Raw genomic sequence first — 72089 nt, forward strand, 5'->3', positions numbered from 1 at the left:
TCTCTCTCTGTCCCTGTAGAAAATAAATAAATAAATAAATAAATAAATAAATAAATAAATAAATGAAAAGAGTGGTAGTAGCTACAGACAGGTAGCCCATAGATGGTTATAAACAATGTTTGACATCAACCCATCCCTGAACCCCACCCAAGTGAACCCAGAACCAACACAACCTGTAATGGGTTGCAGACCACACCAGCATTAGACCCAACTAGCCACGTACAAGTGGCACACCTAAAGTGGGTGTCTAGCAGGCTCCACACCCTGCTGAGAATAACTACACCCCAGAGATCAGTCACTGTACAGCATCTAATACATGTGACCAAGGTTGACCCTTACAGCCAGCCAACCAGAAAGGTTAACTCTACATCAGTGGTCCCCAACCCCCGGGCCGTGGATCGGTACCGGTCCGTGGGCCATTTGGTACCGGTCCGCAGAGAAAGAATAAATAACTTACATTATTTCCGTTTTATTTATATTTAAGTCTGAATGATGTTTTATTTTTTAAAAATGACCAGATTCCCTCTGTTACATCTGTCTAAGACTCATTCTTGACGCTTGTCTTGGTCACGTGATACGTTTATTCGTCTCACCCTAAATGCCGGTCCGTGAAAATATTTTCTGACATTAAACCGATCCATGGCCCAAAAAAGGTTGGGGACCACTGCTCTACATGCAAAAGGGCCAAAAACATTCAAGACTCACAGACAACATTAGGGTACATATAACCCTCAAGAAACATTCCTAAAACAAGGAGCTCAGGTGGCCTGGAGGTTGTTAATACCACTGAGCCCATCATCCTCATAAAGGCATCAGAACAAATTCAGGAGGCACAGCAGAGCTACTTAGTACACAGAAAAAAATGGGAAGACAAAGAAATATGCTCCAAATAAATGAACAAAAGGGATCCTAGAAAAAGAATGAAAGGAAATGGAAGCTGCTGAGTCCAGGTCAGCAATGGGTTGCAATGAGTGAAGGGAGCCATAGAACATAAGGAAAGACTACACAAAAGAAGATTTAAAGATGGGAACAGGGGACTCACAGCCTCAAGGACTGAGAGCCCTCACTTTAAGTTCCTCATTGCATTTATTGCAAAGCTCCAGGACAAGTAGTAACTTTCTTTTAAGTTATCTTTTAATAAATGCCACATTCACATCTGCCTCAAGAATGGCCTGCAAAGTCCAAATGCCCCCTTCTGCAAATAATCATGTACTGGTCAGGATGGTGTTCCAAGTCCTGGCAGGACTTGGTGTTTCGAAGTCCGCATTCTTATCTGCGTCATAGAAACATTCCAACCTCAGGCCATTTTCCCACATCTCCTCCTTTTTGTTTTTGTAAGAGGACAAAGGCAGATTTGGCAATCTCTGCTGCATCACACTGCAGAAGGCTTGTTGTGCACACTGGAAGACTAGGCGTGAACAACCAAACAGGTACAGGTAATTAGTACTCCCCCTAAGAGCCCTCCTTCCCTTTTTTTGAGCCAGGTTACAGGATTCAAGGACTGTAATCCAGTTGCAATCCCAGCCATCATTTGGGAGGAAGGGAGGAGTTGCAATTGCACATGTTGAATACTGATCACATCTGCTTGTAACTGTAAGATATTAAGGTTCAAATTGTCTTTACAACCAAGCAAATGGCATTTAATGGTACTCCATGGGTATGAGTACCATTGTATATGTAAAGGGTAACACAGTAACTAGATATGCTCCAGTCACATTTCAAATGCAGTTGCATATTAACAGTCTGTAATTCTTCTCCTAGTATTAATACAACATTTTCTAAGTCTACCAATCTTGCATTAATTTCTTTATCTATGCATGTCTGACTTCCCACACTGAACTGGCATTCTTACACCATTCCTGGACAAACTCAGTGGTTTGAATACTTTGATATAATGCTATGCTGTATACTGCTGCTACAGTAGTAATGGCGATTATACCCATAATGGCAGCTACCAAAAGGCCAAAAAATCTCTTGGAATGTTTCAATACTTGTTACAGGACAGATAACAAAACATGCATATCTGAAGAGGCCTCCCGAGGATAGGATTGGGATACAGGAATCCAGATCCTAAGTCTACTTCTCAGAATCAGGTAGATAGATGTCTGAGAATACAAAGAGTGATTAAGGCAGGTATACATTTTACAAAAAGTATTTAGATGTTTAAATTCCATAGATGTCTCATTAATAAAAGTTGGCTCACCATGAACACATTTGGGTTTCTTACACAGGGTTGAAGATAAAAGGTATGATTGTAGGACGTGTTAAAGGATGAAGTACAGTTACAGGAGTATGTATAATGACCATCCCATATTTTGTAGGGTTTCAAGCTAGAAGGGATTTTCCAAATAGTAGCTTGTGTAGGACCTTCATTCAGTCTTGGAAATGGTGGCACCGTTCCCATGCCATGCCAGATTATAGGATGTTGAGTATGAGCTGTAATAATATTACGATTATATCCTGATATACTCCATCTCAATCTTCAATGAAGGATGCAAGTCTCATTAGTGGTACTACAATTCTATGTTGCATACCCCTTAGGGGACCAGTCAGTTACAATCCCACAGGAACTATTTAGCAACACCACGCTATTAGACCCGCGACAATCCTCCCAGTGAATATGTTCATTCTCTGCGGTCCACAGCAGTTTATTGGAACATAAAGGTTTCTCCAGGAAATTCATTTCTGATCGATTGTGATTTTCATATTTAAAACTGATTGTGGTGGTTACGGAGGAGGGGGACGAACGGGGCGGGGGAGGAAAGAAAAGGAGGGGGTGGGGGAGGGGACGGGCACAAAGAAAACCAGATAGAAGGTGACAGAAGACAATTTGAAATTGGGTGATGGGTATGCGACATAATCAAATGTCAAAATAACCTGGAGATGTTCTCTCTAAACCTATGTACCCTGATTGACCAATGTCACCTCATTAAAATTAACAATAAATAAATAAATAAATAAATAAGAAAAAAAAAACCCTTCAATCCTGAAAGTAAATGTAGTTGAGCTCTTGTAATATTACCATGCTTAAGGATAACTGACAGCCCTGCTTGCTGGGTAAGGTTCTGACATCCTGCAGCAGGACCCACACACAAAGGCCAATCTTCAAATCCCATACTTTCATTAAACAGAGTACCTTCTTCCTTTGGGTGAAGAAGCAGGTGAGAATCTTCTGGCCCAGGCACCCAGAAAGAATTATTCACATATATCAGAGGAGGAATCTCGGTCCAGGATACTGGCTGAAGCATGAGGGATTAGAAATGTAGGTACAATAGGTATGATTCTCTTGTTCTTTGGCTATAAGGAGCATACTCACAGTGGCTCTTATAATAGCAAACATGGCTACTGCCAAGTTATGCATTGTAACAAGAGATTGACTTTTTTCCAGCTGGTGTTCAGCCTCCTGACACAGATGTTTAACCTGTCCCTATGTGAGCAAAGTGGCTACTTGGATTTTAGGAGTCAGCCCCAATCAGGTTGCTTTCAGAGACAACCCCTCCATCTGCATTATTGGTGGTTCTGGGTCCCACAGAAACTTGCGGTGTTTCCTTTCACTCATGGTGAGGCTTCACTCTTCTTGCTGGGCACCCACATAAGGCTTTTGCCTTCTCCTGGGAAAACACAAGCAAACCCTCGTCCCCAAGTTAACAATTTTCCGGATGACCACTTATTGGTCAATGGATCCCGCCACCAAATTAATGGAGATTCAGAAAATTCCTGTAACTGTTTTGTTTTTCCTTGCCTGAAATGCTTTTCAGAGGCTGTTCCTTCAGAAGCAGCTGCATGATTGAGAAAATTAAGAGTAAATTAGGCTTTATGTAGTTGCACATGGGGTGTCTCCTTAGTTCCCCCTTTTTGTTTTTGTAACATGAGTTTTAAGGTTTGATTTGTTCTTTCCACAATGGCTTGTCCTTGCGGATTGTAAGGAAGGCCAGTAGTATGAGAAATATGCCACGTGGTAAAGAAATGTTTTAATGTGGAGCTAGTATATGCAGTGGCGTTATCAGTTTTGATGGCATTAGGGAGGCCCATGACAGCAAAACAAGTGAACAGATGCTGTGCAGTTTCCTGTCTGTAGTGTAGCCCAAATGAAGCCGGAACAAGAGTCTACTGAAATATGAACATAACTGAGCCGTCCAAAGCAGAGATATGTGTGACATCCATTTACCATAGCTGATTAGGACTTAGGCCTTGAGGGTTAACACTAGTTTTTAACTGCTAGGGATTATAAATAATTTGACAGGCTGGGAATAATGATTAATTATAAAGCTTGATCAGGATCAATACTCTCAACCTGTGCATCATGAATTTTTCATTCAATTTTTGTTAATCCCTTTTCTGTCTTTTCAGTTAGTTTTCCAGACTGTCAGGTTGAGTGTTGCCTCGAAGCAGAAAAAATAAATTAGATAATTCATAAGTAGGAATACCAATTTTTGGTAGCAACCAATTAATATCTCCTAGTAATTTTTGTAAATCATTTAGAGGTTTTTAATTTGGTCTCAATCAAGTTGGAGCTTTTGAGGTTTAATAGTAAGCTGATTCACCACTGTTCCTAATGAGAATACAGGAGTACTCTTTTGTAATTTTTCAGGAGCTATCTTAAGCCCTGCTTTGTCAAATGATTTTCTTAAGCTTGATAGATCAACACCAATTTATCTGCAGAAGAGGTAGTACATAATATGTCATCCATATAGTGTCTGAGCCATCACAGTGGCTGGATAACTTTCTGTTCCTACTCCTTGACACAGCTTTGTATATCCAGTCAGATCAACCTTTCCTTTCATAGTACCAAGAGCCTTTTGGCAGTCTTGATTGGCATTTTCAAGAGCCATTAACTGTAATATGGTATTAGCTGCCTCTAATTTTGTAATTTGCTTTTTGAATGCCTCTTTTAATCGAGCAATAAATTTTGGGTATGATTTTCATGAACCTCACATAATTTTTTGAAAGGAAACTGGTGGCTGTTCTTTAGATTCAGTTTTTTCCCACGCCCACATACAGCAGTGGTGAATTTGAGTGATGGCCTGATCATTCATAAAAGCCGATTTTCAAGTTCCACCCAGTTCCCTGATTCTACTACCTGGTCTAACGAAATTGGAACATTATGATTTCTGTTATGTGCTTCCTGAGTTTCAGTATGATCTATGTACCATGCCTTATATTGCAAAAATTCTCCCAGGTCAAGCATGGTTCAAGCCAAGGCAGTCCAGTCAGCAAGAATCAACCTAGACCCTTCAGCTAGATCTTGCATCATTTCATATGTAAAAGGGAAATTAGGGCCATACTGTTGTACAGTCAATTTTAGTTCCTTTTTAGAGTCTTAAATGGAATGGGTTCATAGGTAAACTCATAAACAACTAGAGGATTATTGGTATCTACTCCAGGGTAATCCTTTCATGAACAATAGTGAGGAATGCCATTTGAAGGGCATCATTATTACCCTCTCTCCTCACTTGTAATATTCCCTGCTGAAAAGCAGAAAGTTTAGGCATGGAGTCCCTAGGTAAAGGAGGCAGGGGAGGTGGAGGATTTTGTCATCAAAATCAACCAAAGGAGACAATGGTAAGGACAGCTTAAGATCTAAATCCTCCCCCAGGGGAGTTTTGATCAATTCTCTCTTCCTCTTCTTCCTCTTTATTCTCTGTGTATAAAGGCTCTAGTACTGATTTAATAAGGGCCCAAGTGGGCCAGATGATAACTGGGAGGAGGGTTCCTTGTACGTGCAATTTTTTCAATTCCCTTCCTACTTTTTTCCAGTCTCCCACTTTTAAACTACCCAAAGTTGGAAACCAGGAACAGTATTTTTCAATGATTTGTAATAACTCTAAAATTCTGGCTTCACTGGCTTTAGCTGCTCCTGCTTTCAGGAGTTGTTTCAGAAGACAAACATATGGACAATATCTCTTCGTACTGTCTCTGTTTCCCATAATTACACTGTAAAAATACCTGAGAGTGTCTTTACCAGTAGGGGACTTCTAAGGCCTTTCAATCCACCTTGGGTTCTCAACGATTCTCTGTTTTCAGTTTTGCTCCAGCTATCCTTCCTCCAGTCGTGCCCCATGTTGGGTGCCAATTACTGAGTGCAGCTCAGCAATGGGTTGGAATGAAAGAAGGTGCACTGCAGAACATAAGAAAAGACTACACAAAAAAAGATTTAAAGATAGGAACAGGGGACTCACAGCCACAAGGACTGAGAGCTCTGACATCAAGTTCCCCATCACATTTATTGCAAAGCTCAAGGACAGGGAACAACTTTCTTCTAAGTTACCTTTTAATAACTGCCACAACCGCATCTGCCTCAAGAATGGCTTGCAAAGTCCAAATGCCTCCTTCCGCAAATAATAATGTGCTGACCAGGACAGTGTTCTATCCTGGCAGGACTTGGTATTCTGAAGTCTGCACTCTTATCTGTATCATGGAAACATTCCAACCTCAGGCCATTTTTCCACAGGAAGCAACCAAACTCCCAGACATATAGTATAAAATAATGGTTATTAGGATGCTCAAGGATCTTAGAGTAAGGATGAATGATCTCAGTGAGAACTTAAACAAAAAGATAGTAAGCATTAAAAAGGACATTAAAACCAGAAAAAAGAGCCAGTCAGAAATGGTGAATTCAATATCTGAAATGAAGAACACATAACAAGGACTTAATAGAAGGTTGGATGAAGTGGAGGATTGAATCAGCAATTTAGAAGACAACATAAACATAAGCACAGAAGCAAAACAGCAAAAAGAAAAGAGACTTAAGAAGGCTGAAGAAAGTCTAAGAGACCTCTGTGAGAATATCAAGTGAAACAACATCTGCATCCTTTTCTAAAGGAGAAAGGAATGAGCAAGGGATGGAAAACTTTCAAGAAATCATAGCTGAAAACTTCCCTAACATGGTGAAGGAAATAGTCAAACAATTCAAGAAGCATATAGAGTCCCATTTAAGATTAACCCAAGGAAGCCCACACCAAGACACATCATAATAAAATGCTAAAGATAAGAGACAAAGAAAGAATTCTAAAAGCTGCAAGAGAAGAACAGTTAATTACCTACAAAGGAGCTCGTATAGCCTGTCATATGACTTCTTAACAGAAAACTTCAGGCCAGAAAAGATTGGCAAAAATACTCAAAGTGATATAAAACAGAACCTGTAACCAAGACTACTTTATCCAGCAAAGCTGTCATTTAAAATTGAAGAAGGAATAAAGAGCTTCCCAAAAAAAGAAAGTCTAAAGTACTTAATTACTACAAAACCAATATTGCAAGAAATATTAAAAAGCCTGCTATAAGAAGAGGAAAGAAAAAAAGAAATAAAGAGAAAGAGCATTATAGGTTTAAAGAATAAAAAGGCCAGAAATAAATACATATCAATAATAGCCTTAAATGTAAATGGATTAAATGTTCCAATTAAAAGACATAGGATAGCTGAGTCAATAAGAAAACATGACCCATATATATGCTGTCTACAAGAGAACAAAAGATATACACAGACTGAAAGGGGATTAAAAAAATATTCCATGCAAATGGAAATGAGATAAAAGCTGGGGTCACAATACTTATATCTGAAAAAATAGTCTTTAAAACAAAGGCTATAGTTAGAGAAAAAGAAGGTCACTACATAATGATAAAGGTAGCAATTCAACAAAAGGATATAACTGTTGTAAATATTTACACATCCAATATAGGAGCACCTAAATATATAAAGAAGATTTTGATGGACATAAAGAGAGAGATGGACAGAAATACAGTAATAGTAGAAATACATGCCACTAACATCAATGAATAGATCTTGCAGACAGAAAATCAACAAAGAAACAGTGGCTCTAAATGACACACTAGATCAAATGGATTTGATTGATATCTTCAAAACATTTCACCCCAAAACAGCAGAATACACATTCTTTTCAAGTGTACATGGTGCATTTTGTTTTAGAATTAACCACATATTAAGACAAAAAAGAAGTCTCAATAAATTTAAGATTGAAATTATATTAAGCATCTTGTCTGACCACAATGGTATGAAAGTATAAACCAACTACAATTGAATATCTGAAAATACATTCAAATACTTGAAAGCAAAATAGCATGTTATTAAATAACGAAGGATTTAACAATGAGATCAAGGAGAAAAGAAAAAATTTTCTTGAAACAAATGAAAATGAACATACAACAACCCCAAATCTATGGAACACAGTGATAGCAGTTCTGACAAGAAAGTTCATAACATTACAGGCATACCTCAAGAAGCTAGAAAAATCTCAGATAAACAGTGTAACCCTGTACCTAAAAGAACTAGAAAAAGAACAACAAAGAAAACCCAGAGGAAATAGAAGGAAGAAAATAATAAAGATTAAAGCAAAAATAAATGGCTTAGAGAATAAAAAAAATTCTAAAGATCAATGAAATCAAGAGCTGGTTCTTTGAAAAGGTAACAAGATTGATAAATCTTTAATAAGATTCATAGAGAAAAAAAAAGAGAACCCAAATAAACAAAAATAGAAACGAAAGAGAAGTAACAACTGACATCACAGAAGTACAAAGGATTGTAAGAAAATACTATGAAGAACTATATATAAAAAATTAGACAACCTGGGTGAAATGGATAGATTCCTAGAAACCAACAATCTACTGAGACTGAATCTGAAAGATCAGATAACTTGAATGACTGATTATAACAAATGAAATTGAAACAGTAATCAAAACACTCCTAGCTAACAGAAGTCCTGGCTGTTATTAGTGAATTTTACCATACATTCAAAGAAGTGATGGCTTCTTCAGTGAATTTTACCATACATTCAAAGAAGAACTAACACCTATCTTTCTTAAAATATTTTTAAAAATTCAAGAGGAGGAAAAATTTCCAAGCTTATTTTATGAGGCATGAATTATCCTAATTCCAAGACTAGGTAAAGGAACTACAAAGAAAGAAAACTGTCAGATATGAGGATGGCTACACCTGCTTTTTTGGGGTATTATTTGCTTGGAGAATTGTTTTCCAGCCTGACCAGGTGATGGCACAGAGGATAGAGTGTCGAACTGGGATGTGAATGACCCAGGTTTGAGACCCCGAGATTGCTGACTTGAGCATGGGCTCATCAGCCTGAGTGCGGGGTCACTGGTTTGAGCGTGGGATCATAGAAATGACCCCATGGTCACTGGCTTAAGCCCAAAGGTCTCTGGCTTGAACAAGGTCAAGGTCGCTGGTTTGAGCCCAACGTCACTGGTTTGAGCAAGGGATCACTGGCCTTGCTGCAGCCCCCTGGTCAAGACACATATTAGAAAGCAATCAGTGAACAACTAAGGAGACTAAGGAGCTGTAATGAAAAATTGATGCTTCTCCACTCTCTCGTTTCCTGTCTGTCCCCATCTGTCCCTCTCTCTGTCTCTGTCACACATACACACACACAAAATGAGATTTTTCACATAAACAAAATGAAGGAGAAAACTCACATGATCATATCAATAGATGCAGAAAAAGCATCTGATAAAATCCAGCATCATTTATGATAAAAACTCTCAGAAAATGGGAATAGACAAAATTTACTTCAACATAATAAAGGCCATATATGACAAACTGACAGCCAACATCATACTCAATGGGGAAAAACTAAAAGCAATCCTCTTAAGATCAAGAACAAAGCAATCTTATTCAACATAATACTGGAAGTCCTAGCCACAGCAATCAGACAAAAATTAGGAATAAAAGGCATCCAAATTGGAAAAGAAGAAGTAGAACTCTCATTACTTGCTGATGACATGATGCTGTGTATAGAAAACTCTTGTCTCCACCAAAAAACACTACTAGACCTAATAAATGCATTCAGCAAAGTGGCAAGATATAAAATTAATATGCAGAAACCACTGTCATTTTTATACACCAATAATGAACTGTTAGAAAAAAGAAATTAAGGGAAAAAAATTCTATTTACTATTAGAACAAGAACAAAAATAAAGTACCTAGGAATAAACTTAACCAAGGAGGCAAAAGACTCGTATTCATTTGGTAAAGTATAAGACATTGAAAAAAAAAATTGAGAAAGATACAACCAAGTGAAAGCATATACTGTGCTCATGAATAGAAATAATTAACATATTAAAATGTCCATACAACCCAAAGCAATGTATAGATTTAGTGTAATCTGATTGATTGAATACCAATGACATACTGCAGAAATTTAGAACAAATATTCCAAAAGCTTACATGGGAAAAAAAAGAAGGACCTGAATAGTCTCAGCAATCTTAAATATAAAAAGTAGAAGGTATCATACTTCCTGTTTTCAAGGCAACTATAATCAAAACAGCCTGATACTGGATAAGAACAGGCATACAGATAAATGGAATAGAACAGAGAACCCAGAAATAAACCCACACCTTTATGGTCAATTAATATTTGACAAAGAAGGCAAGTGTATACAATAGAGTAAAGACAGTCGCTTTAATGAACGATTTTGAGAAAACTGGATAATATATGCAAAAAAATTAAAACTAAACCACCAGATTACACCATTCACAAAAATAAACTCTAAATGGATAAAAGACCTAAATGTAAGTCCCAAAACCATAAAAATCCTTGAAGAAAATATAGGCAGTAGATTCCCAGTCATCTCTTGTAGCAATATTTTTGCTAATATATCTCTTTGGGCAAGTGAAATAAAAGAAAAACAAAACAAAAACAAATGGAACTATAACAAGCTAAAAAGATTTTGCACAAAAAAAGACACTGTTAACAAAATAAAAAGATAACCCACTCAGTGGGAGAACATATTTGCTATACATCTGATAGGGGTTAATAACCAAAATTTATAAAGTACTTAGAAAACTTAACATCAGGAAGACATATAATTCAATTAAAAAGTAGGCAAAGGACCTGAATAGACACTTCTCCAAAGCGGACATACAGATAGATGGCCAATAGGTATGTGGAAAAATACTCAATGTCACTAATCATTAAGGAAATGCAAATTAAAACCACAAAGAGATATCACCTCACACCTGCCAGAAATTAACAAATCAATAAACAGGTGCTGGAGAAGATGTATAGAAAAGGAAACCTTTCTGCACTGCTGGTGGGAATGCAGAATCATGAAAAAAAAGTATGAAATTTCTTCAAAAATTTAAAAATGGAACTGCCTTATGACTCATCTATCCCACTTCTAGGAATATATCCTAAGATCCCAAACACTAATTCTAAAGAAAATATGCACCCCTATGTTCACTGCAGTGTTATTTCCAGTAGCCAACATCTGGAATCAGCCTAAGTGTCCATCAATGGATAAAAATCCTACAGTACATTTATACAACAGAATACTACGTGGTCATATAGAAAGGAAATCTTACCTTTTGTGACTTCATGGATAGACCTGGAGATATTATGCTAAGTGAAATAAGCCAGGCAGAGGAAGACAAATATCATATGATCTCACTTATATGTGGAATCTAATGAATACAATAAACTAGGGAACAAAATAGAAATAGAGGCAGGCTCACAAGGAACAGATGGACAGCTGTCAAAGGGAAGGGGGAAGAGAGGACAAGATCAAAGAAGGTGAAGGGAATAGTAACATGTATATACAGACAACAGGGTGGCAATAGCCAGAGGGAAAAGGGAGGTGGAGGCAGGGTGAGAGGGGCAGAAGGAGAAATGGGGGTGGGAAAAGGCTATGCATGGGACAGTGTGCAGATGGTGTTATATTGAGTGTGGCATTTGAAACCATGTCAACACAATAAATTAAAAAATAAAGAAAAAAATAAACCAAGATTTTTTTTTCAAATAGTTTTCCATGTAGGACTTGCATCTGGTAATACCACTCAGCTGGTTCTCAGAAGGGTGTGGGAGCACCTGACACTTTATGAAACCCCTTGGTTTTGATCTGTTTTAATGATTAAGTCACTTGAATATCTAGTTTCTAGAACACTACAAAACTGTGGGTTTTTAAAGATGGATAGATGGATGACGGAACAAGTGAATAAATAAATGGATCAGTTATAAGTGGGTCATCCGTTAGTTTTAACATACCCTATACATTTCCACTGCTTAGTCATCAGTGTGGTTGACGGCACCTAGGTTTTCCGTTACTGATAGCAGAAAGTATCTTCTTTGATACATACCTTCACTTCTATTCTCTTTATCTGGAGTGCCCTTGAGTTTTCAATATAGTGACACCATCTGGAATTAAAAGGATATAAGAACATATTTTGTGTTCCCTAAAGTGATGGATGGGCAAAGAAGGGGAGCAGCTATAAGTAACAGGCTACTTGGGCACCGAAAGAACATTTCAACATTTTTTAAGTTTTGGCTTAGTATGAAGAGAACCAATTACTTCAAATCATGGAAACATCAGCTTTTAAATCTGGAAGGAACATTCAGTGTTTACCCAGTCCCTTCCTTTTACAACTGAAGGCCAAAGAGCATAGTGACTTCTCAGTGTCTTGACTCTGTGTCAGTGAGGTCCTGAGCTCAGGTATCCTGAGTTTCTGAGTAGCGTGTTTCTCCCCAAACTCAATGTCCCATCACCATTTATCTTTCATACCTATCCTCCCCATCACAAGCAGAGCTGGTACCTCAATCCCAGGGATGTGTAGGAGCTCACAGAAACCTGGGCAGAGCTGGAGCAGAGGGAATCTGTGACAGTTGTTCTGGGACAGCAGGCTTGATGGGGGTGACAAGAGCTTTTACAAAGTTTGGTTTAGCTGTTCAGGATTTAAACTTCGACCTTTTTTTACCCATAGAAATCATCTCTCAATATTTTTGAAAGGCTATTCAAGCTCTGTCCAGGTCACTTAATCTCCCATGGTGTTTTACCATTCACCCAGCACTCTTGCCTGTTGTGTGTCATGTGTGGTGGGGAAGGGGTTAGTGGAATGTTTTGTTTTGAATTGTTTTGTTCAGAAATTCTGCTTTTTTCCTCTGAGCTGTTTGCAAGGCTTTGAAATGAGGGCTCAGAATCACTTAAGAGTAGCTAATTTGAGCAATGGTGGGATTCAAATAATTGAACAACCTGTTCTCTGCCCTAATGACCATTTTAAGAATAAAAACTAATATGCCAGAAGGTAGTTTATTATTTCATGCATTTAATACTTAAATAAGAACAATAAAAGAGGTATACAAAAATAGATTATGTTATAAGAAAGAGTTTTAAAATATTAATGAAAAATATTAAGTAATGCCTGACATAAAAACAATAAAACTGTTATTTAAGATATTTCCAATGACAGCTTGTCACTCCCTGGTTTTTTGGCATTTTTTTCTCTTTACATTATATGTTTGTTTATTGAAGTAACAAACGTGAAGGAATTAAAATGTAGTATTTCATCAAAGGTATAATGAGCTTTATGTAATAAATAAATAAATATTACAAGCATAATTCTGTCAATTTTTTTTCACCTACGGATGGAATGAATATTATTACAGGTGCTTAGAATATGCTGTTGCTGAGATGAACTTTAAAAAAGAGTAAGGAATGTAAATTTGTGATTTCCACGTTGGGCCGCTGCCCAGGTGCCCACCACAGGGAGAACCCTGGTTATAAGTGCCATTTTAACAACTGTTTTGCCAAACTCAACAAAAAGTTAGGTATCAGTTCTGCTGAACCAGCGCAAACCAGCTGAATCCCACCATTGTATTTGAGGCAGAGAGAAGAATGTTACCAGCATGAAGTTACTTTGTCTTAGAAAGTAAAAAGCACTAGTTTACTTTCCTTTAGTATGGTAATATTTATATTAATAGAAAATTGAAATATTCAATGATAGGGCATTAAAATGGACTTTGGTAAATTTAGAGTAGAAAACTATGTAACCTAGGTACTTGGCAGTGGGTAGAGGTCAATATTTGCTAGAATCAGCAGAAGTGGTACCACACCGATTTCTTCTCACTGCATGCCTGATAATCATTAAAAAGGTGAAGATGTATCTCTATTGACATAGAAAATTCCCTTGATATTAAGTAAAAAAAGCATATTACAAAACTGAAATTACAATTTCATAAAAAGTAGTAAGAATAAAAATGAAGTGGATAAAAAGTAACAATATTTTAATGATGTTTATAGGTGATTTTAACTCCCATTTATGCTTTTCCGGTATCACTAATTTTTTTTTTACAATATTACACTATTATTTTTTATAATTAAGAAAACACTATAAGGATTTGAAAAATAAAGCTTTCTGTTTTGGCTGGGCTCAGAGATTGGTTTGTGAAAGGCATAAAGCTGAGCGAGTCAGTCTTTGTAGTAGGAAAGTCAGGTGAGCAATAATGTTAGTTTTCTTTCCTATGAAGAAAGGGAGGCAGGAAGAGACCATCCTCAGTGTAGGTGTGCAGTAGAGACTCTTGGATCTGAAACTCTGGAGAACGGGACATGTTCCTGGAGTTCCCAGTCAAAAGTTGGTATCATTATTTTCCAACCACAGATGATCTTAATTAGGCTATTAGAGCCCTCAGTATTTTCAGCACTATTGTTAGGCAGTATTATGCCTTAAATAAAACTTTTAGGAGCTAGCCTGGGAAGCTAACCAGTCTTTACAACATTATTTCTATGGGAAAATATGCTCCAAATTCCACACCGCCAATTAATTCACTTCAGAACTTTCAGGATGAAACCATTTTCAGTTTGGAGACTTTCTTGTCCTTTCCCCCTTTATTTACTAATTATTTCAAAATATTCCCTATTAGTTTGTAATAGATTGCAGACTTGTGGACAAATCCTTTGGCTTATGCTTCATTTGTTAATCTAGCACAGTTAAAGGGTTTTCAAAACTGGAAGGATCTTAGAAATTGGCACCAACAGCTTTCTAAAGAGCATTCATTCTCATTAATTGAGTTGTTGGAGTTGCCCAGAGACCAGTGATGCTAGTGATCTGTGTCTTCCCTAGCACTCCCTTTATTCTCACCGTGACAGTTAATTTTATGTGTCAACTTGACTAGGTAAAGATGCTCAGATAACTGGTAAAACATTATTTATGATGTGTCTGTGAGGGTGTTTCCTGAAGAGATAGCATTTGATTCAGTAGACTAAGGAGATATTTTCTTACAAATCTGGGTCAGCATCATTTAATCTGTTTAGTGTCTGAATAGAACAAAAAGACAGAAGAGGGTTGAATTCTCTCTCTCTCTCTTTCTCTTTGAACTAGCACACTGATCTCCTGCCCTCAGATATTGGAGCTCCTGATTCATGGGTCTTTGGATTCTGGCACTTATATTAGTTTCACCTTTTTGCTCCCCACCACCAGTTCTAAAGCCTTTGGCCTTAGACGGGGAATAATATCATCTTCTCCACGGGTTCTCAAGCCTCCAGACACAGACTGCACTAAACCACTGGCTTTCCTGCTTCTCCAGCTTGCACATAGCATATCATAGTATATCTCAGCCTCCACAATTATACAAACCCATTCTCATAATATTTCTCTCCCCCCCTCCCATTTATAATTTATCTATCACCTATTGGTTCTGTTTCTCTGTTGAACTTTGACAAATATACTCACTTACTTTTTCCCAATTGTCAGGAGAGGCTTTAAGGAAATAATTCTTTATTTTAAGGCTATGCACACATTTCCACAACACATCTACAAATTTACTGAGGTCAGGGCTAGGTCCTGTAATTCTGAAGCTCCCCTAGCACTTGCCACAATTTTATGTCCATCTAGAAGGCACTTAATAAATACTTGGAAACCTTTTGAGGCAGAAGAAAAGTACTGGATCAAGTGTGATAGAAGCTAGGTGCTGGTCTTGGCTATCTGTGTGAGTATAGAGAAGTTACAAAACCAAGGAGTGGACAAGCTGATCTCAGGGACCTTTTCCATATCTGACAGGCTAATACTGAATTGAGAAGCTCACCTCATGTCTATGGACAAATTTCAACCTCTTTGATAAGAAGCCTCTAGGTCAGGGAAGGGGTAGAACATTGTTGACTTCTGTTAGATTTATTTCCTGTTTCAATCACTTAGGTTAGGAGGTTGGTGGGAAATAACATTTTAAAAAATGTATTGATTTCAGAGAGAGAGAAGAAAAAGGAGAGAGAGAGAAACACACCGATGCTGTTTCTCTTATTTATGCACTCATTGGTAGATTCCTGTTTGCACCCTGATCAGGGATCAGACCTGCAACCTTGGCACATGAGGATGATACTCTAACCAACTGAGCTACCCCAACAGGGCTGAAAATAACCACTTTTGACCTTCTAGATCTTTAACAGTGATCTTTGACCTTTTCTGGATTAAGAGTGCTTTGTGAATCAGATCAAAACTGTATATGGTCTTTGTGTATGAATGCAGAGTTTTCGAGGCCCCATAAAGACCACCATATATCTTCTAGGGGGTCTATCCATATAATATTAAGATCATCTTGCTAAATTTCAAATCATCAAGTTCATAATTTGACCAAAGATGTTTAAAAACAGCTCAAGAGCAGAAGTTTTGCATCTCCTCTCAAAGACCTTCAAGATCCAAAGTGCTCTCTAGCTCTTGGAGACAAGTTGTTCCAGAAACTAGAGAGGTAAAGAAATCATGTCTTTTCTCTTGTTTTTAATAGTTTCAGTTTAAGTGCCCCAGCAGCAGTCAGAAGACCTATTATCAATTAATTGGTTTGTTCAGCCTTAAGGGAAGTCCCAGTTTTCCTCCACTCTTTAAGAAATCTGGCTTCTGCTTCTGACCTTGGCCTTAGTATCCTCATCTCATCCAGTCACTCCTTAAAGTTCTTTTCAAGCTCCAGTATCTTATTATCTGTGAGTCCTTGATACTTCTGTGACACTGAGACAACCTTTGAAGACGTCATGATTTTGGATTCGAATTTTGGTCTGCTGCTGTCACTGAGGAAATTTCTGTCCAGAGAGAAATTCTCTAAACAACTTGCCTGAGAAGCATTTGGTTTTCTAGAGACCTTTAAGGGTAGGGCAGAGAACAGGTTTTGGGGGGTTTTCTGCTCTGCTCTAGGAAGAAACTTATGAAGAGTCCTCTTAGAAAGCAAATGTCCACTGGGCACATATATGTATCTAATGAAACCCTCACCCAGAGGACCAGAAAAGGCAGGCCAGCATCAGGAATTGAGCTGTGCCCTGAGGAAACAGACTGCTTCCATGACTCACCTCCTCTCATTCCAGAGAGTCTTGCCCAGGAATTAATTTATGGGTCCCGTCCAGAGGTCTTTAAAGTAAACAGTGCTACCAGTCCTTTCAGCTATCCAGGCAGCCTTAATTTCAGGCCCCAGAGAGGAAGGTAATGACTTGTAGTTACTTCGTTATTGTTTTCTGAAAACAATTTGACTTCCTTTCAGATTAGCCTTAGAATTCCTTCTTTACAAATTAAAGCACTGGAGCCAAAGAAGGGCTGAGCTCACTACCTCAATAACACAATGCTCCAGGGCAAAATCTCATTCCCTTAACAAATTACAGAGTCACTGGGGGTGGGGGACAGGAGGCTCTGGAGACATAAAACCCCTTTGGGAGTGGAAGAGACCTCTGTGCCTCTGGTTCTCCCCTGAGATCTCACTTCCATCACAAAAAATGTAATAATAATGAAGGTGTGCAGTGTCCAAGAACAAACTTTTGAGGAGAGTGTGTTATTATGACCATTTTACAGAAAAGGATGTTGAGACTTGTGGTTTGCCTGAGATCACACAAGTAAAGGACAGGATTGAGATTCTGTCTTCAGTCTTCTGGCTCTGGGTTATACCTTTTTCTATGACCTTGTTTAAAGAGGTCATGCAGATGCAAAGAGAAGTCATCTGTCCAGAGCTCGCAGAGTTTGGTCTATCATGTGAGAAGTGTGTCTTTGTGATAGATGAAAATCTACATTTGAAATTCACTGGTGGTGGGGTTTAAGTGACAGATCCCTGTCCCTTTTCTTCTTTTTCACATACTCCAAAGCTGGTGTTGGACTGAATCTGGTATTGGAACTATTTCTGAACCTTCCTCCTACAAGAAAAGCACAATGGAGATTCTTAGTTGAGTGGCCAAATCCCTTCTGGCCATAAAAAGAGATACCCACTGACTTTCTCTGGAAGTCTGGACCCCATTACAGAGACATCTTGATTCCTTTTCTATGGTGTTGGTGAGACTTATTTTTGAAGGAAAGTAGACTTCCTTAAATTTTTGTTACTGCTGATCACCACTCTGTTGCCTACCCCATTGCTATTTTCACTTAGAAGCAAAGTTAGTAACCTTTAAATCTCTTATAACACTTTGTACATGTGCCCACTTTAGCACTTAGTACATTGCTTTCCACTTATTGGTATACAGGGCTCTCTCTCCAGCCCTTGTGTCTCATTCATCTTATATGCCCAATCCTTGGACACTGTCAATGAATTAATAATTAGTAAATGAATGACTTTATAGAACAGGTATTGTTTTTCAGATTCTGGGAGGAGGATGCTGTGAGGGAAGTATAGATAACCTGGAAAAGCAGTTGTCAGGCTTTCAGGTACAAAGAGAAGGTTATATGCGAATGTTGCTTTTGGATGTATGCTGTGAACAACCTTCATGGCCATATCTGGTGGCCTGCTCAAAGGAGACAGTGAAGGTGGGCATAATAGTTACCGCTATAATAATGGAAACATCATGTTTTTTTTTGTTTTGTTTTTTATAATTTTATTTTTTTTTAATGGGGTGACATCAATAAATCAGGATACATATATTCAAAGATAACAAGTCCAGGTTATCTTGTCGTTCAATTATGTTGCATACCCACCACCCAAAGTCAGATTGTCCTCCGTCACCCTCTATCTTGTTCTCTCTGTGCCCCTCCCCCTCCCCTTTCCCTCTCCCATTCCCCCCTCCCCCCCGTAACCACCACACTCTTGTCAATGTCTCTTAGTTTCACTATTATGTCCCACCTATGTATGGAATAATACAGTTCCTGTTTTTTTCTGATTTACTTATTTCGCTTCGTATCATGTTATCAAGATCCCACCATTTTGCTGTAAATGTTCCGATGTCATCATTTCTTATGGCTGAGTAGTATTCCATAGTGTATATGTGCCACATCTTCTTTATCCAGTCATCTATTGATGGGCTTTTTGGTTGGGAAACATCATGTTTTTATAGTAAAACTTTTAACTCATTTCAAAGTACTCTCCCATCTATAATTTAACTTTGATCTTCAGAACAGATGTATGATTCATTGTATGCTGGATGTATTTATCCATATTCATGTCTATTTATCTAGACATGCATGTTTTTATATGTGTACTATATATATAAAAAAGAATAATTTGCACTTACTACATGCCAAACATATATATATAAATAATTTAATTTCATAACCAATTTATAAATTTGATAGTTGCTGTCATTTTCATTTATAAGTGAGCCAGATACAGTTGTAAGGCAGAAAAAAATATTTCCTCTACCTTGTAGGTTGATTATTTAGGGGCATGTGAATTAAATTGACAAAAGATAGATTAAGGAGAGAAAAAGAAGTGTATTCATATACCTAAACAGCTAACAAAAGCAGCCAGTTTACTAAATGGTAGAGGCTGGAAAAAAAGACTTCTGTGGTAGGAACAAATACATTTTTTAGAAAAGACAAATAAGTTTTTAGGAGAACAAATGGGAGATAAGAGAGTGTGTGATAATGTTTATTTCTGCAGGTGCAGTGGTTTTTCCATCTTTTTTATGGCCATGCAACTGCCTCAGAGAGGGAATTTATGGTGGCCTCATTTCCCAGAAGTTGCTGCTTTTAGTCAGATAAAGGACCATCCAAGAAGGCTTCTTTCTGCATCTGCTGATTCTTAAATATCTTCAACTTAAAATAATCTTCATACCAATTCTGCATTTTCTAAGTAACCCTGTCCCCACATTGCAAAACAGGATCACACAGCTCTTGAATGGTGGAGTCAAAATCTGAACCCAAGCACTCTTAACCACAAGGTTATTTGCTCCCAAGTCTGGTGTATTCTACCTTGAGTATTTAGCTGACTGAATGTGAGACTAATGTTGAAAAAATGAAATAGTCTTAATCTCTTAAATGCCAGATATTAAAGTTGAATCATTAATAGCTTGATCCCAGATATTAAAGTTGATCTTTTCTGCTCACAAAAATTAGGGGATATTTTATAGCTTCATATTCATTTTGAAATATCCCCTATTCTTGTGAACAGTGTTATATAACAATTTGGGAGCAGACATAAAACTTTTGATTTTGTGTGGCTTTATTTTTAGTGTATATGTGCATGGTTGCACATGTGCGTGAGAGAGAAAGGCAGACAGACAGGAAGAGAGAGAGGGATGAGAAGCATCAACTTGTAGTTGTGGCACTTTAATTGTTCAATGACTGCTTCCTCATGTGTGCCTTGACCAAGGGGCTCCAGCTGAGCCAGTGACCCCTTATGCAAACCAGTGACCTTGGGCTTCAAGCCAGTGCCCTTTGGGCTCAAACCAATGACCATGGGGTAATGTCTATGATCCCATGCTCAAGCCAGTAACCCTGTACTCAAACTGGCAACCTCAGGCTTTCAAATCTGGGTCCTCAGTGTCCCATGTTGCTGCTCTACTTGCTGCACCACCACCTGGTCAGGCAAAATCTTTGTTCTTAAATTAGGTTTTGATTATCATTGCTTAAATTATCAAGACAAGCATGGAGTATTGGCTCTATTTTACATGCAAAGAAATGCCTTTATTTTGGAGTGATTTGTCTAAGGGCACCTGAATTAATAAGCATATTTGACAGAAAGTTTCTTGACCTTGTACTTTATGATTTTTGCCAATGAAATCATACCTTGGTCTTAACTGAAAACTCTTTTCAAAATAAAAGAGGAGCAAGCTCTTCTTAGTTCTTGTGAGGTACGTAGGTGACCAAGGATTTGTTAGAGGAAAAAGGTATGTTCCAGGTGTGCACTGAAAAACCTAGACATTGCTTATAATTGAAATAAATATCATAAGACACTCAGTGTCTTGATTTCAAGCACCTTCCTTCAGAGCTAGAAGGCAAAAACCACACCAACATCTCCAGGAAAAGGCCCCAACTTTTGTCTTAGGATGAAATACCTGGACCTGAGACTCAGAATGCTCAAATGAGGCTGCATTCGTCTATTGTCTTCATGCCCTAACTTCAATGGGAGAAAATCATGCATGGCCAGTACTGGATTCCTTTTCCTCTTCTTCTCATATCCCTAGAGGCCACTGACCCAAACCCGCCACAGAGAGAATTCTTAAGTTTGTGATCTCAAAAGATCACATCTGCCTTACACCCAAAGGTATGGATGTGACTTAAACCTTTCCTTTGGAATTAAAACTTGAGATGTATTAGGAGTAGATTCATAGGCCAAAGCATCGGAGAAAAGGAAGTCTGTGTTTCTTTCGCTTTCTGTTTCTTGGAACAGAGTGTTCTTGCTTGTTTAGCCACTTTTTGGATAGTAAAAGTCTTAAAGGGAACAGCTAATTTATGTCTGTATCTCCACCAGCAGAAAGTGTGACCTCAGCCCACTAACCATGGCTCCAATTACCCATTTATGTCCTCCAATGAGGCATAGGGGACCCATTGCTCTTGCAATTAGATGCTGACAGAACTTATTTGTGTGTGTTTTCATTGTAGGCTCTAATGGAGAAAGCTCTTTAAACACCTGGACCACAGTGTCTTGGGAAGGATACTTGTAGAGTTAGAGTTTCATTGGGTAGAGAAGACACTAAAAGGTCTCCTCATTTGCCCTCTTGTTGTAGTTCTCCAGCCTGCTGGGAACTACCAGTGTCACATGGAAAAACTGCTCAAGACACAAACTGTTGTCAAGAGAAGAGGGAGAAACAGTCAAGTGAGACTAACCTCGAAAGTCCTCTGCTCCCAGAGCTTTTATTGATCAGAAGCAGAGCAAAAGTAACAGGATTGCAGGGGAGGGTGGTCAGGTGATAGGGGATTAATAAGAGCAAAGGGGAAGCAATCTATAAACCTCTAAGCTAATTTCCTAAAGCCTGTTCACATGCACTCTTTTGTGTTTGCACAAAGGTCACTCACACAGTTTCTTGGTGTTTGCATCCAAGAAATTTATATCCCTGTGTTTGCAGCAGGGGATTCCATTCACATCACCATCCACGCTCAGGGCTTTTTAATTGAAGTTCCCCAATCCAAGTTATAGAGGGTCCAAGATCAGATAGGTGATTTCCTACACCTTGCCTCTAAGGAGAAATCAAAGAAGCAATATTCAAAATGCCACTTTTAAAAGACTTGTGGAAAAGATGACCGTGTCTCTTTCTGAAAACCTCAGGTGGTGCTGCACCACCTTCATGTGTCAGGGCCAAGCACAATCTCTCTTGCTAGGGATGGAGTCCATTTTCAGGTCTATTTGCTCCCATCTGGGGGGCCCTGTGCCCTCCTATCTGACCAGGGCAATGTGTTTCATGAGAATTTCCTGTATAGCCACGGGGAGAAAGCACCTGACCTGTCGGCATCAGACAGAACTTTTCTTCACTTATTAGTCTTGGCAAGTTACTGATCTTCTCCGAGTCTGAATTTTCTTTTCTATAATATAAAGTGGAAATGCTACCATAGTATCTGTCTTGCAGTGCTGTGAGGTGAAAATATTTGGTACATAGAATTCCTTCCATAAATGTGCCTTTCCTCTTCCCCTGCACTATAGCACAACAAAGAGATCACTCTCTATAAACCTGTTTTCCAAATAATTATTTCCTCACATAATTTAACATAATTATATCATTATGCATTGAGAACACATGTGTATGGAATATTGCCATTTACACTAATTGTTTTGTGTAATTAGCTCTTTTCTGCAACTAGTACATCAACTTCTTATGGAAAAGGGATGGCCCTTTTCTCCCACTTAGGATAGGCTGGGCCCAGGGGAGTGGCCAATGAATCCTTGTCCAGAAGACCCTGATGGATGCTTCACATGATTTTCAGAAGGCCATCTTCTTGTTTCTATTATCTCTAAGTAAAAGAATGTGAAGTGTGCCTCACACAAAGCCTAGCACATAGTACATACATGATGAATGAAGTCTATTTTGCCATCCCACTTCCACAGCCTTTCCTTAAAGGTGTTATTTGGCAATTCTTTGACCAAATTTTGGCTTCTCTCAGCATATTTTTTAATGTGTGGAACATAGACTTTGGCACCTCTATCTAAGATGCTTTATTAAGCTGAAAGGGGAGGAGGGCATGGTAGACCCTCAGTTTCTACCGTCAACCTTTCCCCTATCCCTCCTTTTTTGGGACATCAGGCATCTGCTCATAGTGTTCTTAGATATGTGGTGACTGTCAGGTTTGACCCCTTTAGATAATCAATCACCCCAGATCCCAACCCAAAGGACATTTTCCTTAATTTTGTCAGAGTCCTTACCTGAGCTTGGGAGAAACCCAGGTGAGGAATAAACCAGATTACTGAAGACCTTGCCAAAGCAGTTTAGCTTTGGGCCATGAAAATATACTCTGTCACAGATACCATCCTGAGTGGAGTGGCTGGCTGGAGAGCTGTTTGACTTTATTGAGTTGGGATCATTTGACCTCAAGATCTTTGTCTTTTCTCAGCTTCAATTCTGACTTCCTGATCATTTCCAGTAACGTATCCAGTTTCTCCACTGCTTTATCTCTCTACAAGCAAAGCAGTGTAGGAATGTTTATCTTCTGTGCCCTGTGCTCTCTCCAGAATCATGGGCATGCCTGCATCTTGGCAGATTTTTTCCTTTTGGACATTCAGAGGAAAATGGCATTCTCCCTTAATCCTCAGCCCTGCTTCCAGCTAGACTCTCCTTTGGCAGACAACGATCTAAGAATTACTAGTTCATGAAACCTTCCCTGTTCACAGATTATCTTTCAACTGAGACTTATGGGTTCATTAACTGGCCATCTCCTGGCTAGAGATAATAGGGTGTTTCAGGAGCCTCAGTGTTTGTAGAGTGGGTGGGACATAAGAACAAAGTTTTGAAGAAGAAACTGGATATCAGCATGGCCTTTATTCTATGGTTTCACATACTGAATTCTATCTCAGGAGTTTGGTCTGGGCTGGGTAGGTACAGGCAGGAATAAATAGATATTGTACTGTGATGTATTGTAATATATTGTATTGTATTCTGCTCACAAAAGTGAGGGGATATTTTATCATTTCATATTCATTTTGAAATATCCCCTCATTTTTGTGAGCAGAATATATTGCATTGTATTATATCTTTCAGTCACATTCATAGCACTTACCATGTATCACCCATTGTTCTAAGTGCTTTACATGTACTCAGTCTTCATGACAACCCTAGGAGGTAGTTATTATCATCCCCAATTTACAGTTGAGGAAACAGATGCATAGAGGTTTTCCTTGTCCAATGGCACAGAGCTAGTAAGTGGGAGAGCCAGGATTTAAATCTGAGCTAGCCCCAGGATCTGTTCTGATGCCACATAACAAAAAGTGGGGAAATTCAGGCTCAAAAATCAAGAATCTAGAGTTTGTTTTCAACAGGGCTGTTGCATGCCTGGACACAGGAAACTTGGCCTCATGTTCTTTTCCCTCTTGTGAAAACTTATGAAAAATTTCGTGCATTGAAGAAACAGTTTTGCAAAATGTCAAAATGTTTGTGAATGGTGCTAAATGTGAAGGTGATAATGTGGAGCAAAGGAATGGATCTGGGTTCTGATCTGGCTTCTGTCACTCACTTTATTGTGTATGACACTGACAAACGGGTTTGACTCTCTGGACCTCATTTTCCCTGGCTGTTCCAAGTGATCTCTGCAGTTTTCTTCTAGTTCTTACAATCAGTGGGCCCTTGGTCATTGGTCATCTGGTTTCTGTCCACTCATCAACTCTGTCATTGATATTTATCAACTCCAGTGGATCCATGGCTATGTGCTTCAGTTGAGAAATTGAGGAAAAGAGTTGACAATGAAGAGAGTTAACTCACAATTTCTGTATTTGCTCACCGGCAAGAGTGTTATGACAAAAAAGGACAACTTCTATTGGCTCAGTTCCAGCTGGGAGATCTGTATGCTTTTGTGGAAAGAACAAAGAGGGAATTTTGGCATTCCTTAAAACTTAAAAAAAAATTTTTTTTAACTTATTTTTTACAGAGACAGAGAGTTAGTCAGAGAGAGGGACAGACAGGAACGGAGAGAGATGAGAAGCATCAATCATTAGTTTTTCATTGCGCGTTGCAACACCTTAGTTGTTCATTGATTGCCATCTCAAATATGCCTTGACTGTGGGCCTTCAGCAGACCAAGTAACCCCTTGCTGGAGCCAGCGACCTTGGGTTCAAGCTGGTGGGCTTTTGCTCAAACCAGATGAGCCCACGCTCAAACTGGCGACCTCGGGGTCTCGAACCTGGGTCTTCTGCATCCCAGTTGGATGCTCTATCCACTGTGCCACCACCTGGTCAGGCCATTAAAACTTTTAATCTAGACTCTATCATTAGTAACTGGGTCATGTAAAATTTTAAATTAATTGATTGATTGATTTTAGAGAGAGAGAGAAAGAGATTGATTTGTTCCACTTATTTCTGCATCCATTAATTGATTCTTTTTTTTTTTTTTTTACTTTTTTTTTAAGTGAGAGGAAGGGAGATAGTGAGACAAATTCTCACATGCGCCCCAACCGAGATTCACCCAGCAACCCCTGTCTGGGGCCAATGCTCCAATAAACTGAGCTAATATTAGTGCCTGAGGCTGATGTACTTGGACCAACTGAACCACTGGCTGTGGAAGAGGAAGAGGGAGAAAAGGGGGACAGGGAGGGGAAGAAAAGCAGATGGTTGCTTCTCTTGTGTGCCCTGACTGGGAATCAAACCTGAGATTTCCATACATTGGGCTGACTCTCTATCCACTGAGCCAACTAGCCAGGGCTTTTTTCACTTTTTACTTAGTTAGTTTTTTTAAAAAAAAATTTGTTTTGGGCATTGGTCACTTATTATTGGGGCAACTTCTTCAGCCCTCTGATCACCCAACTTTGATTTCTTTTTATTTTTTAAACTTTATTTTATTTATTTTTATTTAAAAATTAAAGTTAATGGGGTGACATGGGTCCATAGAAACACATAGGTTTAATGTATACACCTCCATAGTATCTGAACTATTTATTGAGTTGTGTGGCCAACACCCAAAGTCAAATCATTTTCCATCCCTGTGTGTTTGGCTCTCCTTACTCCTCTCCCCTCCACCCTCTCCCTCTGGTAACCACTTAAGTTTTGTCTATGGCCACGAGTCTCAGTTTTATATCTCACCTATGTGTGGAGTTATATAGTTCTTAGCTTTTTCTGATTTACTTATTTTGCTTAGCATAATATTCTCAAGGTCCATCCATGTTGTTGCAAATAAAAGGATTTCATCATTTCTTATGGCTGAGTAGTATTCCATTGTATATGTGTACCACATTTGATTGATTCTTGAATGTCCTCTGGCCAGGGATCTATCCCACAACCTTGGCCTATCGAGACAATGCTCTAACCAACTGAGCTACCTGTCCAAGGCCTAGGTCATATTATTAACCATGGTTATGTTACTTGATTTCTCCGAACCTCAGTCTCCTTAAATGTGAGATGTAGAACTGTCAGTTTACCTTGAAGAATTGGAAGGTAGCTAATTAAATGAAATAAAAATAAAATGTATATGTTATGTCACCCCTAGTCCACTGCCAGGCACATAGAAGGTGCTCTTTTCATAGAGACAGGAGAAGATAGAGTGGTAGGAATGCTCCCTTCTTGGCCTTTGGAGCTGTCAGGTGACCCCTGGTGTCCATTCTGAGTATTGTCCATTGTAAATCATAACAGCATGTTTCTCATGGTAACTGGTGCACAGCTCATTGATGTGCACCTAGGAGGAGTCCCCAAAGCACCTTGCTATGATTGAGTGCCCTTTATCTGACAACAGGAATAAGATAAGGAAGAACATCTCTGGGTAGTGCCAGTTTTCCCACCCTGGCTTGTGGTAGTTGAGGAGGCTCAGCAGAGAGGGTGGGCAGGTAAAGCCGGAGATGGGGTGAATACAAGGACTGTGGCCACAGTGACAGCAGGAGGGACACAGGGGAGGAGGAGGGCTCTGCCTCCTTCTGGGGAGAACTCGGCGAGGAGAAGCTGCAGGAAGGAAAATAGAAGGAATAGAACTTTCTAAATGAACAAAGATTCTAAAAGCACAAAAGAGAGAAAAGAGGGAGGGACCCAGAGGGGGAAAGGGGTGGAGAGAGAAAGTATGAAGAAGTGGGAGGAGGGAGGGTGGCAGATAAGGATTAAAACGAGGGTGGAAGAGGAACAACTGATAGGCTCAAGAGCAAGAAACAGTGGGCAGTCAGAAGAGAGGTGGTCAGGGGACTAAGAAGCTAACAGAAATTGGAGAGGAGAAAAACAAGAAGGTAAGTGTGTGGACTTGAATTTTAAGAGATACAACTACCAGTTGATGGGAAAGAGCCAGAACGGAGAACCTTGAATTACAGGCTGGATAATAACAGAGCTCTTTCTCTGTACCTGTGGGTTTATTCCCTACCTCACAGTGTTCCCTGTGATGGTGAGGTTTGGATATATTAAGGAGGCTGGTCTATGAAGCCAAGATTAATGACTTACTTGGTATACAAGCAGCTGTAGAATAGTGAGTGGAGGGCTTCACTTCTTATGGAGTTGCGGTGCTCCAGGGATATCTTTCTTGTAAGGGGTCTGCCGTCCATTTCCAAGCAATTCTGTTAAGATGGAATTGGCCCTTTTAAAAACCATCATTTCACAATGCTTCCTCTAGGCTTGGAATCTTTTTTGAAATGCCTTCTGCAATAACTAGGAGAGTGTTTTGATTCCCCCCCCCCCATCCAAGGCATGTTGGATGGTTTAAAAATATTCCCTGCTTAGTTTACTGCAGAGTATCATGTCCCTACTGTGCATTGTGACTAATCTGGCCTGCCACTTGCTGTCAGAAGCAAGAGGCTGCTGAGACCCAGGAAAGAAGCCGAGAGAGGAGCCCACTGAAGGTCACCTTTCTTCCTGAGTGCAGGGCGAGGTAGAAGGTGGCTGGGCGAAGGGTTTGTCAGCTCCTTGCCCTCTTTTCTGAGCATGTGGCAAAAGAATCTGGACGCAGAGGCTGGGAGACCTAGTTCCTGGGACACTGAGCGGCTGTATGATCTTGGGCACTTCTGGACAGTCCCTCTTCTGGGCATCAGTGTCTTCATCTATAATAGGAGGAGTTTGAAATAGAAAGGTGCCTCTGGTTCCGTTCAGCAGCTATGGTTCTTTAGGCTCAAATACAACGAAAAAAAACTGAAAAAGGGAAGCTTGACACAATGCTTTTGTATCATTATTATGCTTTTGTTCAATTTCCTTTATTCCCCCTCCCAGCATCTCATAATGGAGGGATTCCTGGTTCTTACTCCTCAGCATCTCACTTGGTTATTTCCTGAGCAAGGCTCTGGCACACTGAATCCAACTGGCCTGAGAAACGGAAGGGCAGTGTGAAGAGCACTGGATGGGGAGTCAGAAAACCTGAGAGAAGCCCAGCAAAAGTAAAAGAAGAGACTAAGGCCAGGGTGTGGAGTTGTGGCACTTTGATTTGGCTGGTGAGGTGCCTCATGGCTGGGGACACGAGCTGGTAGTTAGAGGTGTCCCAGCCTGGCTTTTACATCAGCAAGTCAGACAATCTCCATTTCTTTCACCCACTGCCCCCAGAGTCACAGCCCAGCCCAGCCCAGACCCTGATTCACTGTTCTCTGGGGACAACTCTGAACTTTCCATCTTCTTGCCAGGTTCCTCAGGGTGGCAGAGCTGATTGGAGCTTGCTCCCTGGCTGTCTCTGCAAGCTTTTTCCTCCCTCAGCAGCTGCCAAGGAGCAGTCCCAATGTGACCACAGCATGCATTGCAGAGAATACCCAGAGATGTTTTCCCTGGTCTCCAACCTGGCAACCCCTGGGCATCCTCTCATCTAGACACATAAAGTTCAGAAAGCCATGGCAGTGTTGCCCTATTTGTCATTGCCTCAGAACCCCAGAGATATTCTTGCTGGGCTCCTGAAACTGGTCGTCCTTTTTGTCTCTTAGTTGCCTCACTCCTATTTTCCCTTCTAGTACTGAGCCATTAGAACTAGAAGAGCTTTCTTAGATTGCCTGTCAACCTCTTCTTTGACAGATATAAAAAAAAAACAAGGCCTGGAATAGGGAAGTGACTTCTTGTAGATGACACAGTGAGTCAGAGCCAGGTCAGAGTAAGGAGAACACCTTGCTCTGCTCACTCCCTCTAAGGCTCTTCTGACTTCAGTCCTCAGCTGTGGTTTCTGAGCCTCTGGCTTTTCCCAAGCCTCCCTGCTTCTTCTGTTTAAGCATCTCTACAATCTTATTTTCTTGCAGTGAACACCCTCCTGCCCACCTGTTCTTCATCACCAATGTTTCAGGTTTCCTAGAAAAGAAACAGACTTTCTTTCTGTTGTCACAAGCTGCTGGTTCCTGGAAAATGACAACTTGATGCCACTTTGTAAACTGATTGTTTCTAACATATTAACAAATGATGGGAAGAAAAATTCAGCCTTCAACAACAATCCACTCATCTTCATAAGGAAAGGGAGTCGGGCAGTCTCAGAATCAGGGATATTGAAATAGCACATACGGACCTTGGAGTTTATGTAATTCAGGGGTAGGGCAGAAGGGAGAATTTGGGTATTAAAATCACATTTGTGTTAGAATGTCAGCTATGTGACCTTGGATAACTTATTTAACGTCTATGATCCTCAGTTTTTTGCCTGCCAAAGAAGTTAATAACTACCTTCTTTATAAATTTTATGAGGATTAAATAAAATAATGTATTTAAAATGGCTATCACATAGTAAGTGCTCAATGAACAATAGAACAATAGAGAGAATCCATGTCACCTGGTCCTCAGCCCAAGTGTCTTCAAATTGCATTTCATTTGATGCAAAGGCCTTTCTGTCATGAAGGCTCTCTGTGACATGTAATTCACAGGTACTGCTTGGCTTTTATGACCATGAGTTTTTTCCTAGAACTACTGTCGCTGACCTTTAAATTGGGAATCAGAAAATCTGGATTTGCCTCTTGGCTTTGCCTCTAATTTGCTAATCTATGGCAAATGGGTGAGTCAAAAATTGCCCAGATATTCTAACTTAGTGTTAGAAGGGTCTAAGCAACCATTCAACTCATCCACTTGGTTTTATACAAGTGAACTGAGGCTTAAGGAGGGGTAATGTCTTGTCTAAAGTCACCAAAAAATAGCTGAACCTGGAAAGAGCCTCTTTTATGAGGCTCTTGTTCATAGAGTGCTTTTATTTTCTTTATCAAGCCTGGCATCCTTATGATTCAGGACTTCAGGAGAGGGTAGATAGAGTTGGGGATCAGGATCTCCCTTCTCTTTAGATTACAGAATAGAAAACCTATTTTTTGTCTCGGTAGAACTGAGCCAGTTTCAAATTTACCATTGTGGGTGTGCATTCAGATTGGTGATTAGATTCAAAGGTGCTACAGCTCCTTATAAATTAGGAAGGAATTGCAGGAAGCATACATTTTATAATATGGAGTCCATCTCCAAGACCAAAAGTTTAAGTTAAAGTCGGGAGGCAGCCTGGAACTATTACAAGAATGAGAAGAACCTGATTTGAGTGGGGCCCTGTACCTCCCTTCAGGAGATCCTCATGTCTAGTGAAAAAACGAATTTAGCCTGACCAGGTGGTGGCGCAGTGGATAGAGCATCGGACTGGGATGCAGAGGACCCAGGTTCGAGACCCCGAGCTCGCCAGCTTGAGCGTGGGCTAATCTGGTTTGAGCTAAAGCTCACCAGCTTGGACCCAAGGTCACTGGCTTGAGCAAGGGGTTACTTGGTCTGCTGAAGGCCTGTGGTCAAGGCACATATGAGAAAGCAATCAATGAACAACTAAAGTGCCACAACAAAAAACTGATGATTGATGCTTCTCATCTCTCTCCGTTCTTGTCTGTCTGTCCCTATCTGACTCTCTCTCTCTGTCTCTGTAAAAACAACAACAACAACAACAACAAAAACCCCCGAATTTACAGTTTAATTAATATCCTTCCCATTGACTGTGTTTTTCCTTCCTCCGGTAGTCACCTTCCTCCACTTGGTACCTTGAGGGGGGGGGGTGGGTCCTTGCTGTGTCACTCTAACCAGCTTGCTGTACTCTCAAATTCTGCATCAAACTGGCCAGTTGGATCATGTTTGAGAGGAGTTTTTACCGAAACTATCAGAAAAGAAAAAGAACTAACATTACTGAGTAGCTATAGTGTGCCAAATACTGTTCTAGGCAATTCCACATATCCATGTATTGCTTAATGTCCATGAGAAAACATTTCCTTTTTTCAGATGAGGAGAAAACTGAGAAGTTAAGTGACTTGCCTAAGGTCACACAACTAGAGAGTGATGGAGGCATGGTTAGAATCCCACAACTCCTTAGGGACCATGAACCTCACCACCTAACTATTTCTGTTTCCTTTGTTCTTGTTATGATTTGACATCAGTGGAACACCAGAGCCTGCTGTTTGGCCAGCTGAGAACCTGGCAGTAGATACTGCCGCAGCCAAAAGCACTTAATGGCTAAAAAAGGAAATAACTTCTATATGTGAATTCTGGCTGAATGGTGGCAGATGCTGAAGTCTGGAAATTCTGACCACTGTGGGCTGAGGGCCCCAATGCAATAATTAATTATAGAAACAGCATATGCAAGAGACTGCCAACTAATAAGCCAGAGGCTAAAAGGAAAAACCCTGGCCCTCTTATGGAAAGTAGGAAAAGCCCTGCTTGGGGAGTTAAGAGACTGGGATCTGGTTACAGGTTTGTCTCCAGCTGTCAGTCTTAGAGACTCTGAGTTTTTTTTTTACCTTTTATAGACAAAGAAAAATGTAGATTTTTGGAGGTGGGCATACCAGGTTCAAGTATTTTAGACAGTATCAGATAGTTGTGTGACACTGTACAAGCTATTTAACCTCTGAGCTTTAGTTTTCTCATCTGTAAAATGGGGTAATACTTCTTTCCTAGCAGGGTTAGTGTAAGAATTAGAAAGTATAGTTGTATAGTGTTTTACACATGGCAAACACTTATCTTAATGGTATCTGCTATTACTATTAATCAACTTCCCTTGACCCTCATTTTCATCTTGTGTAATAATAAGGGGTTGAGTTTTTATTTATCTCTAGATTTTTTTCAGCTCTTCTGTACTATAAATCTATGACAAGATGATGAGAAAAATAAGAAAATGTAAGCATTTCATAAATATAAATATATATATTTTTAATTCAGTGAGAAAAGGAGAGGCAGAGACAGATTCCTGCATGCCCCCTGACTGGGATCCACCTGGCAACCCCACGAAGGGGCTGATGCTCTGCCCATCTGAGGCCATTGCTCTGTTGCTCCAACCAAGCTTTTCTTAACACCTGAGGCGGAGACCATGGAACCAACCTTAGTGCCAGGGGCCAACTCACTCCAATTGAGCCATGGCTGCAGGAAGGGAAGAGAGAGAGAGAGAGAGAGAGAGAGAGAGAGAGAGAGAGAGAGAAGTGAGAGGGGGAGGGGTGGAGAAACAGATGGGTGTTTCTGTATGCCCTGACCAGAATCTACCTGGGACATTCATATGCCAGGCTGAGGCTCTACCACTAGGCCAACTGGCCAGGGCCTATAATTTCCATTAATAACTGCACAGTTACTAAACAACCCTCTGGGGACAATTACAAAAGACCTCTCAATATTTAATTGCAATCAAATATCTCCATTTGCCACTCCCTCCCACCCACTCCTTATAAATATATCTTCCTCCAACTTAAGAAGAAAAAATATTTTTCCTAGCATAATTATCTTTCTCCACTTTGCCTGCTCCTTTCCACCTCCTTGGCTTTGAAACAACTGTCAGCTAGCATGGTGTCTCTGAGTAGACCATTCTGTCCTTGCCAGAATAAAATAATTAAATTGAAAGAGGAGTTAATTATATGCTATTGGCTGGAGTAGGAGAGAAACTACTTTGCCTCAGCCATCTGTTTCTCCTTCCCTCTCATCTCTATCTCCCTCTCCCCTCCATAGTGATCAAAGTTCAGAAGTACAAGCTCCCAAAGGACTTGTAATTCTGAGAAAACTGCCCATACTGCCCAAATCAATAGCTGTAGCTATATCATATACCTGGTCATTTTCCCTGAGGCTGAGGTAGCTACCCTAAACCTAAATCAGAAAAAGAATAGAAATTCTAAACGTAAGAATTACTCCAGCCACTTAACAATCAACTGCCTGCTCTAACTTTGATCTCACAAATATCCCTGAGGCAATCATCTTAGGTGAAAGTGTCTAGCCTTTGACTGGTAAGGATTATCAAGAAAGAAACTTTAGACGATAGTTCAGCACAGTTAAGGCAGAGGCATCAGTGACAGACTAGACAAAAGCAGGATTTGAAGCCAACTTCTGGTTTAAGAGCAGTGTGTCTTGCTCAAGTCTCTGAACTCTCTAAAAAGGGGAGAGGGATAATCCCTACTTCCTCATATTTTTGCGAGAATCAAATGAGAAAAATACAGAAAGAAACTTGCAAGTGCCTATTACATAAAAAGGTCTCAAGCCCTGGCTGGGTGGTTCAGTGGATAAAGCATTGTTTCAGTGCACCATGGTTGTGGGTTTGATCCCCAGTCAAGTCACCTTAGAGAAGCAATCAACGAGTACACAACTAAATGGAACAAAGTAGAACGGCAAGTTGATGCTTTTCTCTCTTCCTCCCTCTCTCTCCCTCTCTCCCTTCTCCTCTTGTTCTCAAACCAATGGAAAAAAAAATTTTTTAAAGGTCTCAATAAGTGTTAGCTTTTTTATTATTACTGTTATCACTTCGAGTCAAATTCTTTTTGTGTAACTCTGAGTAAACTAGAAAATGAAGCTGAGACTCTCCAAGGATAATGAAGATTCCTGAGGTAGCTGAGGACCAAGACCACTTCTTATGTAACTTTCCCTGTATATCCATTTTAGGAAGAATCTATTAGAATAAAGGGAAATTAGAAAAATTTACATTAATGAATAAATACGTAAGAATTTTGAGACGATGGTTATATTTGGTGCTTTATAAAGCCAACTTTGATGTCTGGCATAGCTTGGCAGCTCAATAAACGCTTTCAGAACTGAACTGCACTGACATGATACTATGTCTAAGACATTCTTTAAATGAGATTCTTTGAGTCTTTTTACAACAGAATTCTCTTAACTGGGAAACAAGTCAACCCTGCCCTGTGACACATTCCACTATATAGTAAGCAGAATTACAGCGTGCGGCAAGGAGCTGTCATTATGACTATGAATAACAACCTTTATTGAGAACCAGAGATCTGTTATATACTGTCCAGAACATGTGTTGTTGTCCAGAATTAGACTCAGACTCTGTGGAGTGGTCTAAAAATATAATTTTGACAAACTTGGGTGAGCTCCCCAGTGATCTGGAGGAGGAGGCAGAGAAGGAATAGTCCATGCCGATGGAGTCTCTGCTCCAGACATCTGCAATCTTGTTGAGACCAGTGGAGTTTTCTCTCACTGTCAGAAGAAAGGCTCAGTGGCTTCTCTTTCCTTGATGTCCTGGCCATCATAGTCATTTGGCAGGTGTCCCTAGGCCACTTTCTTCTGCTGTCATTAGGTGTTTTGTGTGACCCAAATGCTGTTATTCATCTATTGTTGCTGTTTTTTAAAAGTACGCATATTAACTACTATGTGTAAGGCACAATGTTAAGCACTCAAGGGAATGAAGAGGGAGAGAGAAGATGCAATGAAGGAAAAATATCAAGACTTGTCTTTGCCTGACCAGGTGGTGGTGCAGTGGATAGAGCGTCGGACTGGGATGCAGAGGACCGAGGTTCGAGACCCTGAGATCGCTAGCTTGAGCACAGGCTCATCTGGTTTGAGCAAAGCTCACCAGCTTGGACCCAAGGTCGCTGGCTCGAGCAAGGGGTTACTCGGTCTGCTGAAGGCCTGTAGTCAAGGCACATCTGAGAGAGCAATCAATGGACAACTAAGGTGTCGCAATATGCAACAAAAAACTAATGATTGATGCTTCTCATCTCTCCGTTCCTGTCTGTCTGCCCCTGTCTATTTCTCTCTCTGTCTCTGAAAAAAAAAAAAAGAATAAAAAAAAAGACTTGTCTTTAAGGAGGTCAAGGTTGAGTTAGAGAGAGAATACACAGCTGATAGAGCAAATAATTTACTTAGTAAAACTGAATGGAATCATTCTTGTCCTTAATCCCCTCAGCACCCCAACCAGTGCTGGTCACATCAAGGGAGCATCATAAATATTTTCTTGATTATATAAAAGCTGACCCCCAGGCCTTATCACTAAATGGCAGAGTCCTGTCTCAAATCACTCACTGCCCCAGGGTGAGCAGGAGCTTTTGACGTTCCAAAGTAGGACATATAAGAGTTGATGGGCTCTGTCCTTAGAGGGGAGATGGAGGGAAACTCTGTGTGCACCAGCCTGATCAACTGGAATGAAGTCATGGATATGTACCCAATTAGTCCTTGTTTCTTTGAATAAGTCTATTATCTTCTCTACATGTCTTGTCCTTTGCAAAACAGAGGTAATAACCACCACCTCACAAAGTGGTTATGAAGATTCACTATTAAACAATAACAATTGAGTGTTTATATATCCTGAAGGTATACAGTCTTGAACAAAAATAAGGCCTTTTTGGTCAACAAGAGAACATAGGCGAAGCACATTTTGAACTGAATAAGGTTTTACTTTTTTTATCACTGGACTTAAGAAGGAAGATTTGAGCCTTCCTAGGATCACTTTGCAAACTTACTGCTTCAATCATTAAAAAAAAATTTTATTATATACTTAATGATAGAATCTAATGCAATAAATATACAAAGTAGAAGAGGGGCTTTGGACTTTGAGAAGTCTACTGCCCATTTGAGAGGAAAAGCTTTTAAATCTTTGAGGGCAGAAATTATGCCTGGTTTTAGTAATTCAACAGCTATCATTGAGTGCCTTATATGTGCCAGGCCTGATACTTCTTAGGTATTATTTTCAGTACCCAGAACAGATAGGCACATAAGAGAAACCCCCAAAAATACTTTTGGATTGGTTGAGACAAGAAACTTTTGGAGAACAAGTGTAAGGCAGCATATAAGTAAGCATGAATTAGAATGTACCCTACTTGCACGATGATAATTTAGAGTCTTCAGAGTTCAAGAGACATCAAAGAGGGCTGAGGTCAATTTGAGAAGGCTTTCCCATTGTCTTAGATTTGTGGTGTCAGAGGAAGAGGTCCTGGCTGAGTTTTTGTTAATTTAGATGACTCTTAATTGATTTTCTTTGGAAATACTGGCTCAGTGGACAACAGTGTCAACATAAGGAGGAGCACTGGATTGGGAATGTAAATATCTGAATTTTATTTCTAGTCATATAATACATGAAGTAAGGCTATACAATGATTCATGATCACTATACACGAAAGTCTTCCTTTGGCTTTTTCCCTTTTATCTAAGTGCCATGCCCTGTTACCAAACAAGTTCCTTGGTGATTTCTCCAATATTTTTGCTTCGTCCTAGGATATGACGCATTGAAAGAGGATGTTGAAGATTTTGGAGTGAAGAACCTTTAGAGTTGGGATGCTCTTATCCAGTTTCTAGGAATAAGAAACTCTTTTTGCCTTGGAGATTTCAGAACTTTATCAATTTCAGAAGGCTGTAGAATTCAATTAGCCAGAGCTCTTTGGAGGACCCTGACTAAGGAGGCCCTCCTCAACCCCCTAAACTAGAGTCAGCCTCCTGCCCATATATTCCTATAGTGCCCTGTATTTCCTTAATATTGACACATCATGTTTTATTGCAATTATGTGTTTAATCTCTCTCCTTAGTGAGGGGAAATAAAGGCAGTTAAACTGAGAAAAGGCAAGGAGTCATTGTCTTTTTAACTTACGTATCTTCAATGCCTTGCATGATGCCCGGCACCTGGTAACCACACAATGAACTTATTAAATCAATGAATGCATGGAAAGAATGACATTGGAGATAGAAGAAACAACAAGGATCCAAGATAAAAAGCTGAGAAATTGTAGACCATGTATAGTATGCATAAATAGGTAATTGTGTAGCTTTAAGTATTGAGTATGTGAGAGCAATTGTGGAGAAAGATATGGCTGTGCTGTGCTGCACTGTGGAAGGTCTCAAGTGCAAGTTCAAAAGTTTAGACTCTAGGTTGTGGGAAGCCAGTGAAGTTTGAAGCTAAAGCAGTGAGATATATTGATATTACCACTCCACAATATTTGATAGAATCTATTCATGGCATGGGCAGCTTCCTTTCCCCCTCCAAACATACTTCCTGCCAAGAAATGGATAATAATCTAAAAAACATTTAAATACTATACACGCAGTAAACTCAATGATTATTTAATCAACCATTAAAAAAATTTTTTTTATTCATTTTTAGAGAGGAGAGAGAGAGAGACAGAGAGAGAGAAGGGGGGAGGAGCTGGAAGCATCAACTCCCATATGTGCCTTGACCAGGCAAGCCCAGGGTTTTGAACCGGCGACCTCAGCATTTCCAGGTTGACACTTTATCCACTGCGCCACCACAGGTCAGGTAATCAACCATTTTTTTTAGCTAAGGTTGTGGGGGCCCCAAAGAGACACAGTGTAGCTGGGCAACTAACTTCATCCAGGGACTTTCATATTATAAGCTGAGCAGGTGGTGCATGGTAGGTATTTTAAGTTTCTCTGACCTTGCCTGAGTCTTTCAGGAAGTCACAAATGAGAGGTCTTTCACCCTATTTGCTACCATCAAGTCTCAATTGGTCTGCCCCATCCCACCCCTCCTCAGCTAGTTTTCTCTTGTTCCCTCCCGAGGCGGGATCATTTCCAATACTGTTTTTCTGATATTCTATGATGTTCCTTTTGGTGCCCATGCTTTACTTCTTTCAAATAGGTTTCCTTGAACCACATGTGAGGGAGTCAGCGGTGAAGCCACTTGGCGGACCAAACCAAAGGATTACATTCTTTGCCTGGAACTATTTTTATACTTCCTTGGGACTTGCAAGAAATAATTGACAGAGTCAGAAGATCAAGGGGAAAATTTTCAGGGATTGAAGAGAGTTTGTAAAATTTGCCCCAAATCCTGGAAGAATATGACATTTGTTTCTCTCTTTTCATTTGTATTTTATTTTCATTTGTTTTCCTCTTTCTCCCCTTCTCCCCTCTGCTTTTTCATCTGTTTCTCTCTTCTATTTATTTTAATATACCTCTCTTTCTACTTTCTCTTTCTCTGTCCTTCTCCAATTCTTATCCTTCCCACCACTGTCCTTGCTAGTAGTGACTGCCTTTCATTCTGTTCTTATATGCTGATCATTATGCTAAGTGCTTTTTATCTATCACCTCATAATACTTTAATAATAATCTAACACCTCATCTTGCAGAAGAGAAAACTGAGACAGATCTAGTAAATTCTCTAAGCTCAGCAGATAACAAGGATTTGAACTCCACTTAGCTAACCACAAGCCATGTTCTCTTAACTATTACATGGTCCCTTTTTCTCCATTTCCAGTTCCCTCTTGTTTTTTGTTTTGTTTTGTTCTGTTTTGTTTTGTTTCTTTAGATTTATTTATTGATTTTTGGAGAGAAATGGAGTGAGAAAGAAAGGGAAGTAGCAGGAAGCATCTACTTGTAGTAGTTGCTTCCTGTATGTGCCTTGACTGGGCAAGCCCAGGGTTTTGAACCAGCAACCTCAGCATCCCAGGTCCATGCTTTATTCATTACACTACCACAGGTCACACAACCCTTGTGTTTTACTTCATTTTGCTCCTTCTCTCTTCTCATTCTCTCTATTTCGCTCACTCCCCTTTTCTCAGACACTCACTACATCCTGGTCCCCACACTGTGTAGCTGACCCTGAAGGTGCCGAACACTGTGCATGTGTCCAGAAGAGTTGACAGATCATTCATTTAAACTCTTATCTAATCAGGCATTTCCCTTTCTAGCAAACACTTCACATTTTTCCACATTGTCTGATCAAAACCAGAGGAAAGGAGCCCTGGTCAGTTAGCTTAGTTAAGAGTGTCTTCCCGAAACAACAGCATTGAGGGTTTGATCAGGACACACAGGGGAAAGCAACCAAAAAGTGCACGACTGAGTAGAACAAATGTGTCCCTTCCTCCTCCACTCTCTCTCCCTTCCTCTCTCTGTTTCTCTAAAAATCAATAAAAATTAAGCCCTGGCCAGATAGTTCAGTTGGTTGGAGAGTCTTCCTTTAGCATAGAGTTTGCTGGTTTGATTACCCGGCCAGAGCACATACAGGAGCAGCTTGATGTTCCTGTCTCTCTCTCTCTCCCTCCCTCTTTCTCTCTCTCTCTCTCTCTCTCTCCCCCCCCGACTTCCCTCAAAATAAAAACAAAAAGCAAACAACCCCCACACACAAAAACAAACAAACAAACAAAGAAACAAAAATAAATAAATAAAGGAAAGGCCTCAAGACCTGATTGGGCCTTTGATATGGAAGGGAACGGATTTTGATAAGGCCTTTTCCACTCACTCATGGATTTTCTCATTCCCAGAGAACAGAGAAGGGGTGACGGGTTGCTGGTAGAAAACAGACCATGAGGCTGGTCTCTGTCAAGTATCAACTTAGGAGCCAAAGAAACATAAACCTTGAAATGTGGCATTCCCACCCTCTCTTTCTTCATATGCATAAAGAATGCTCATATGCGAAAGTCAAGGTTTGAACTTGACAGTCTCTAAGTTCTCATCAAAATCTGAGGTTTTATGAATCTAAGAAGGGAATATGTATGTTCAGTTCCTTTTTTTGTTTGTTTTTGTCATTCTATTGATTAGAAGCTTAAGCCATGAGGACATTCATTGCTCCTCAAATAAAAATTCTGGAGTCAGGATTCAGGAGTTTCAGAGACCTCAGGGCACTAGCTGGCATTATTGAGATTCTCTGGGCAGCTTGAGACATTTTGGCTCACACATCCCTGTCCATAAGCAGGAAAGAGTGAAGAGTGAGGAAGAGTTCAACTGAGACTCTCTCTGTTTACTGAGGGATGGAGCAACATTTTCTAGAGCATTCCTCTACAGTTAGATTTTCCGCATACCTCACTGACCTGAACTAGCTGCAGTGGAGACTGAAAAAGTGATATCTGGTCTTTCAACCTGCTAATGGAACCCAGGCAAGGAATAGGGATATGGTTTGCCTCTGGGTAGGAAACCAGTGCATGACACCCCCTTCTTAATTCATGCAACTGAGATTTACTGAGCAGCAAATCTAGGCCAAGCTCTGTCTGAGCCAGGTGATGATGATACAGGGGAAAAGACAGTCCCTGGTCTCCAGGAGCCCTGGCTGGAAGAACACAGCCAGGCAAAGGATTAAAAAACAAGATGGCAAGTCCTAGGAGAGGAATGAGTGTTCCATTATGGGAGTTGAAGAGGCTCAGCTCTGGAGAGCAGAGAGGGCTGGAAGAAGCCATGACTGGGTTAATTTTGAAGGGTGAGATTCAGCAAGGTGTGAAGGGGCCTGCTGGGAGAAGGTCACCTGGGAATCTTTCAGATTCAGCATGGATGGATAAAAGGAATTAGAGGGACAGGCCAAAAATGAAGCTGAAGAAGCAGGCAAGGCCTAATGAGGGAGGGTTTTGTATAGGACATAAAGGGTTGGGGCATTTAGTGTGGATGTGAGGGTGAGCAGGTCCATGTGGGGGTATCTTCTCTATGTATGCAGAAGGAAAAGCCAAGCTGTTCAGCCACAATGGCACTGAGGTTCAAGAGATCCACATTGCCAGCTGCTTACCAGCTGGGAGAACCTGAGCACATCTGTGATACCTTTAGCTGGTGTGACCAAAGATTTTTTGTTTGATACCTGTCAATATAGCTGGTCCATGCTGGATGGTTCCAACTGTTAGAGAATGTTTCCTGAGGGGCCAGATTTGTCATTCACTCTTTCCTCCTCCACCTAGTTCTGCCCTCAGGAGTCATAAAATTCTTGTGTTCCACGTAATAACCATTCAAACACATGGGATATTTTGTGGTATGATTTTCAATATATCACATATTTGTTCATTTAATCCTCAAAATAACCTGGTGTAGCCATTTATGTTTTTATTTTACAAACAAGGAAAGAGGGTCAGTGAGTTTTTGCCTAGAGTCACATTTGCAGATTTGCAGACTCCAGTGTGTATCCTTTCCACAATTCAGTGTTTCTTTATTTGTGGTTCTTGGCCAGTCAGCCTCAGAGTTTCATGGTCTGCTTATTGCAAATCCAGATTCCCAGGGCAGGATACCCCAAAGCCACTGAAATAGAACCTCTGGTGGTAAAAGCACAGAATCCACATTGTAGCACACATCCTAATTCATTTCTAGATCCATTAAAGTGGGGAAACCATGCTCTAATCTCGCTAATATGATCACTTTTAATCTTTTCTTTCTTTGTATTTTTGTTGGGGAGAGAGGAGAATAAGGGAGCTTTTTAGGTGAATTTGACTTCTTAGCTGCGCTTTCTTAAAGAACACTTGATATGAATCAGTGGAACCCCAGAGAAGGGCTGGATCTTCCAGACTTGTGTAGAACCATCCCTTTCTTTTTCTCTCCCCTACTTGCAGGGTTGGTGTTCGTCCTCTGCTGAGCCAATATGGGTGACTGGAGCTTCCTGGGAGCATTCCTGGAGGAAGTACACAAGCATTCCACAGTGATCGGCAAGGTCTGGCTCACGGTCCTCTTCATCTTCCGCATGCTGGTGCTGGGCACGGCGGCGGAGTCTTCCTGGGGTGACGAGCAGGCCGATTTCCAGTGTGATACGATTCAGCCGGGCTGTGAGAATGTCTGCTACGACCAAGCCTTCCCCATCTCTCACATTCGCTATTGGGTGCTACAGATCATCTTCGTCTCCACGCCGTCCCTGTTGTACATGGGCCATGCCATGCACACTGTGCGCATGCAGGAGAAACGCAAGTTGCGGGAGGCGAAGGCCAAAGAGGTCCAGGGTGCTGGCTCTTATGAGTACCCAGTGGTTGAGAAGACAGAGCTGTCCTGCTGGGAGGAAGTTAATGGAAAGATTGTCCTCCAGGGCACTCTGCTCAACACATATGTCTGCAGCATCCTGATTCGCACAACCATGGAGGTAGTCTTTATTGTGGGCCAGTACCTCCTGTATGGGATCTTTCTGGACACCTTGCATGTCTGCCGCAGGAGTCCCTGTCCCCACCCAGTCAACTGTTATGTATCTCGGCCCACAGAGAAGAATGTCTTCATTGTTTTTATGTTGGCTGTAGCCGGACTGTCCCTCTTCCTCAGTCTGGCTGAACTTTACTACCTAGGCTGGAGAAAGATCAGACAGCGATTTGTCAAGTCTAGGCAGGGCATGGCTGAGTGCCAACTTCCTGGCCCCTCTATCAGCGCAGCCCAGAGCTGTACACCACCTCCTGACTTCAGCCAGTGCCTGGAGAATGGTCCTGGAGGGAAATTCTTCAGTCCTTTCAGTAACAAGATGGCCTCTCAGCAAAACACAGACAACCTGGCCACTGAGCAGGTTCAAGGCCAGGAGCAGATTCCTAGGGAGGGTTTTATTCACATCCGTTATGCCCAGAAGCCTGAGATACCCAATGCAGTCTCCTCAGGTAATCGCCTCCCCCATGATTACCAGAAGGACAAGCGCAGACTCAGCAAGGCCAGCAGTAAGGCCAGCAGCAAGGCCAGGTCAGATGACCTATCAGTGTGACACTCCACTATGGGGGAACCAAAGCCAGGTGGGAACAAAGAGGGCCCAGAGAGGGAAGATGTGTCTCTTCTGACCCCACCTCTTTTATTTTCATCATTGCTCTGCTCCTTTGGGCCCTGGGTCTCAAAGGCATTGCTCATTTATTCCATGAGGTATGACTAGGGCTATGCGAGTGCAATCAGAAACATCTCTACCCACCCTGGCTGCTGTCTGTTCCCTATCCTTTACCCAGTACACTCAGTGAAGACTTTCAGTTTACTTATTGAAGAGGGTAGAGTAAGGGAAGGAAACCATGGCAAATTCTGGCCTGGGACAGATAGCCAGAGAGTTAAAATAATTCTCTATATACCAGCCACTTACCAGATGCATTTTCCAAGTCTCTGTGGCTTCCTTGACCTGATTACCCTTCCTTCTAAAATGAAGACTCCAAAGTTCCTAGCCAATAAAGAGCATGAATCAAGGAACTTGCTTTAGATATGCTCTTGAATCTATTGTTTCCATGAGCCAAACCTTGGAGGGATGGTAAGGCTGTCTCTCCCTCCACCTGGTCTTAAAAAGTGGTCCTTGGAACTTGACCAGCAGACTTAACTTTACAAGTGCCTTGCTATGTAGGTCTGACAAATGTCCTACCTTGGTGATGTTGCAGCCTTTCCTTCTGCCAAGGTGTGCAATCAATCCAGGGGGATGCATGCTCCTCTAGGGAGCCACTGTGCACAGACTCCACTGGAATCCCTGCCACCCGCTATCATCCTGTAGCTCTTTATAGTTCATCCTGATGATAGAAGCCATCCCTTTCCTTCCCTCCTTGGCTATTCACCCAATGCTCCCCTAAAGACTTTATCAACCAGGATACCCAAGAAGCTGTCATCTTCTCTTGGATCCTGACTAGATCACCAGCCACAGAGGCTAGTGGAATTTCCCAAAGTCTTATTAAAACAAAGAGGGCATGGTGCTTCTCAGATTACCCTTGGGAAGAAAACAAGTCTGCCATAAAGATGAAAATTTAAAAGGAGATAAAATACTGGAAAATGATTTTTTTTTCTCTTATTTATTTCCCTTGCTGACTGCCAAGTTAGAGTGTCAAGAGGAGGTATGATGAAAATGATAAAAGATCCCAGATAGATCTCTCCCTGGAAGATTTAGTGGGGGCATAGACATATAGGGGAATCTCCAGCTTTCTTGGCAACACTCTTGTTTTAGAGCACAGAGATTCCTGTATCTCCCTGGTGCTCCTAATAAGACTACCAAGTGGAAACTTCAAAAAAAAGCCCTGCTTTGCCCACAGACTGGCCTGGTTTCTCTATTCAGTTCATCTGTAATGGGTTGCCATTTTGGATGAAGGTAAAAGATGCTCAGAATTGTATAATGAGGTGTATAGGGAAATGGTTGCTTTTAAAAATGCATGTGTGTGTGTATGTGTATACCCTCTTATAAGGTGAGTGAAGGGAAAAGGAGGTCTGAAATAAGGAAAGAAAACCTTAGACAAACTTGTGTCTTTCTGCCACCCCCTCTATATGCCTTGCAGAGGGGCTGAGCCTCACTATTTTTAGTGTCATCAGTCTAAATGGATAGGCATAAGAGTTTGGGATAAAAAAGGGTAAATGCCCAAAAAGAGGCTTAGCTTCTACCCCACCTGCCTACCTCCTAGCTCCTCTGCTGGTATTATTGATGGGTAGAGAGAAGGATGAGGGTAGAGAGGTGGAGGGAATTGACTGGGATGCCATCTAAGGAAGAATGATAGGTCATCCAGATCCCTGGAGGGGACACCCTTTTATCTATTGTGTGGCACATTAAAATGCTCCCCCAAAAAACAAACAAAAGCAAAACAAAAAAACAAAGCAGACTCTCTCTCCTTTCATCTCTGAAATCTGTTTGTTTTGTGAAATGAGTGTTCTTGAGTTAGAAATGCTGAGATCAGTTTTTGATGATGGGGTTTTCAGGAAGGGAAAGGAAAATATTATGTGTAGTTTGTATTTTTTTAAATTTTTATTTATTTATTCATTTTAGAGAGGAGAGAGAGAGACTGTGAGAGAGAGAGAGAGGAGAGAGAGACAGAGAAGGGGGGAGGAGCTGGAAGCATCAACTCGCATATGTGCCTTGACCAGGCAAGCCCAGGGTTTCGAACCGGTGACCTCAGCATTTCCAGGTTGACGCTTTATGTAGTTTGTCTCAATAAAGTTGGGCCCTACCTTTATTTCTCATTGTGTCTTCTCCATATTTTGTCTACAAGAGAAGGATGACAGACTTGGTGGGGGAGAAAAGCACTTGGACCCTACTCATCAATCAGTCAGTAAGGCAAAGAGCTTTAGATTCAGATATGCAAGGGTTAAAATTCCAGCTGCTGATTAGTAGCTGGATTCCAGCAAGCTACTGAATCTCTGAGCCTTGGTTTCCCTATCTGTAATATCTACCTAATAAGGTTGTTAAATGAGAAAATGTTTATAAAGAATTCAGCAGAGTGCCTTGGAAATAATTGTCATTAGATGGTCATTGTTGTTATTGTTTCTATTATTATCTTTAATATTTCTGTTATTATGTTGAATATATAGTATTTGAAAATCTGACATGTCAAGGAATGATTCCAGAACTTCCTTTTGTGGAGTTCACAATCTGCCTAAGGTGATCAAAATAACTCACATAGAGGAAACAATTAGAATACAATTAAGTGGGAATTCATTTATTAATTTTTTAAATTGACTTTATTGGGGTGACATTTGTTAATAAAATTACATAAGTTGCAGTGTGCCGTTGATGCTATAAAAAATGATACATATGGAACAAACTACATAGAAAAGGAGAGACCTTGCCAGGGCTTTAAAGAGCAGCTAAGGCTTTAGAGAAGTCAAGACCTCGAGGATGACTCTGTAAAACAGGTCTTAATATCCCTATTTTACAGACTTGGAAACTGAGGTTCAAGATTTCTTGACAGGGGGCAGCTTTTCATTGGCTTCTCTGACTGAGGTCACATATTTTTGAAAGAGGAGAAATGATTCTTGCTCCAAACAAAGGGTAAAGGGACCACCCTACCCTTCATGAACAAATGGGTGCTATTTCCTAGAGAAAGAAACAAAAGCTGGGAAAAACAACAGAGGTGTAATCTGAACTATCAATCAGTATTGTTTATCAGGGCAGGAAAGCTTTATCAAAGAGGACTTGCAGAGAGAGCATAGAACACATCTTGGGACACCAGTGTTGAGACTTACGGGTACATATGGCATCTGTCCAAGAGGAGGATGCTCAGCCCAGAGGGTGCCTGAGGAGTCCAACTGGAAAATGCATCTGGGATCCATTTTTTTCTTCTAGTAAAAAGGAGTGCATCTTGTGGTTTTATAAACCTAGCCATTAACATTTAACAGTTTATATTACACCCAGCTTGTAAACGGCAAGGAATTTGTTTTATAGTAAGATTTAAACCTCATGTATTTACTGTCATTTTCTCTTCCTTTTTCCCTATAACAACACTTCACCACTAAAGATAGTAAGCTGGATAATAATATAGTGGATAAATTCTAAGTTGTAGGCTCCTGCAGGTACCTTTCCTTAATTTCCTTCCTCCAGTGCCAGTTAAGACCAGAATTTCTGTGCTGGTGTTTCATTCTTATGGTTAAAGTGTTAAAGTGGTTAAAATGCTAACAACACTTCTGTAAAGAATCGTACTGGCCTTGGCCAGTTAGCTCAGTCAGTAAAGAGCGTCGTCCTGAAAGGACAAACTTGTGGGTTTGATCCCGGGTCAAGGCCCACACTGGAACAACGTATGCACGACTGAGTGGAACAACAAATGCTTCCCTTCCCCCTCCCCATTCTCTCCCTTCCTCTCTCTGTTTCTCTAAAAATTAATTAAAAAAAAAATAAGCCCTGGCCAGATAACTCGGTTGGTTAGACCAGTGGTCCCCAACCCCCAGGGCCGCGGACCGGTACCGGTCCGTGGGCCATTTGGTACCGGCCCGCAGAGAAAGAATAAATAACTTACATTATTTCTGCTTTATTTATATTTAAGTCTGAACGATATTTTAGTTTTAAAAAAATGACCAGATTTCCTCTGTTACATCCGTCTAAGACTCACTCTTGACGCTTGTCTTGGTCACGTGATACATTTATCTGTCTACCCTAAAGGCCGGTCTGTAAAAATATTTTCTGACATTAACCGGTCCACTGTCCCAGAGCATGGAGATTATTGAGTTTGATTTCACGGTCAGGGCACTTATAAGAGCAGCTTGATATTACAGTTTCTCTCTCTGACTCTTTAAACAAAAAGGAATAATGCTATAAGTGAGTTTCAGATTTCTTCCTAATAGCAAATCTTGATAGCAGAGAAGAAGACAAAAAACAAAGGCACTAGGCACCTTGAAAAATCGCTTTCATGCATGTGAAGATGTAGAAAATAGCCAGGTTGGATGGGGCTGCTAAAGATAAGCTGCCCACTTCCCAATCCTCATAGATCCTGGAAACCCCCACAGTCAGTCCATTTATTGGCCTTTGACAATGAGCAGAATTTATAAATAATATGTTAACAGAATATGATCAGTTTTTTGTTTTTTTTTTTGTATTTTTCTGAAGCTGGAAACGGGGAGAGACAGTCAGACTCCCGCATGCGCCCGACCGGGATCCACCTGGCACGCCCACCAGGGGCGAAGCTCTGCCCACCAGGGGGCGCATCGCTCTGCCTCGACCAGAGCCACTCAAGCGCCTGGGGCAGAGGCCAAGGAGCCATCCCCAGTGCCCGGGCCATCTTTGCTCCAATGGAGCCTTGGCTGCGGGAGGGGAAGAGAGAGACAGAGAGGAAGGGGGGGTGGTGGAGAAGCAAATGGGTGCTTCTCCTATGTGCCCTGGCCAGGAATCGAACCCGGGTCCCCCACACGCCAGGCTAACGCTCTACCGCTGAACCAACCGGCCAGGACCGAATATGATCAGTTTTTATTGTTGTTTTGTTTTTAGTGAAAGAGAGAGAGGGAGGGACAGACAGACAGGAAGGAGATGAGAAGCATCAACTCGTAGTTGTGGCACCTTACTTGTTCATTGATTGCTTTTTTATATGAGCCTTGGCTGGGGGGTTATAGCAGAGTGAGTGACCCCTTGCTCAAACCAGTGACCTTGGGCTCCAAACCAGGGACCAAGGGGTCATGTCTATGATCCCACAAGCTTGCGACCCTGTGCTCAAGCTGCTGAGCCCATATTCAAGCTGGCAACCTCAAGGCTTAGAACCTGGGTCCTCAGCATCCCAGGTTGATGCTCTATCCACTGCGCCAGCACCTGGTCTGGCAGGATCAGTGGTTTCTACTTTTGTTGGTCACCTGATAGTCAATGGAAATGGGTATGGTCTTTAGATTTTTATTGTAGTTTCTACTGGAAAAGATAAAAACTTTTATTCAACAAATACTTATTGAGCACTACTTTGGGATAAGCATTATATTAGGCTTTTGGAATATAAGTTTATAAAACAGATATGGTTCCTGCCTTCTGGAGCATATAGTGTGGTGGGGAAGACACCGACCCTAAGTAAACAACAAAATAATTACACATTGTGGTAAGTGTCAAGAAGAAAACAGATAGGGTACTGGCAAAGGTGGGGGAAGAACCTTATTCAGATAGGATAGGTGGGAAATCCTTTCTGAGGAGGTAACATTGATGCTGAGATCTGACCACTGAGAAGAAATGGGGCACTGATGAGTAAAAGATGAACTCAAATGGAGAACCCAAATTCCTTCCAGGAAACATCTGAATACAGCTGTCCCTGACCTCAGTCTGGTCCAACATTTTTGACACAAAATTCAAGTGGCATCTAGATAGCACCTAAAATAACACTGTTTGGCACCATTACAAAACACAGAGCTTAAGCTTCTTCTTTCAGCAGAAGTGTAAGGGACAAATGTTTTTACTCTAAGAGCAAAAGGAGCATATAAAACATTTTCAAATAGTATATATTATATGTTAAGATTCTAAATATCCCTATTTGATATTGTAACCATTATTTTCACTGGTATAGATCTCTGTAACATGCCTGGGGCCTTCTAAACTAGGCCTGTTCCCTGGAATTCAGGCTGATAGGCAGAAGACTGTGTCCAAATGAGCTGGCAGAGCCAGAAGGGTGTGGTTCAGGAGAACCTTGCTTAGCATCAGAGAAGTCAAAACAGCAAAAGTCAAGAGCACAGAGAAGGGGGGAAAAGGGAATGAGAGGAGCACATCAGCAGGGAAGATGAGACAGAAGTTGTGCAAGACATAGGAAAGCAGGCAGTGTAGAGACATGGCTCAGCTGGAGGTAGGACCACAGCACCTGATCTATTGTATATTTGGAGCTAAACCTCCAGACTCAGAGGAGGGATACTGACATGAGCAAAGCAGAACATCTTAGGGCTGGTTACAAGGCTGGGCCTCAGAATGAAGTCTTAGGATACAAGATGGGAACTCATGATCAGAATTACAGTAAAGTGCTGATGAATTATTGCTGGCAATATCTATATATCTATTTAGATATAGATATAGATAGATATAGGCAAATATAGATATATCTATATAGGCAAATATATATATATATACACACATATATAGGCAAATATATATATATATATATAATGTTAATACAGTGGTACCTTGAGATACGAATCTAATTTGTTCTGTAACTGAGCTTGTAAGTCAGTCAACTCATATATCAAACTGCCGATACTGGACCCATGCACCAATGCGCCAACTAGCAGCAGCTTCCTGAATCACGACTCGTATCTCAGAATTTCGCTCGGATCTTGAACAAAAATACGAACCAAGTAGCACCTCATATCTTAAAAAAAAATCCATATGTTGGTCTGTTCGTATCTCAAGGTACTACTGTAGATTCCTTCAAAACTTTAAACCAAAAGAAGGACCAATTGTGAGATTTCCAGGTACCTCATCCAATATGGTGGTGAGTGGGGAGATTATTTTTAGTGTGGAACCTAATACTGCTTTAAAATCACTCCAGTTTCCACCTATCTCCTTCAACTACACATAAGGCCAACACAACCCTGGGAGGTCATGGCTTGAAAAAAGTCTTAGCTCCCTCTGTTCCTTCAAACTGGCTGACCTTTTCTTTTCTTTTCTTTTTTCTTTTTAGAGCAGGGGTCAGGAACCTATGGCTCACGAGCCAGATGTAGCTCTTTTGATGGCTGCATCTGGCTCGCAGACAAATCTTTAATAAAAAAATTAATTATGTTAAAGATATAAAACATTCTCATGTATTACAGTCCATTCATTTCCTACTGCTCATGTTCATGGTTGCAGGTGGCTGGAGCCAATCACAGCTGTCCTCTGGGACAACAACAAATTTTTATTAGATAATGCATAACGTACATGGGTCGTTGTATGGCTCTCATGGAATTACATTTAAAATTATGTGGTGTTCATGGCTCTCTCAGCCAAAAAGTTTCACAACCCCTGTTTTAAAGGGAGGGAGAGGAAGAGAGACAGAAAGGGAGAGAGGAAGGTGAGAGTAGAGAAGTATCAACCCTTAGTTGCTTCACTTCAGTTGTTTATTGATTGCTTCTCATACACACCTTGATGGGGGGACTGAAGCCAAGCCAGTTACTTCTTGTTCAGGCCAGTGACCTTGGGCTTCATGGCAATGATTCCACACCCAAGCTGTCAAGCCCTTGCTCAAACTGAGGATCCTGCACTCAAGCCAGCAACCTCAGGGTTTTGAACCAGGGACCTCAGCATTCTGGATTGATGGCCTAACCACTGTGCCACTACTGGTCAGGTTGACTTTTCTATTACTCTGGTTCAAGGCTCTGTGATTCCTTTATTTTCTAATATCAGGGCTTCCTCAGAAATCGAGGGCCCTGCCTGAACCTGGTCAGAACAGCTTGTAGCCCTGGGCGTTGCAGCCTGGTCATTGCTAAATCCCCTGAGGCAGCAGCTGCTGTTCAATCAACAGCAGGCATTCAGGGCATGGTGGTAAGTTTCCCGTCTTCCTGGGACTTTTCTTTAAACGAGTTGAAATATCATTTGGAGGGGTTTAAACTTAGAGATGTCTGAGGTAAAATTGCATGTATTGAAACCAATGTAAGAACCTGTATAGGGTGTTGTTGGCTGGGGAAAAGTCAACTTAAAAAAAAACAACGCATATTTTTGTAATAATTATGAAACAAGCTTGCATTTTTTAAAATGCTGTTTTCTAGGTGCTTTATTAAGAGGTTTTATTTTTTAAAGATATTTTATGAATTATTTTTTTAGCCTTACAATAATCTTATGAGGCCATGTGACCCTACTTTACAGAAAAATAAAGAGAAAGATTCAGTAACCTGCTCAGCTAGTAGCTGGGAGAACTGGGATTCAGACATTATCTTGCTGTCTATAGAAGGCTTCTTTTAAGTACTTATCATATATTCTTAAAAGGAAAGATACAAAACTATATGTATACCATGATGACAATGTGTAAAAATAGGTATTTATAAGAACAGAGACCTGAAAGGAACAAAAATGAAAGCAATTGTGCCAGTATGGTGGATCTGTGGGGGTGTTTTAATTCTCCTTATTTTCCAAACTATTTTAGTGTTATATTTTTTTTGTAATTAAAAAGATTTAAATATATTTATATTCAACCTTTGGGCTAAATTTGATGTTCCCCTGGGGTGGCTGCCAGGAGCTGCTTCTCTTCATTTCCACAGTGCTCATGCCTGGGAAAATTTTTCTTTGTTTGGACTCTGACTGCTACCCTTAAAGGGAATAAGATTAGCAAGAGGCACCCATGCCAGGGTCTGAGCTGCTGACTGTGTGTGACCACAGATGGTCTGCCAGCTGTGCTTCTGGAAATGGTTGAGCATTGGAGTGAGTGTGGGAGGCATGACCTGCACCCACCCATGAGCTCTTGCAGTGTGGAGTGTGGAGGGCACCTAATCTATGTCAGGTCAGGACTATGGGCAAGTCATTGAGTGGTTTGGAAGTTATCAGTAGGAGAGAAGCTTGGCTTCAGATAAACAAGGACAGAGGGAGGGGAAAATTCAAGAAAAACTTCATAGAGTAGGTGGTACCTGAAATTGGCTATGAAAGATGAAGAAGTTTTATTATATGGAGAGAAGAAGACTTTCTAATGAGAGGAAAGAGCATGGATTCCAACAAACACTTGCAATAGAACCCCGTGATATATTCCAGGAGCTGGAAGGAAACTGGAGGAGAAATCCTGAGTGGGAGGTGAGGTCAAGAGGTAGGAAGCACACATTTGTAGGATTCTTGAAAGTATGGCTTTCATTATGTAGGTAATAAGAAGCTCTTGCATTTCTTTGGGCATTTGGGGAGTGGGTTGACTAGCGCTACACCTGAAGTTGACTAAAGGCAGCAGCAGTTAATGTAGAGGGAAGACACTGGAAGGTGTGAGGCCATGGTAATCCATGCGGCTCCCTTTTGAACTAGGGGTGAAGTGAGGGAACACAGACAAAGCCTCAGCTGTTGGGACTGACTGATTGATTGGTTAGGTATGGGGTGAAGAGGTGGTAAGAGAAGGAAGTCAGAGATGATGATAAAGTGTCAGGTCTTTGTGACCATTTATTCATTTATTTTAAAAAATTGATTTTGCTCATTTATTTAATAAACAAACAAACAACAACAACAAAAACCTGTGTGGGCCTGATCGGTGCCTCACATATTGGCAGAACCTGGGGGATTCAGAGAAGTCTGTGGCAAAGCAGTGATTATTACGCAGTAGCGAGGTAATAAATACATTAGAGACATTTTATGCATCACTTTTGGTGCTTTTAGCCTTACCTGCCCCTTGTTCTAGCTTCCTGTGGGTGTAGACCAACTTCAAACAAGTACATCTGACCTCCCTCCAGGAGTTCCCTACTAACTCAATGGTGGAACTGCTCAGCACTATCCCAGTACATGAACAACCTAGACGTATGGGGTAATGAATGCAACATAGAGCAAACTTCTAGTCAGTGGGAGACAGAAGCCCTTCCTCCAACCCAACTCCACTATGCTGGTGGTTCCAAGACCTGGTTGATAGGGCTTCTTCAGGGTGCAGTATGTTGCTGTATCACTTAGCAGTACCTACCTTGATAACACACCTTGCTATTGGCTTTGCCTCTTTTCTTGCCTTTCTCCCCTTGTTCACCACTCTTGCCTCTGAAACTGTACACCACAATAAAATATTAGCACTCTGCCTCAGCTCTATTTCTTGAAGAACCTAGGCTGGGCCAGTGATTCTTATTTGGAATCTAGCTGTCCTCATTCTACCTGGAGCATCGAGGTTAATAGCAATACTTCACTTCTGAAACAAGTATAGGTATGTAGGTAAAAAAAATTCTGATATTTGATAGTTTCCCAGAGTTTCTTATGTTTTATTCTTATCTGCTAAATACTTCCAAGACTCTGGGCCTCACAGCATTTAAGGCAATGTTGGCCAGGCAGAAAATTCTGAAAAACATCTCCCAAGTTGAACTGAAGCTGTTTTATTTCCCTGGATTTCACACTGTCTTCTGCTGCCTCACTTTATCTACAAACTAGTTCCCCAAAGGGCATTTCTTTCCTTTCCTTGTATTGCTTGTACATGGTTAAATAGCACTGATGGAAACTTCCACTGAGCATGAGTGTGACCATGCTCAAACAGATACTGTGCGATTATACAGCAGTTTAGCCAAAGGGCTCCTCTCCCCAAGCAGTTCTACCTAGGAAATAGCCAGTTTGATTGCTGCTATCATGTCCTTATGTCCTCTTTTCCAGGACATACCTCATCTCCCACCCCTCTCCCAACCACTGACAAGGCATAACAGCCCACCACTCCCAGTTTTGTTCAAGTTTTCAGTGGGAGCCTGACCTGTGGTGGCACAGTGGATAGAGCGTCAACCTGGAATGCTGAGGACCCAGGGTTTTTGTTTGTTTGTTCGTTTTACAGTCAATTCACTTTTTAAAATTAATTTTAATTTATTGTCTTTACATAGATTCAAGTGTCCCACCAAGTATATCCCTGCCACCACCGTGTTCCCCTCAACATCCCCTTTGCCCTCCTCCCCCCAACACCCACCCCCCTTTCCTCCAGGATTTGCTGTGTTATATACATATAATTTCACCAATCTCTTTCCCTTCTCTGATCCCATCCTCTTATCCCCTTTCCCTCTGTATGCTTTCCCTCTGGTCCCTTTGATCCTGCCTCTATCTCTATTCTGTTTCTCAGTTCACATTGTTCATTGGATTCCTTAAATGAGCGAGGTCATGTGATATTTTTCTTTCTCTGCCTGGCTTATTTCACTTAGCATAATAGACTCCAGGTCCATCCATGTTGCCGCAAAGGGTAAGGTTTCCTTTTTTCATGACTGTGTAGTATTCCATTGTGTATATATACCACAGCTTTTTATTTATTTATTTTTTTATTTTTATTTATTTTTATTTTTCTGAAGCTGGAAATGGGGAGAGACAGTCAGACAGACTCCTGCATGTGCCTGACTGGGATCCACCCAGCATGCCCACCAGGAGCGACGCTCTTTTGTGACCATCTTTGCTCCAATGGAGCCTCGGCTGTGGGAGGGGGAGAGACAGAGAGAATGGAGAGGGGGAGGGGTGGAGAAGCAGATGGGCGTTTCTCCTGTGTGCCCTGGCCGGGAATTGAACTCGGGACTTCTGCACGCCAGGCCGACACTCTACCACTGAGCCAACTGGCCAGGGCCACAGCTTTTTATTTTAATTTTAATTTATTTTTTACAGAGATGGAGAAAGAGTCAGAGAGAGGGATAGATAGGGACAGACAGGAATGGAGAGAGATGAGAAGCATCATTAGTTTTTCATTGTGACACCTTAGTTGTTCATTGATTGCTTTCTCATATGTGCCTTGACTGTGGGGCTACAGCAGACCGAGTAACCTCTTGCTCGAGCCAGCGACCTTGGGTCCAAGCTGGTGAGTTCTGCTCAAACCAGATGAGCTCGTGCTCAAGCTGGTGACTTTGGGGTCTCAAACCTGGTTCCTCCGCATCCCAGTCCAATGCTCTATCCACTTCACCATTGCCTGGTCAGGCTGTACCGTGGCTTTTTAAATGATTCGTCTACTGATGAACACTTGAGCTGTTTCCAGATCTTGGTTATTATAAACAATGCTGCAATAAACATGAGGGTGCATTTCTTCTTTTGAATCAGTGATTTGTTATTCTTAGTATATATTCCTAGAAGTGGAATAGCTGGGTCAAAATGCAGTTCGATTTTTAATTTTTTGAGAAATCTCCATATTGTTTTCCACAGTGGCTGCACCAGTCTGCATTCCCACCAGCAGTGCAGGAGGGTTCCCTTTTCTCCACACCCTCACCAGCACTTGTTATGTGTTGTTTTGTTAATAAGCACCATTCTGACAGGTATAAGGTGGTATCTCATTGTGGTTTTAATTTGCATTTCTCCAATGATTAGTGATGTTGAACATTTTTTTCATATACTTATTGGTCATCTGTATGTCCTCTTTGGAGAAGTGTCTATTCAGTTCTTTTGTCCAATTTTTGATTGGATTGTGTACTTTCCTGGTGTTGGGTTTTACAAGTTCTTTGTAGATTTTGGTTATTAACCCCTATTGTATGTGTTGGTGAATATGTTTTCCCATTGTGTGGTTTGTCTTTTTATTTTGTTCATATTGTCTTTTGATGTGCAAAAGCTTTTTAGTTTTCTATAGTCCTATCTGTTCATCCTGTCCTTTATTTCACTTGCCTGTGGAGTTAAATCAGCAAATATATTGCTGTGAGAGATGTCAGAGAGCTTACTGCCTATGTTTTCTTCCAAGATGATCATGGTTTCACTACTTCCATTCAAGTATTTTATCCATTTTGAGTTTATTTTTGTGAATGGTGTAAGTTGGTGGTCCAGTTTCATTTTTTTCCATATATTTGTCCAATTTTCCTAGCACCATTTGTTAAAGAGACTGTCTTTACTTCATTGTGTGCTCTTACCTCCTTTGTCGAATATCAGTTGACCATAAAGGTGTGAGTTTATTTCTGGGTTCTCTGCTCTGTTCCATTGATCTGTATGCCTGTTCTTATGCCAGTACCAAGCTGTTTTTTAAAAATAAAAAAAAAAATTTTAAGTTACTTTCTTTTTTTAGAGAGAGAGGAGAGAGAGGAGAGAGAGAGAAAGAGAGGGAGAGAGAAGGAGGAGGAGGAGGAGCAGGAAGCATCAACTACTATATGTGCCTTGACCAGGGAAGCCCAGAATTTTGAACCATGATCTCAGCATTCCAGGTCAATGCTTTATCCACTGCACCACCACAGGTCAGGCCCCAAGCTGTTTTAGTACAATGGCCTTGTAGTATAACTTGATATAAGGAAGTGTGATACCTCCCACTTTATTCTTCATTTTTAAGTTTGCTGAGGCTATTCGTGTTCTTTTTTGGTTCCGTATAAATTTTTAGAATATTTGTTCTATATCTTTGAAGTATGACATTGGTAATTTAATAGGAATTGCATTGAATTTATATATTGCTTTCGGTAGTATAGACATTTTAATGATATTTATTCTTCCTGTCCATGAACACAGTATGTGCTTCCATTTATTTGTATCTTCCTTGATTTCTTTGATCAATGTTTTATAGTTTTCTGAGAACAGGTCTTTAACCTCATTGGTTAAATTTACTCCTAGGTACTTTATTTTTGGTTGTAATAGTGAAAGGGATTGTTTCTTTAATTTCTCTTTCTGACAATTTATTGTTGATGTATAATAAATACCACTGATTTCTGAATATTGATTTTATATCCTGTCAGTAGTTTTTGACTGAGACTTTAGGGTTTTCTATGTACAGTATCAAGTCATCAGCAAATAATGGAAGTTTTACTTCTTCTTTTCCAATTTGGATGCCTTTTATTTCTTCTTCTTGTCTGATTGCTGTGGCTAGAGCTTTCAGAACTTTGTTGAATAAGAGTGGTGAAAGGGGGCACCCATGCTTTGTTCCTGTTCTTAAGGGGATTGCTTTTAATTTTTGCTCATTAATTATGATGTTGGCTCTGGGTTTGTCATAGATGGCCTTTATCATGCTGAGGTATGTTCCCTGTATTCCCATTTTGCTGAGAGTTTTGATCATAAATGGGTGTGGATTTTATCGAATGCTTTTTCTGCATTTATTGATATTATCATGTGATTTTTCTCCTTCCTTTTGTTTATGTGATGAGTCACGTTGATTGATTTGCAAATATTGTATCAGCCTTGCCACCCCAGAATAAATCCCACTTGATCATGATGTATGATTTTTTTTCATGTATTGCTGGATCTGATTTGCAAATAATTTGTTGAGAATTTTAGCATCTAAGTTCATCAGGGATATTAACCTCTGGTTTTCTTTCTTTGTATTGTCTTTACCAAGTTTTGGAATGAGGATTATGTTCTCTTCATAAAAGGAGTTTGGAAGTTTTTTCTCCTCTTGAATTTTTTGAAATAGCTTGAGAAGGATAGAAGTTGGTTCTTTGAATATTTGGTAAAAATTTGCCTGTGAAGCCATCAGGCCCAGGACTTTTGTTTGTTGGGAGTTTTTTGATAACTGTCTCAATCTCTTTTGGTGTAATTGGTCTGTTTAAGTTTTCTGATTCTTTCATATGGGTTTTTGAATGATTATATTTTTCAAGAAATTGATCCATTTTATCGAGGTTGTCCCATTTTTGGGCATACAGTTCATAGTATTTTATTTTATTTTAGTTTTTTTTTTTATTTTTCCAAAGTGAAAATCAGGAGGGAGGTAGACAGACAGACTCTCACATGTGCCTGATCGGGATCCACCTGGCATGCCCACCTGGGGGCAATGCTTGGCCCCTCTGGGGTGTTGTGCTGCTGCAATCAAAGCCATTCTAGCACCTGAGGTGGAGGCCATGGAGCCATCCTCAGTGCCCAGGCCAACTTTGCACCAATTGGGCCTTGGCTGCAGGAGAGAAAGAGAGAGATAAAAAGAAAGTAAAGGGGGAAGGGTGGAGAAGCAGATGGGTGCTTCTCCTGTGTGCCCTGGCCAGGAATCAAACCTGGACTTCCACATGCTGGGCTGACACTCTACCACTGAGCCAACTGGTCAGGGCAGTTCTTCATAGTATTTTCTAACAATACTTGAATTTCTGTTGTGTCAGTTGTTACTTCTCCTCTCTCATTTCTAATTTTATTTATTTGAATCCTCTCTTTTTTTTTCTTTGTGAGTCTGGTTAAAGGTTCATCAATTTAGTTTATCTTCTCAAAGAACCAGCTCTTGGTTTTATTATCTTCTGTATTGGTGGGGTTTTTTGTGGGCTTTTTTTTTTTTTTTTTTGCCTCTATGTCATTTATTTCTGCTCTGATCTTTATTATTTCCTTCCTTCTACTTTCCCTTGGTTTTACTTGTTCTTTTTTTAGTTCTTTTAGGTGTAGAGTTAAGTTGTTAATTTGAGCTTTTTCTTGCTTCTAAAGGTATGCCTGAAATGCTATGAACTTCCCTCTCAGGACTACTTTTGCTGTGTCCCACAAATTTTGAGTTGTTGTATGTTCATTTTCATTTGTTTCAAGGAAATTTTTTATTTCTTCCTTGATCTCATTGTTAACACATTCATTATTTAATAGCATGCTATTTAGTCTCCAAGTGTTTTAATGTTTTTCAGTTTTTCTATTGTAGTTGATTTCTAGTTTCATGCTGGTGTGGTCAGAGAAGGTGCTTGATACAATTTAAATTTTCTTAAATTTATTAAGACTTGTTTTGTGTCCTAACATGTGATCTATCCTAGAGAATGTAAGGTGAGCATTTGAAAAAAATGTATATTCTGCTACTTTGGGGTGAAACGTTCTAAAGATATCTATTAAATACTGTTGATCTAGTGTGCCATTAAAAGCTGCAGTTTCTTTGTTAATTTTCTGTCTAGAGGTTCTATCCATTGATGTTAGTGGGGTATTAAAATTTCCTACTATTATAATATTGCTGTTGATCTTGCCCTTTTTGACCATCAAAATCTGTATTATATATTTAGGTGCTCCTATATTAAGCACATATATATTTATAATAGTTATATCTTCCCGTTGTAATGCTCCTTTTATTATTATGTAGTGACCTTCTTTATCTCTTACTGTAGCCTTTGTTTTAAAGTTTATTTTGTCAGATATTAGTATTGCTACCTCAGCTTTTTTTTCCTTTCCGTTTGCATGAATATTTTTTTCCATGCCTTTATTCTCAGTCTATGTGTATCTTTTGTTCTGAGGTGTGTCTCTTATAGACAACATATGTACAGGTCCTGTTTTCTTATCCTTGCAGCTGCCCTATGTCTTTTTTTTTTCTTTTTTTTCTTATAAATTTTTATTAATGTTACTGGGATGACATTAATAATTCAGGGTACATATATTCAAAGAAAACATGTCTAGGTTATCTTGTCATTAAATTATGTTGCATACCCCTCACCCAGAGTCAGATTGTCCTCCGTCACCCTCTGTCTAGTTTTCTCTGTGCCCCTCCCCTTCCCCCTAACTCTCTCCCTCCCTCCCTCCTGCGTCCTCCCTCCCCCCACCCCTGGTAACCACCACTCTCTTGTCCATGTCTCTTAGTCTCGTTTTTATGTTCCACCAATGTATGGAATCATGTAGTTCTTGTTTTTTTCTGATTTACTTATTTCACTCCGTATAATGTTATCAAGGTCCCACCATGCCCTATGTCTTTTGATTGGAGCATTTTATCCATTTACATTTAAAGTTATTATTGATACGTAGTTGTTTATTGCCATTTTTTTCTTTAAATCTATAATCCTTTTTTTCTCAATTCCTTTTTTTCTTTGCTTTTTCTACAGCAAACCCCTTAACATTTCCTGCAGTACTGGTTTGGTTGTAATGAATTCTTTGAGTTTTTTTTGTTTTTGTTTTTTTGTCTGTGAAGCTTTTTATTTCTCCTTCAATTTTAAATGATAATCTGGCTGGATAAAGAAGTCTTTGTTGTAGGCTCTTGTTTTGCATGACTTTGAATATTTCTTGCCATTCCCTTCTGGCCTCAAGTGTTTCTGTTGAAAAGTCAGTTGTCATCCTTATGGGGGCTTCTTTTCTCTTGTTGCTTTTAGTATTTTTTTTTTTTTATCTCTTAACTATGGTATTTTAATTATGATGTGTCTTGATGTAGGCCTCATTGGGTTTCTCTTTATTGGGACTATCTGTGCTTCTTGAACTTGTGTGACTTTTTCCTTCATCAATTTAGGAAAGTTTTCAGCTATGATTTTTTCAAACAGGTTCTCTATCCCTTGTTCTTTCTCTTCTCCTTCAGGAACCCTTATGATGAGGATGTTATTTCTCTTCATATTGTCAGGGAATTCTCTTATAATTTTTTCAGACTTTTTGAGCCTTTTTTCTTTTTGCAGCTCTGTTTCTGTGTTTTTATTTATCTTGTCTTCTAATTCACTGATTGGATCCTCTGCTTCATCCAGCTTGCTGTTGATTCCTTCTAGTGCAGTCTTCATTTCTGATATTGTAATTGCCATTTCTGATTAATTCTTTTTTATAATTTCAGTGTCCTTTTTGATGCTTACAATTTCTTTATTTAGATGCTCATTAAGTCCATCCATTGTAGCTCTGATATTCTTAAGCATCCTAACAATCATTATTTTAAAATCTGCATCTGGTAATTTGGTTACTTACATTTCACTCAGTTCTTTTTCTGAGGATTTTTCTTGTTGATTCATATGATTTATATTCCTCTGTTTTTCCATTTTTCTGTATGTGGTTTGCAAGCTTGTTAGAATTTTGGGTCTGAGGTTGTTTTATGGAATGTGGCTCCTCCCCTAGGACTTTATTTCTTAGCCTCTGCTGTTGCTTGGATTTTAATTCTATTTAACTAGTAGAGTCTCTTAAAAGTCTTAATTTCCCTGCTATTTGTTTGCTGATCCCAGCAGGGATCTTCTGTGTTTAGAAGGGGGGAAGTGGGCATATCTTGTTTAATTTTTTATTTTTATTTATTTATTTATTTTTATTTTTTTATTTATTCATTTTAGAGAGGACAGAAAGAGTGAGAGAGAGAGAGAGACAGACAGAAAGGAGAAGCAGGAAGCATCAACTCCCATTTGTGCCTTGACCAGGCAACCCCAGGGTTTTGAACCAGCAACCTCAGTGTTTCCAGGTTGACACTTTATCTACTGCGCCACCACAGGTCAGGCAATTTTTTATTTTTTATAAATAAATTTTTATTAATGATAATGGGGTGACATCAATAAATCAGGCTACATATATTCAAAGAAAACATGTCCAGGTTATCTTGTCATTCAATTATATTGCATACCCATCACCCAAAGTCAGATTGTACTCCATCACCCTCTATCTAGTTTTCTTTGTGCCACTCCCCCTTCACATTTTCCTCCTTCCCTCCCACGCCCCCCCTCCCCCTCACCCCTGGTAACCACCCACTCTTGTCCATGTCTGTTAGTCTCGTTTCTATGTCCCACCAATGTATGGAATCATGTAGTTCTTGTTTTTTTCTGATTTACTTATTTCACTCTGTATAATGTTATCATTTTCCCACCATTTTGTTGTAAATGATCCGATGTCATCATTTCTTATGGCTGAGTAGTATTCCATAGTGTATATGTGGCACATCTTCTTTATCTAGTCTTCTATTGAAGGGCTTTTTGGTTGTTTCCATGTCTTGCCACTGTGAACAATGCTGCAATGAACATGGGGCTGCATGTATCTTTATGTATCAATGTTTCTGAGTTTTTGGGGTATATACCCAGTAGAGGGATTGCTGGGTCATAAGGTAGTTCTATTTTCAGTTTTTTGAGGAACCACCATACTTTCTTCCATAATGGTTGTACTACTTTACATTCCCACCAACAGTGAATGAGGATTCCTTTTTCTCCACAGCCTCTCCGTCATTTGCTATTACCTGTCTTGTTGATAATAGTTAATCTAACAGGTGTGAGGTGGTATCTCATTGTAGTTTTGATTTGCATTTTTCTAATAACTACTGAAGATGAGCATATTTTCATATATCTGTAGGCCATTTGTATTTCTTCCTGGGAGAAGTGTCTGTTCATGTCCTCTTCCCATTTTTTATTGGATTACTTGTTTGTTTGTTGTTGAGTTTTATGAGTTCTTTGTATATTTTGGATATTAAACCCTTATCTGCGCTGTTGTTTGAAAATATAATTTCCCATTTAGATGGCTGTCTGTTTATTTTGTTGTCAGTTTCTCTTGCTGAGCAAAAACTTTTTCGTCTGATGTGGTTCCAATCATTTATTTTTGCCTTCACTTCTCTTGCCTTTGGAGTCAAATTCATAAAATGCTCTTTAAAACCCAGGTCTATGAGTTTAGTACCTATGTCTTCTTCTATGTACTTTATTGTTTCAGGTCTTATATCTAGGTCTTTGATCCATTTTGAATTAATTTTAGTATAAGGGGACAAGCTGTAGTCGAGTTTCATTCTTTTGCATGTGGCTTTCCAGTTTTCCTAGCACAATTTGTTGAAGAGGCTTTCTTTTCTCCATTGTGTGCTGTTGGCCCCTTTATCAAAAATTATTTGACCATATATATGTGGTTTTATTTCTGGACTTTCTATTCTGTTCCATTGGTCTGAGCGTCTATTTTTCTGCCAATACCATGCAGTTTTGATTGTCGTGGCCGTATAATATAGTTTGAAGTCAGGTATTATAATGCCCCAGCTTCATTCTTTTTCTTTAGGATTGCTTTGGCTATTCGGGGTTTTTTATAGTTCCATAAATCTGATGATTTTTTGTTCCATTTCTTTTAAAAATGTCATAGGAATTTTGATGGGAATTGCATTAAATTTATAAATTGCTTTGGGTAATATGGCCATTTTGATTATATTTATTCTTCCTATCCAAGAACAAGGAATATTTTTTCATCTCATTGTATCTTTTACGATTTCCCTTAACAATGCTTTGTACTTTTTATTATATAGGTCCTTTACATTCTTTGTTATGTTTATTCCTAGATATTTTTTTGTTGTTGTTGCAATCGTGAAGGTGTTTATTTTTTTGAGTTTGTTTTCTAATATTTCATTGTTGGTATATAGAAAGGCTATGGACTTTTGTATGTTAATTTTGTATCCTGTGACCTTACTGTATTGGTTTATTGTTTCTAGTAATCTTTTTGTGGAGTCTTTGGGGTTTTTGATGTATAGGATCATATCATCAGCAAAAGTGATACCTTTACTTCTTCTTTTCCGATATGGATGCCTTTTATTTCTTTCTCTTGTCTGATTGCTCTGGTCAGAACTTCTAGCACCACGTTAAATAAGAGTGGAGAGAGTGGACAACCCTGTCTTGTTCCTGATTTAAGGTGGAAAGTCTTCAGTTTTATACCATTTAATATGATGTTGGCTGATGGTTTATCATATATGGCCTTTATTATGTTGAGATATTTTTCTTCTATACCCAATTTGTTGAGTGTGTTAAACATAAAGTTGTGTTGTATTATATTGAATGCCTTTTCTCCATCTATTGATAAGATCATGTGGTTTTTGTTCTTTGTTTTGTTGATATGGTGTACTATGTTAACCGTTTTACATATATTGAACTATCCTTGAGATTCTGGGATGAATCCCACTTGATCATGATATATTATTTTTTTAATATGTTGTTGTATTTGATTTGTCAGTATTTTGTTTAGTGTTTTAGCATCTGTATTCATTAGAGCAGGGGTCCCCAAACTGCGGCCCGTGGGCCACATGTGGCCCCCTGAGGCCATTTATCCGGCCCCCACCGCACTTCTGGAAGGGGCACCTGTTTCATTGGTGGTCAGTGAGAGGAGCATAGTTCCCATTGAAATACTGGTCAGTTTGTTGATTTAAATTTACTTGTTCTTTATTTTAAATATTGTATTTGTTCCCGTTTTGTTTTTTTACTTAAAAATAAGATATGTGCAGTGTGCATAGGGATTTGTTCATAGTTTTTTTTATACTTTGGCCCTCCAACGGTCTGAGGGACAGAGAACTGGCCCCCTATGTAAAAAGTTTGGGGACCCCTGCATTAGAGATACTGGTCTGTAGTTTCTTTTTTTGTGCTGTCCTTGCCTGGTTTCGGTATGAGGGTTATGTTGGCCTCATAAAATGTGTTTGGAAGTATTGCTTCTTCTTCAATTTTTTGGAAGACTGTGAGTAGAACGGAAACCCAGTCTTCTTTGAATGTTTGATAGAATTCACTAGTATAACCGTCTGGGCCTGGAATTTTATTTTTGAGGAGGTTTTTAATAGTTTTTTTCTATTTCCTTCCTGCTAATTGGTCTGTTTAGGTTTTCTGCTTCTTCATGACTCAGTCTAGAAAGGTTGTATTGTTCTAGGAATTTATCCATTTCTTCTAGATTGTTGAATTTGGTGGCATATAGTTTTTCATAGTATTCTACAATGATACTTTGTATATCTATGATGTCTGTGGTGATTTCTCCTCTTTCATTTTGGATTTTGTTTATATGAGTTCTTTCTCTTTTTTCCTTGGTGAGTCTTGGCAAGGGTTTGTCAAATTTGTTGATCTTTTCAACGAACCAGCTCCTCATTTTATTAATTTTTTTTATAGTTTTTCTGTTCTCTATTTCATTTATTTCTGCTGTGATTTTTATTATTTCCTTTCTTTGACTGGTTTTGGGTTATCTTTGTTCTTCTTTTTCTAGTTCCTTAAGGTGTAAAATTAAGTGGTTCACTTGGGCTCTCTCTTGTTTGTTCATATATGCCTGAAGTGATATGAATTTCCCTCTTATTACTGCTTTTGCTGCATCCCATAGATTCTGATATGTCGTATTGTCATTTTCATTTGTCTGTATATATCTTTTGATCTCTGCGCTTATTACTTCTTTGACCCATTCATTTTTTTAAAGTATGTTGTTTAGTTTCCACATTTATGTGGATTTTTTCCCTTTTTTGCAGTTGAATTCTAGTTTCAAGGCTTTATGATCAGAAAATATGCTTGGTACAACTTCAATTTTTCTGAATTTGCTGATGTTATTTTTGTGGCCCAACATATGGTCAATTCTTGAGAATGTTCCATGTACACTAGAGAAAAATGTATACTCTGCCGCTTTGGGATGAAGTGTCCTGTAGATGTCTATCATATCCAGGTGCTCTAGTGTTTTGTTTAAGGCCACTATATTTTTGTTGATTCTCTGTTTGGATGACTGATCTAGAGCCGTCAGTGGTGTATTGAAGTCTCCAAGTATGATTGTATTTTTGTCAGTTTTTGTTTTTAGGTCAATAAGTAGCTGTCTTATATATTTTGGCGCTCCTTGGTTTGGTGCATACATATTAAGCATTGTTATGTCTTCTTTTTTTTTTTTTTGCATTTTTTCTGAAGCTGGAAACAGGGAGAGACAGTCAGACAGACTCCCGCATGCGCCCAACCGGGATCCACCCGGCACGCCCACCATGGGGTGAGGCTCTGCCCACCAGGGGGCGATGCTCTGCCCATCCTGGGCGTCGCCATGTTGCGACCAGAGCCACTCTAGCGCCTGAGGCATAGGCCACAGAGCCATCCCCAGCGCCCGGGCCATCTCTGCTCCAATGGAGCCTCGGCTGCGGGAGGGGAATAGAGAGACAGAGAGGAAAGGTGGCGGAGGGGTGGAGAAGCAAATGGGTGCTTCTCCTGTGTGCCCTGGCCGGGAATCGAACCCGGGTCCTCCGCACGCTAGGCCGACGCTGTACCGCTGAGTCAACCAGCCAGGGCTGTTATGTCTTCTTAATTCAGTGTCCCCATAATCATTATGAAATGACCATTTTTGTCTCTGAGTACTTTTCTGTCTTGTAGTCAGCATTATTAGATATGAATATTGCTACTCTTGCTTTTTTTTTTGGATGTTAATTGCTTGGAGTATTGTTTTCCAGCCTTTCACTTTGAATTTGTTTTATCCTTGTTGCTTAGATGTGTTTCTTGTAGGCAGCATACAGTTGGATTTTCTTTTTTAATCCATTCTGCTACTCTGTGTCTTTTTATTGGTGAGTTTAATCTATTTACACTTAGTGTAATTATTGACACTTGTGGGTTCCCTATTGCCATTTTATAAATTGCTTTCTGTTAGTTTTGTATCTTGTTTGATTCTTCTTTTTTTGTTTTTTTATCCTTTGTTTTTGTTTGTTTGTATTCCATACTTCTTTCCTCTGTTGCTACCTTTTTTAAGACGTGCTTCTGTGGTGGTTTTTTCAAGTGTGGTTACCATTAAGTAATGAAAAGGGTACCTACCATATTCATTGTAGTACCCTATCTTATGAGTGTTTCTGCAGTTCATCATTCTTTGCTATTGTTAATCTCTGTCCTCTCCCCCCTTTTTTTTTTTGCTTTTGTTGTCACAGTTTAAATTTCGTTTTATTGTTTTCTTGGTGGAGCTTTTACTTGTGGTTTTGTTTTGTTTTGAATCTGGTTGAAATATCCCCTTTAGTATTTCCTGGAGTAGGGGTTTTCTGATGATAAATTCCCTCATCTTTTCTGTATTTGTGAATGTTTTTATTTCTCCTTTGTACTTGAAGGATAGCTTTGATGGGTATAGTATTCTTGGCTGAAATTTCCTCTCTTTCAGGACTTTATATATTGGGGTCCACTCTCTTCTAGCTTGTAGGGTTTCTGCTGAGAAATGTGATGATAATCTAATAGGCCTTCCTTTATATGTTGTATTCTTCTTTTCCCTGGCTTCCTTGAGAATTTTTTCTTTGTCATTGGTTTGTGCCATTTTCATTATGATGTGCCTTGGAGCAGGTTTGCTGTGATTAAGAAAACTCAGTGTTCTGTTTGCTTCTTGAATTTGAAGCTTTAGTTGTTTCCACAGGCTTGGGAAGTTCTCGTTTATTATTTGTTTGAATATATTCTCCATTCCATTTTCTCTCTTTTCTGTCTCTGATATACCTATTATTCTTATGTTTTCTTTTTGATGGAGTCAGACAATTCCTGTAGGGCTTTCTCATCTTTTTTAATTTTTGAGTCTCTCTCTTCTCTCTGTTGTGCCTCAAGTTGCTTATCTTCTATGTCACTAATCCTACCTTCTATCTGTCCTGTTCTATTAGCTAAGCTTGTTACCTCATTTTTCAGTTCATGAATTGAGTTTTTCATCTCTGTTTGATTTGTTTTTATATTTTCAATTTTCTTGGTAAAATATTCTTTGTGTTCATTTAGTTGTTTTCTGAGCTCCTTATATTGCCTTTGTGTGCTTTCTTGTATATCTCTGAGTATTTTTATGATATCTATTTTAAATTCTCTGTCATTTAGCTCCAAGGTTTTCAATATATTAAATTTTTTCTCCATAGATTTTTCCACATCTATCTGTATTACTTCTCTATCTTTTGTATCCATGATATTTGATTTCTTTTTCTTAATGTCATCTGAGGGTGGTCTTGTTGATAGCACTAATGAGAATTAATAAAGTATAAAAAGTTAAAAAAATAGTTAAAAAAATGGAAAAAAATTTGGAAAAAAACACACAAAAAAACCCCAATAGGAGAGAAGATGGCAGCGGAGTAGGCGGATGCACAGACACCCAGCTCTCAACACCAAACTGGAATACAAATCAATTTAGAAAAAATCAGCAGGAAAAACCAACACTGAACTGCAAAAACAGCTCTCAAAAACCAAGGAGCAAAGAGGAAGCCACAATAATCCTGGTAAGGAGTGCCTGAATCTCCTCTGCTTACAGAAAGGGAAGGAGGGGGGTGAGGCTGAGAGCCCAGAGAGGATTTCACAGAGGAAAAAGAGCAGAAACTACTGCTCACAGCCACTTACCTGGTGACCAGGGAGCAAGGTGGGTTGAAAAGACCAGCTTATCTCCCAAGTGGAAAAGACAGGGAGAGGGACAGACTGTGAGGGGCTAAGGTATGCAAGAAACAAAATAAACAAGCTGACTCATTCGTGCTGGAGGCGGCCATAGCTGGGGGAGGGACTGAACCTTTCACAAAACAGAGCTGAAGTGCTTCCGGATCAGAGATCTCCGGACATCTATCCAGCTCCAATCAGCACAACTAGACACAGCTGAAAACAAGAAGTGGGGAGGAGGGGCAGTAACTCAGGTCTCCATGGAGATCTGAGATACACCTCCCCCTACTGAAGCTGAGAGAAAAAACCCTGCCCCCAGTGAGATTAGTTGGAGGAAGAGACCTTCAGCGTCTCAGGTTACACCCACAGCATTCCTGGATACAGTTTCAAGGAAGCCCCCTGCTGAGATCAGTTAACAAGACTATCACCTGTTAAGAAAACAAACAAATCAAGACTTCAAAGCTGCCCAAATCCAAAAGTGGATTACAAATAATAGCTGATACCAACCCACGAAGACCTAAAAATAACACAACTGAAAACTGCAGGCAGACAACACCAAATCTAGACTCAATCAACTCTACAAATAAAAAAAAAAGAAGAAGATGAGAAAACAAAGGAGTGCAATCCAAATGAAACCACAAGAGACACTTTCGAGAGATGAACTGAGTGATATGGAAATAATCAAACTTCCAGATACGGAGTTCAAAATAATGATTGTAAGGATGCTTAGGGATCTTAGAACAACAATGGAGGGGGAGTTTGAAAACCTAAATAAAGAAATAGCAAGTATAAAAAAGAATCAGTTGGAGACGACAAATACAATATCAGAAATAAAGACCACAATGGAAGGAATTAAAAACAGGATAGATAGAGCAGAGGATCGAATCAGCGAGTTAGAAGACAACTGGAATGAAGGCATGAAAGCAGAGAAGAAAAGAGAAAAAAGACTCAAAAAGTCAGAGGAAACTCTTAGAGAGCTCTGTGACAACATGAAGAGAAATAACATCCGCATCATAGGGGTTCCTGAAGAAGAAGAAAAAGAACAAGGGATAGAGACTTTGTTCAATCATATCATAGCTGAAAACTTCCCTAAATTAATGCAAGAGAAACTCTCACAAATCCAAGAAGCACAGAGGACTCCATTAAAGAGAAACACAAAGAAACCTACACCAAGACACATCATAATTAAAATACCAAAGCTAAGCGATAAAGAGAAAATATTAAAAGCTGCAAGAGAAAAAAAAGTTATCACCTACAAAGGAGCCCCCATAAGGATGACATCTGACTTCTCAACAGAAACACTTGAGGCCAGAAGGGAATGGCAAGAAATATTCAAAGTAATGCAGAACAAGAACCTACAACCAAGACTACTTTATCCAGCAAGGCTATCGTTTAAAATTGAAGGAGAAATAAAAAGCTTCCCAGACAAAAAACAACTCAAGGAATTCATTACAACCAAACCAATGCTGCAGGAAATATTAAGGGGCCTGGTGTAAACAGATAAAGTGGGAAAAGAATACAGAAAAAAAAAAGAAAAAGGAATACACCTTTAAAGAAGAAAATGGCAATAAACAACTACATATCAGTAATAACCTTAAATGTAAATGGATTAAATGATCCAATCAAAAGACATAGGGTAGCTGCATGGATAAGAAAACAGGACCCATACATATGTTGTCTACAAGAGACACACCTTAGAACAAAAGACACACACAGATTGAAGGTAAAAGGATGGAAAAAAATGTTTCATGCAAATGGAAATGAAAAAAAATCTGGGGTAGCAATACTTATATCAGACAAATTGGACTTTAAAACAAAGGATATAGTAAGAGATAAAGAAGGCCACTACATAATGATAAAGGGAGTAATCCAACAGGAAGATATAACTATTATAAATATCTATGCACCTAATATAGGAGCACCCAAATATATAAAACAGACTTTGATGGATTTAAAGGGCGAGATCAACAGCAATACTCTAATAGTAGGGGATTTCAATACCCCACTAACATCACTAGATAGATCCTCAAGAAAGAAAATTAACAAAGAAACAGCAGACTTATTGGAAACACTAGATCAACTCGATTTAATAGATATCTTCAGAACCTTTCACCCTAAAGCAGCAGAATATACATTCTTTTCAAGTGCTCATGGTACATTCTCTAGGATAGACCACATGTTAGGGCACAATAGTGCTCTCAACAAATTTAAGAAGACTGAAATCATATCAAGCACTTTCTCCGATCACAACGGTATGAAACTAGAAATGAATCACAGCAGAAAAGCTCAAAAATTCTCAAACACATGGAAACTAAATAGCAGGGTGTTAAATAATGAATGGATTAAGAATGAGATCAAAGAAGAAATAAAGAAATTCCTAGAAACGAATGACAATGAGCATACAACAACTCAAAATTTATGGGACACAGCGAAAGCAGTGATGAGAGGGAAGTTCATAGCACTACAGGCACACTTTCAGAAGCTAGAAAAAGCTCAAATAAACAACTTAACCCTGCATCTAAAAGAATTAGAAAAAGAACAGCAAGTAAAGCCCAAATGTAGTAGAAGGAAGAAAATAATAAAGATCAGAGCAGAAATGAATGACATAGAGGCTAAAGAAACAATACAGAAGATCAATGAAACTAGGAGCTGGTTCTTTGAAAAGGTAAACAAGATTGATGCACCTTTAAGTAGACTCACCAAGAAAAAGAGAGAGAGGACTCGAATAAATAAAATTAGAAATGAGAGAGGAGAAATAACAACTGACACAACAGAAATACAAAATATTGTAAGAAAATACTATGAAGAACTGTATGCCAAAAAACTAGACAACCTAGATGAAATGGACAAATTCCTTGAAACGTACAATCTTCCAAAAATCAATCTGGAAGAATCAGAAAACTTAAACAGACCAATTACACCAAAGGAGATCGAAACAGTTATCAAAAAACTCCCAACAAAGAAAAGTCCGGGGCCCGATGGCTTCACAATGGAATTCTACCAAATATTCAAAGAAGAACTAACTCCTATCCTTCTCAAACTATTTCAAAAAATTCAATAGGAAGGAAGACTTCCAAACTCCTTTTATGAGGCGAGCATAATTCTGATTCCAAAACCAGGCAAAGACCACACAAAGAAAGAAAATTATAGGCCAATATCTCTGATGAATATAGATGCTAAAATCCTCAACAAAATATTAGCAAACCGGATCCAACAATATATGGAAAAAATCATACACCATGATCAAGTGGGATTTATTCTGGGGAGGCAAGGCTGGTACAATATTCGTAAATCAATCAATGTGATTCATCACATAAACAAAAAGAAGGAGAAAAACCATATGATAATTTCAATAGATGCAGAAAAAGCATTTGATAAAATCCAGCACCCATTCATGATCAAAACTCTCAGCAAAGTGGGAATACAGGGAACATACCTCAACATGATAAAAGCCATCTATGAGAAACCCACAGCCAACATCATACTCAATGGGCAAAAATTAAAAGCAATACCCTTAAGATCAGGAACAAGGCAGGGGTGCCCCCTTTCACCACTCTTATTTAACATAGTCCTGGAAGTCCTAGCCACAGCAATCAGACAAGAAGAAGAAATAAAAGGCATTCAAGTTGGAAAAGAAGAAGTAAAACTATCATTATTTGCAGATGATATGATATTGTATATAGAAAACCCTAAAGTCTCAGTCAAAAAACTACTGGACCTGATAAATAAATTCAGCAAAGTGGCAGGATATAAAATCAATACTCAGAAATCAGAAGCATTTTTATACACCAACAATGAACAGTCAGAAAGAGAAATTAAGGAAACAATCCCCTTCACAATTACAACCAAAAAAATAAAGTACCTAGGAGTAAACTTAACCAAGGAGACTAAAGACTTGTACTCGGAAAATTACAAAACATTGATAAAAGAAATCAAGGAAGATACTAACAAGTGGAAGCATATACCATGCTCATGGTTAGGAAGAATAAACATCATTAAAATGTCTATATTACCCAAAGCAATTTATAAATTCAATGCAATACCAATTAAAATACCAATGACATACTTCAAAGATATAGAACACATATTCCAAAAATTTATATGGAACCAAAAAAGGACACGAATAGCCTCAGCAATCTTAAAAAAGAAGAATAAAGTGGGAGGTATCACACTTCCTGATATCAAGTTATACTACAAGGCCATTGTACTCAAAACAGCCTGGTACTGGCATAAGAACAGGCATATAGATCAATGGAATAGAACAGAGAACCCAGAAATAAACCCACAGTTCTATGGACAACTCATATTTGACAAAGGAGGTAAGGAAATACAATGGAGTAAAGACAGCCTCTTTAACAAATGGTGTTGGGAAAATTGGACAGCTACCTGCAAAAAAATGAAACTAGATCACCAGCTTACACCACTCACAAAAATAAACTCAAAATGGATAAAAGACTTAAATGTAGGCCGTGAAACCATAAGCATCTTAGAAGAAAACATAGGCAGTAAGCTCTCCGACATCTCTCGGAGCAATATATTTGCTGATTTATCTCCACGGGGAAGTGAAATAAAAGACAGGATAAACAAATGGGACTATATCAAACTAAAAAGCTTTTGCACAGCTAAAGACAACAAGAACAGAATAAAAAGACAAACTACACAATGGGAGAACATATTTGACAATACGTCTGATAAGGGGTTAATAACCAAAATTTATAAAGAACTTGTAAAACTCAACACCAGGAAGACAAACAACCCAATCCAAAAATGGGCAAAAGAGATGAATAGACACTTCTCCAAAGAGGACATACAGATGGCCAATAGGCATATGAAAAAATGCTCAACATCACTAATCATTAGAGAAATGCAAATTAAAACCACAATGAGATATCACCTTACACCAGCCAGAATGGCGCT

At 39.7% G+C, this 72089-nt stretch overlaps 1 protein-coding gene across 2 annotated transcripts; it reads left to right on the top strand.

Annotated features, from left to right (window-relative positions):
- The first annotated feature begins 27123 nt into the window (after nucleotides 1-27123).
- GJA5 (gap junction protein alpha 5) lies at nucleotides 27124-45236 on the top strand. 2 transcript variants are annotated; one of them, XM_066261742.1, is made up of 3 exons: nucleotides 27165-27247; nucleotides 37267-37419; nucleotides 41420-45236. In XM_066261742.1, exon 3 carries the CDS (start codon nucleotides 41449-41451, stop codon nucleotides 42532-42534), a length of 1086 nt encoding a protein of 361 aa, XP_066117839.1. In that variant the 5' UTR covers nucleotides 27165-27247; nucleotides 37267-37419; nucleotides 41420-41448; the 3' UTR covers nucleotides 42535-45236. The 2 variants fall into 2 exon arrangements, with proteins under 2 accessions (XP_066117838.1, XP_066117839.1); XM_066261741.1 differs by lacking the exon at nucleotides 37267-37419 and having other exon boundaries at nucleotides 27124-27247.
- The last annotated feature ends 26853 nt before the right edge of the window (nucleotides 45237-72089 follow it).

Source organism: Saccopteryx bilineata, chromosome 2 (assembly GCF_036850765.1).
Source record: "Saccopteryx bilineata isolate mSacBil1 chromosome 2, mSacBil1_pri_phased_curated, whole genome shotgun sequence".
NCBI classification, from domain to species: domain Eukaryota; kingdom Metazoa; phylum Chordata; class Mammalia; order Chiroptera; family Emballonuridae; genus Saccopteryx; species Saccopteryx bilineata.

What these genes read in the sequence shown, in the direction of transcription:
- GJA5 (XM_066261741.1), top strand. Translation starts at nt 41,449, where the DNA reads ATGGGTGACTGGAGCTTCCTGGGAGCATTCCTGGAGGAAGTACACAAG.